The 72,089-nt window shown below is 43.2% G+C and overlaps 4 long non-coding RNA genes and 2 pseudogenes across 6 annotated transcripts in view; 2 read left to right on the forward strand and 4 right to left on the reverse strand.

The window, feature by feature from the left end:
• Positions 1-317: 317 nt before the first annotated feature.
• LOC145513350 (uncharacterized) lies at positions 318-15,469 on the reverse strand. The gene is made up of 4 exons (XR_014059325.1): positions 15,356-15,469; positions 9,981-10,064; positions 1,867-2,085; positions 318-1,104 (listed from the first exon to the last, which is right to left on the reverse strand). It is a non-coding gene; the product is annotated as an uncharacterized LOC145513350 (long non-coding RNA).
• A 10,224-nt stretch (positions 15,470-25,693) lies between these two features.
• LOC145513347 (uncharacterized) lies at positions 25,694-53,661 on the reverse strand. Its single transcript, XR_014059322.1, has 4 exons — positions 52,104-53,661; positions 35,004-35,168; positions 34,795-34,913; positions 25,694-25,816 (listed from the first exon to the last, which is right to left on the reverse strand). It is a non-coding gene; the product is annotated as an uncharacterized LOC145513347 (long non-coding RNA).
• Positions 26,250-29,762, forward strand: LOC145512450 (V-type proton ATPase subunit e 1 pseudogene; annotated as a pseudogene).
• Positions 36,162-51,855, forward strand: LOC145513346 (uncharacterized). Its single transcript, XR_014059321.1, has 3 exons — positions 36,162-36,450; positions 38,647-38,858; positions 50,600-51,855. It is a non-coding gene; the product is annotated as an uncharacterized LOC145513346 (long non-coding RNA).
• A 12,200-nt stretch (positions 53,662-65,861) lies between the features above and the next one.
• LOC145513850 (adrenodoxin, mitochondrial pseudogene) lies at positions 65,862-66,617 on the reverse strand (annotated as a pseudogene). Its single transcript, XR_014059720.1, has 2 exons — positions 66,522-66,617; positions 65,862-66,444 (listed from the first exon to the last, which is right to left on the reverse strand). The product of XR_014059720.1 is annotated as an adrenodoxin, mitochondrial pseudogene (transcript).
• Positions 66,618-66,649: 32 nt separating this feature from the next.
• Positions 66,650-72,089, reverse strand: part of LOC145513344 (uncharacterized) — a 42,122-nt gene continuing 36,682 nt past the window's right edge. Inside the window, exons 3-4 of one of the 2 annotated variants that reach the window (XR_014059320.1) lie at positions 70,111-70,193; positions 66,650-68,879 (exon numbers count right to left, since the gene is read on the reverse strand). This is a non-coding gene — a long non-coding RNA (uncharacterized LOC145513344). Of the gene's footprint in view, positions 68,880-70,110; positions 70,194-70,862 lie in introns of those variants that run through there. The other variant, XR_014059319.1, reaches the window with a different exon arrangement.

Here is a 72,089-nt window from a genome sequence, read left to right on the forward strand (position 1 = left end):
AATCACATCTATTCTTCTCTTCAAGAGAGAATCCCCACTAGGAACACTTTATTTCCCCTTCTGTTTTTCTTGGATTCTCTTGAAAATTCCAATATGTGACCCAAGGCACATTGCAGTAAGAAATATCACACCATGGGAGCCTTTCAACAGGAGGAGTCCTGCACACGACTGATTCCATCACAGGTCTACATTCACTGTCCACTCCTGCAGCCAGAAGGCCCTCCACACCTGGCCCACAGCTGCTACATCCCTAACTTACTCCTGGGGCTCTAAGAGTGCTTCCTGATCCTTCCTTTTGGGGCATCCACCTAGGGAGGTTTTTTTTTTTTTTTTTTTTTTTTTGCGCACTGTGATGAGGATGGGAGGAGATGAAAAGGGGGGAAAGAGGGCATGACACACTTGATGTTCCAGCAACATTTCACTGCAGCCTTGAAAATGTCATCAAGAGGTCAAACTCCCTGGGGGGATGAGATTATGACACTTCTCTACTTTCAGTGATCAAAGGAGAACTGATTCCTGTCACAAAACTTAGAAGAAGGCAGGGAAAATGCTGGACTTGCCACAACCTAGCTCTGATCACTTATTTATTCATTTGAAAGCGCAAGTCTACTATGAGCTAGACCCTGATGATGCAGAGATGAACAAATAGAAACTATCCCTTCACTCCTAGCATTTATTGCGTATTGGAGGAGATACATATTGTTACACACCTAACCATGAAAAGTGCTCTGTGGAACATCAACAAAACCAGAGCACAAAGCAAGTCACCAGCAAGCAGGCCGTCCTTTTCTGTATCTGTTCAATGCCAAGGGCTAACAGGAGTTACTCCTGAGTGGTAGGATTGTATACTGGCTTATTGTACTACTGTCTCTTTATGCATTTTTCTTGGGAGTTAGATAGCTTAATAATTCAGACCGCAGGTGTGGAGGTAAACCAGCTACCTGATCTTGAGCAATTTTTTAAACTCTCGGAACTTTGGTTTCCATGCTGTAAAACATAGGTAATGCCAGTCCCTTCTTCATTGTCTGGCTGAAAGGATTAAACAGAATGAACATCCAGAGTGGGTGCATATTACAGAGCAGCTACCCCAAGAATACATTATGTCTACAAAAAAAAAGAAAATATGTCAAGTTACTCATGGTTGTTTTTGATGAGGGCATTGTTCCACATTGTCTCTACCATCCTAGCCCCCGTCACTACAAGGATCCCATCTTTACAACTACGGCTCTTCTTTCTGTATGACTGGCACGTTCCAGGTCCCTTGTTGAGGACAACATTTGATTCTACTTTGGAGACTACTGGAATCATCCCCTAAATCAGGAGTCCCCAACCACCAGGATCTAATGCCTGATGATCTGAGGTGGAGCTTAGGTGATCATAATAGAAACAAAGTACACAATAAATGTAATGTACTTGAATCACCCAGAAGTCATCCCTCCCACCCTGGTCCACGGAAAAAATAGCCTTCCACAAAACTGGTCCTTGGTGCCAAAAATGTTAGAGGACATTTTTAAATGTCCTCTGATTTTTCTCTTCACAACTCTTCTGCGATGGTTTTCTCTCCAAGCAATGTCGCTACTCCGAAGTGTTCATGGGTATGGGGCTACAGTTTGGGATTCAGAGATCGGGATTGAGGAGAGAAGGGTGGTAACCACTTCTTCAACACCCCATCTCCCCCATCTAAGTCCTGCCCAAGACTGAGTTTAATTATAAATACAAATATCATCATTGGCCATGAAATAATCTGGCTCTTTTGAAAATACGGCCGCAGAACTTGACTTGCTGACCTCTCACGACAATGCATTCCACAGACTTCATGATGGCTTTTCAGCCTTTAAAATATGGCTAAGTAAATAAATAACTTACCAGCCCCAAATTCCTACACACCCCATTTCTTCCAACTTTTTGTGACGGTGACCTCTGGCAAAACTAAATGAGAAGACAGAGCGACCCAGTCATCCTCCTTTTCACATAAATATCAGGAACTCATCCCCAAAATGCATCCAGACAGTGGGCTGGAAAACACATCTGCTGCAGCTCTGGGGGGCCCTTGCTGGTCCCCTCTCTTCAGGAAGCAGGAATGTCCTAGAAGAAAATGGGGAAGGCTACCAGACCTGTGATTTCAAGCCAGTTGTGGGCTAGAAATGCGATGTAAAATTTAAATAAATTTTACTTTCATGATACTCCACTTCAGACATTTTCAGTCACCCAAAAGGATGGATCTCATTTCCTAATTCAACCAAAAAAGAAAACCATTCCATTACTATTATACATTATCATCAAAAGTATTGTCAATAGCCTAACTCCTAACAGGAGTCTGTTTTAATACTGGCAAAGTTTCAAGCAAAGTCTCCACACAAAAGTGAAGATTTGGGGACTTCCTTAGCTGTCCAGTGGTTAAGACTCAGTGGTTAAGTGCTTCCAGGGGGCAAGGGTTCTAACCCTGGTCAGGGAATTAAGATCCCACATGGTATGTGGCACAGCCAAAAAAAAAAATAAGTGAAGGTTTTGCTGCAGTGGAGAACACCTCACTCCACCATATCTGAGCTGTGTGACTTTAGCTAAGTCTCCCACTCTCTTTGAACCTCAATTTCTCCCTCTTTGAAAGAAGGATAAAACTTTCAACTATTTTCATGGGAAAGTAAGCCAGGGTGAGGAGCTGGTTAAGCACACACTAGAGTCAGACAGCCCAGGTCCAAACCCTAGCTCTGCCACTAATGCCTGAGGGTTTGGGGGAAGTTATATAGCCTCTCTGCCTCAGCTTCCAAGCCATAAGGTAAGGTAGTCATATCTCCTTCCTCACAGGCTTGTCGTGATGATACATGAGTAAGGCATTCAGAATACTGTATGGCAGATGGTAAGCCAAATAAGCTGTAGCTATTAGTGATACTATGATATATTAATAGGATTCAGCTCAGTTCAGTTCAGTTCAATTCAGTCACCCAGTCGTATCCGACTCTTTGCAACCCCATGAACTGCAGCACGCCAGGCTTCCCTGTCCATCACCAACTGCTGGAGCCTACTCAAACTCATGTCCATTGAGTCGGTGATGCCATCCAACCATCTTATTCTCTGTCATCCCCTTCTCCTCCCACCTTCAATCTTTCCCAGCATCAGGGTCTTTTCCAGTGAGTCAGTTCTTCGCATCAGGTAGCCAAAGTATTGGAGTTTTAGCATCAGTATCAGTCCTTCCAATGAATATTCAGGACTGATCTCCTTTAGGATGGACTGGTTGGATCTCCTTGCAGTCCAAGGGACTCTCAAGAGTCTTCTCCAACACCACAGTTCAAAAGCACCAATTCTTCTGCACTCAGATTTCTTTATAGTTCAACTCTCACATCTATACATGACTACTGGAAAAACCATAGCCTTGACTAGATGGACTTTGTTGACAAAGTAATGCCTCTGCTTTTTAATATGCTATCTAGGTTGGTCATAGCTTTTCTTCTAAGGAGCAAGCGTCTTTTAATTTCATGGCTGTTGTCACCATCTGCAGTGATTTGGAAGGAACCCCCCAAAATAAAATCTGTCACTGTTTCCATTGTTTCCCCATCTATTTGCCATGAAGTGATGGGACCAGATGCCATGATCTTAGTTTTTGGAATGTTGAGTTTTAAGCCAATTTTTTCACTCTGCTTTTTCATTTTCATTAAGAGGCTCTTTAGTTCTTCTTCACTTTCTGCCATAAGTGTGGTGTCATCTGCATACCTGAGGTTATTGATATTTCTCCCAACTTAAGAATCATTATTATCACTATTATTAATATGTCAGCAGTGTACCCTCAAGAGATGTTTTAACAGAAAACAAGAGGAAAAGGAACTAACACTTAGAATCATGTATTTTGTGCGCCATCCTCACAACCCTATAAGTTAGTTGTACATTATTATCCATGTTAAATATGAAATGTTTAAAGCTCAATTAAATTAAGAAAGTTATCCAAATCATAATGCTGTTAGTAATAAAGATAGGAATGATTTCTACACTGAACAATGAGCACCTGCTAAATGGTGAGAGAAATGTTAAGGACAGGAAATACAAAGATAAGTGTGATCCAGTCCTAGATCCCCTAAGGGACTTACGGAGACAGACAAGCATTGACTTTGCTGTGCAGGTGGGAGAGAGATCAGAAAAGAGGACCTTGAAATGGGCAGGACAAGGACGGATGGGCAAGCAGGACAATCCACAGGCTGTTCTCAGACACAGAGTGGGGAGGCTGGCAGAGGGACGTTGAAGAACAGTTGCTGAAGGGACAAAGACAGGTGCTGAATCTCATGGGTGGGTGGGACTTCGGCCCACAAAGAGGGTCAGCAGATGTAATTCAGGCAAAGGGGACCCCAAAGGTAAGGCACTAAAGAGAAAGACAGCCTGGTTCAAAATGGGGGCACTAAGCAGTCATTGTTGCTGAACCCCGTCTCCAATGTCCAATGTGTGGAGGAGATGGGGCTGAGAGCAAGTCTGTAAAACCGGGAGCAAAGAGGAGGCCAGGCTCCATCCACTCAAGGATTTTACACAGGGCCTTGGTCAGACTTGCACTTTAAATCATGATGACTGTGTGGAGGGTGGGTTTGCAGTGCCTGAGAAGAAATCAGAAACCTGCTCAGAAGACTGCTGCAATAATCCAGAGGAGGCACAGAGAGGGCCTGGACCCATTGGAGAGCAGGGGGTAAGGGGTCACTCAGCACCCCACAGAAGCTCAGCGTGAGGAGGAAGACAGACTTTCTAGCTTGGGAGACCAGGTGGGTGAAAGGCTAACCAACTGAACAAAAAGATACAGGAGGCAGAACAAGTCTGGAGAGAGATGCTTATAACGATGGGATTGAAAAAGGTTTTGGCACCCACGATTGAGCGGTGAAGGCAGACATTTAAGCAAGTGCAGTGGATAGTGAAATTGTACACAAATACGACACAGGCATCTCCTGAGGGCAGCCAGGCCGCCTGAATGGTGAGGAAGAGAGAAGCCTCCATCAGAGGCTGAGGGAGCAACTGGCTTTATTTCCATGTTGTGAGAATACAAGAAAGGGCTAGGAGAAGATGCTGCAGGTCTGTTTCCGTGTAGCAGCACACCGGGCCATCATAGTCAGAGTTCACTAGTTGTGAGAAGCAGCCACGGGGAGTTAAGTGAGATGAGTTCTAATCAAGATAATAGAAAAGCACAGCCACAGTTTCAGGTAGGCATATGAGGGTGCCATGTCTTCCATGATTCAGGAGCTCAGAAGAGTACTAAAAGGTTCTTTGGATTTAGGCAGGCATACTGCAGAGAATCAAGGACTTCTATTTTGAAAACATGCTAGGCTAAAGATTCTGAAATCCACCAGCTATGAAAAAAATTTTTAAAGAATAAACATATATATGTACACACATACCTAACACATACACGTATATATAATATTATAAGGTATATTATCCATTAGACTACACATATAGATAATAATCATGTATCATGTTAATTATAATATATAGAAGTTATATAATCATGTAGACATACATTGAAAGTGAAAGTTGCTCAGTCCTGTCTGAGTCTTTGCAACCCCATGGACCATACAGTCCATGGAATTCTCCAGGCCAGAATACTGGAGTGGGTAGCCTTTCCCTTCTCCAGAGGATCTTCCCAGCTCAGGGATCAAACCCAGGACTCCCGCATTGCAGGAGGATTCTTTAGCAGCTGAGCCACAAGGGAAGCCCAAGAATACTGGAGTGGGTAGCCTATCCCTTCTCCAGCGGATCTTCCTGACCCAGGAATGGAACCGGGGTCTCCTTCATTGCAGGCAGGTTCTTTACCAACTGCGCTATCAGGGAAGCCCTCAATTTAAAAAATAAAATTGAAATAATGGCAGACCTGCTAAGAAGCTAAGACTGAGATGAGAGAGTTGAGTGAGTTCAAACGCAGCCATTGTGAATGACAGGAAGCCAGGTTGCAGACCTATTTGCACAGTGCTAGGATTCATAGGGGATATTCCTTTAGGAAAATGGTGAAGCAAAGAGAGCCTTTCCAGCAATGGCAAGCACAAAAGAAAACTTGGCTCTGGATTGAGGGGAAAAAAAAAAAAAAATTGTCCTCTGAGATTTCAAAACACCCAAATAGGCCACACACCAGGTTCAGAGCGAGAAATCACACTAGAACACTTAGAAGAGAATGTCACTTAAAGTAGACTCAGGTCTGCGATGCCCCCAGGTACTTGGCAAAGACAATCGGAAATCTACCCAGAGAAACAAACCTTCAACCCAGATCCTGCAGCATCCTCTCAGAGATAGTGCCAACAAATATGAACTCACACAAACTCACAATCAAAAATTACAAAATCCACCAGGAGACAAGCACCCATGAACAAGAAATAATAAACAATAGAACCAGACCTATAAGGGATTCAGAAAATGTCAATATCAGATTAGCTATGAATAAGGAGAAAGAGACTGAAAGAAACCAAAAAAAAAAAAAAAAAAAGATTTGGACAAGTCTGAAAAAGAACTGAGAGTAACTTGTAGTCGTGGAAATAAAATAATTGTTATTTAAAACACAGTGAAACCACAAGAATACCATCAGCCAAATCCTGAATGTGGGAAATTCCACAGGACAAATGACCTGGTTCTTCAACAACTATTCTAGATGGCAAAGAGGAAAAAGAAAGGAATGGAACTGTTATAGACTGAAGGAGGCATAAAAGACCTCAGCCAAATGCAACAAAAAGATACTGATTCAAGTAAACCAAATCTAAAACATTGTTAAGAAATTATATTTATAGAGAACTGTTTGAGGGACTATAAATATTTACGTTGACTGTGCTAAAATGAGCTTTTGTCTTAGACTGAGGGACAGTATAAGAAACAGCTGTATACCTGCTCTCCACAGTTTTCACTATATAACACCATCTGGGATAATATAGGGTAATAATATCATTACCCTATGGTGTGCTCTTAATGAAGACCTATGGGAGGATTCGCTTTCAAGTCTCCATAGGAAAACTGCTTTTCCTAAACTGATTCATTTTTATCTCAAGGATGCTACAGCTCTTGAAACCATGACTGTTTTTTCTTTTTACTTTGATCTTGAGGAAACTGAAAATCAAATATGCAGTCCACCTCAAGCAGCTGCACAGAACAATTTGGGATACATTCCTGTGTGCTGTTTTATCCCAAATTAGCTCTGTTTGCCTTTCCCCAGATTCCCTTAACCATAAAGTTTATTCTTTGCATATTTTTTGTAATCTACCTCAAGGTCTAAATAAAATTGTAAACCACCTCAAATTCTTGGTGTCTACTTTAAGAGGAACCCAAACTTTATATAAGCTTTGGGGGGTGATTGGAGATGGTACATATAATGTGCATAACACCTAGACACTCAACAAAAGTGTTTTTGTCTCAATTAATCTATAGTTCTTTGAAGGCACAAAACTATATCTTCTTCAACTTTATATCAACTTTATTTCAACTATATACAAATCTACATGTGACTTGTAGAGTTAACTGATATGTTTCGGGGTGAAGGAACTAGAGCATCATTAAGATCTCACACAATAGTGTAATTCTCTAAGCTTTACGGACAAGAATGAATCAAGCTACATTTTTTGGAGCCAGTGTTTAAATCTGTGCAGTAGATTATCATAACCTGCTAAGATACAAGGTTCTGGAGACAGAAATAAATATTGATGGGTGCTTCATGGGTTAATAATACATTCTATTGTATTGCATTGCAATCCTAAATAGATTAAAAATATAGCTCAGATTAATATGGAAGATGCAAGTCATGGCAAATTCATGAGACTCCCTCCTCTTTTAAATCTATTCTGTTTCTGAAATTTTGATCATCCTCACATACTGTTCATCCTAGACTATCATGTATGGTAACTTAGTATCCGACTCCACATGAAATTGCATAGATCCCATTTTCTGTTTGCGCTCAGTTCAGTTCAGTTCAATCACTCAGTCAGTCATGTCCGACTCTTTGCAACACCATGGACTGCAGCATGCCAGGCTTCTCTGTTCAGCACCAACTCTCAGAGCTTGCTCAAGCTCATGTTTATCAAGTATGTGATGCCATCCAACCACCTCTGTTGTCCCCTTCTCCTCCTGCCCTCAATCTTTCCCAGCATCAGGGTCTTTTCCAATGAGTCAGTTCTTTGCATCAGGTGGCCAAAGTATTAGAGCTTCAACTTCAGCATCAGTCCTTCCAATAAATATTCAGGGCTGATTTCCTTTAGGATTGACTGGTTTGAATGCCCTGCGGTCCAAGGGATTCTCAAGAGTCTTCTCCAACATCACAGTTCAAAAGCATCAATTCTTCGGTGCTCAACTTTCCTTATGGTCCAACTCTCACATCCATACATGACTACTGGAAAAACCATAGCTTTGACTAGATGGACTTTTGTTGGCAAAGTAATGTCTCTGCTTTTTAATATGCTGTCAAGCTTGGTCATAGCTTTTCTTCCAAGGAGCAAGTGTCTTTTAATTTCATGGCTGCAGTCATCATCTGCGATGATTTTGGAGCCCAAGAAAATAAAGTCAGCCACTGTTTCCACTGTTTCCTCATCTATTTGCCATGAAGTGATGGGACTGGATGCCATGATTTAGGTTTTTGAATGTTGAGTTTTAAACCAGCTTTTTCACTCTCTTCTTTCACTTTCATCGAAAGGCTCTTTAGTTCCTCTTCGCTTTCTGCCATCAGGGTGGTGTCATCTGCATATCTGAAGTTATTGATATTTCTCCTGGCAGTCTTGATTCCAGCTTGTGCTTCATCCATGAAGCACATCTCATGAAGTACTCTGCATATAAGTTAAATAACCAAAGTGACAATATACAGCCTTTACGTACTCCTTTCCCAATTTTGAACCAGTTTTTTGTTCCATGTCTGGTTCTAACTGTTGCTCCTAGACCTACATACAGGTTTCTCAGGGGGAAGGTAAGGTGGTCTGGTATTCCCATCTCTTTAAGAATTTTCCACAGTTTGTTGTGATCCACATAGTCAAAGGCTTTAACGTAGTCAATGAAGCAGATGTTTTTCTGGAACTCTTTGTTTTTTCTATGATCCAGTGGATGTTGGCAATTTGATCTTTGGTTCCTCTGCATTTTCTAAATCCAGCTTGAATATCTGGAAGTGCTTGGTTCATGTACTGTTGCAGCCTACCTTGGAGAATTTTGAGCATTACTTTGCTAGCATGTGAGATGAATGCAATTATGTGGTAGTTTGAACATTCTTTGGCATTGCCTTTCTTTGGGATTGGAATGAAAACTGATCTTTTCCAGTCCTGTGGCCACTTGTGAGTTTTCCAAATTTGCTGGCATAATGAGTGCAGCACTTTAACAGCATCATCTTTTAGAATTTTAAATAGCTCAGCTGGAATTCCATCACCTCCACTAGCTTTGTTCATAGTGATGCTTCCTAAGGCCCACTTGACTTTGCATTCCAAGATGTCTGGCTCTAGGTGAGTGATCACACCATTGTGATTATCTGGGTCATGAAGATCTTTTTTGTATAGTTCTTCTGTGTATTCTTGCCACCTCTTCTTAATATCTTCTGCTTCTGTTAGGGCCATACTGTTTCTGTCCTTTATTGTGCCCATCTTTGCATGAAACGCTCCGTTATTGTCTCTAATTTTCTTGAAGAGATCTCTAGTCTTTCCCAGTCTATTGTTTTCCTCTATTTTTTTGCATTGATCACCGAAGAAGGCTTTCTAATCTGTCCTTGCTGTTCTTTGAAACTCTGCATTCACATGGATATATCTTTCCTTTTCTCCTTTACCTTTCACTGTATAGCCCAAATAAGACTAGAATCTAAAAAGCAGAAATGCACATGATAAGGTGTGTACTGACAATATGAGTCTCGGTTCCTGGAGAACGAGAGCTACAGTAGAAACAAGAGATGGGCTGAGCAGGCATGATGCAGGGTACCAAAAGCAACTGCAATGTCTGCATTTATTATATATCTTAAAGACAAAGGATTCTCATTTTAGAGGTGAGAAAATCAAGGCTCTGAGAAGTTAATTTACCTGAGGTCCACAAACAGAAAGTGACTGAACCAGAATTTGAATTCAGAGGTAGATATCTCATTCCAAAGCTTAGTCCATACCACCCTGCAATGAAGAGAAGTATCATCAAAAAAATAGAAACCATGTTTTTGAGAGTTTGGAGGAATGAGAACAACATAGTGAAGAAAGAAAGAAAAAAATTGATAGGAAAGGAAAGTGTTATTTGTTGATCAGCTACTATGAGTCAAGCACTTTTACATGCCTTATCTTATTTAAGTCATACAACTACTTTGTTTGGTAGGACATTTTTGTCCACAGACAAGAGGAGTCTCAGAAAAGTAACATCAAGTCACACAGCAAGTAGATAGATAGCTGAGAATCAAATCCACATCTTGTGACCCGAAGTCAAAGGCCATTCCTCAAACACAAAGTACCTTCATTCTCCTAGTTATATTGGATTTTGTTCATATCTGTTTCACCAAATCTCAAGAACTAGTCCAGGAAGGGGTCGAGATTACACTACAGACAATCAGAGTTGGCCTGTGCAGAAAAGCTAGGGTGACCAATCATCCTGGCTTCCCCAGGTCTAAAGCATTTCTCAGGATACAAGACTTAAAGTTACTGAGACAATTACAGGCAGATAGTGATGGGCAAACTCAATGACTCAACCAAAGAGGGATTCATCCACCATGTGGTGGTTTAGTCACTGAGTCGTGTCCAACTCTTACAACCCCATGGCCTATAGCCCGCCAGGCTCCTCTGTCCATTGCATTCTCCAAGCAAGAATACTAGAGTGGGTTGCCATGCCCACCTCCTCCAGAAGATCTTCCCAACCCAGGGATCAAACCTGCATCTCTTATGTCTCCTGCATTGGCAAGCAGGTTCTTTACCACTAGCGCCACCTGGGAAGTCCATCTATGTGTAGAGAAGTACACATATCACAAATACACAGTTCATATTTTTTAAAAAACCGAACACTCGTGTAACCAGCACCTAGATCAAGAAACAAAATACATAATACCAATCCTTCACTACCTCTCCAGAGATAAACCATTATCTTGACTTCTACAACTGTCTGTTTTTGAAATATACACAAATGAAATCACTTGCTATGTATTCTCTTCTAACTGGCTTCTTTCCCTTAAAATGTTATCTTTGTGAAATGCTGCTGCATGGAGCATTGGTCTGTTCTTTCCCATTGCTGTGAAACCTAACTTTGAATGAATATACTACAACTCATTTTCCATTCTAGTGTTAATGATCATTTGGGTAGTTTCTGCCTTGAGGTGCCTCTATGAACTTTCTTATACATGCCTTTTGGTGAAAATATGCATGCATTTCATTGGTGATTTACACTTAGGAAAAAAATCACAGGGTCATGTGATAGGCTTGCAAATGTTCACTTTCAGTAGATACTGCCAACTGGTCTTCAAAGCCTTAGCCATTACCGAAGAGAGAACAACTGATAATGGAAGTGCAGATTCAGAAGAAATTCTAAAATCCAGTGTGCACATTCCCTGGTTTCTGGCTAACTTGTACTCCCAGTGATTTCAATGGGCACAAAGCTCTTAATAAAGAAGGCACATCCCTTTTTTTCTGTACCCCCTTCACTAACCTAACGTGCTGAAAGCAGCCATGGAATGACCATGGGGTAGGGACTCTGACTTTCAACTTAATCTCCCTAAATCTCCTGGCTCCAAGTTGGCCAAAAATGGCAACAGTTTGGAACATGGTTCCCAAAGGCAAAAACCTGAGTTGGGCTACGGGTCACCTACTAGCAAGACATTTAGCTTCTATGAACCAGTTTCCTTATCTGTAAATTGGCAATTGTCATATAAAGGCACGTGTCCAAGACTTGTCACTAAGAAGATTTATATTAGTGACCTAGTTTATAACAAGTACCACAAACTGGATGGTTTAAAACAATCAAAATTTATTCCTTCACATTTCTGAAGACCAGAAGTCAGAAATCAAAGGGTTGGGAAGAATTGGTTTTGGGATCTCTGAGGGAGAAACTGTCCCATGCCTCTCTCCTGGCTGCTGGCAACTCTTGGCATTGCACAGATTGCAGCTAGTTAAATCCAGTCTCTGTCCACATTGTCCAGGCCGTCCACACAGCCTTTTTCCCTGCATGTTCTTGTGTCCACCCTAACCCTCATCTTACATGAATCACATCTGCAAAGACCCTATTCCCAAACAAGTTCCCTGTTCTGAGGTTCTGGTGGACATGAATGTTAGGAGACACTATTCAACCCAAAGGGACATTCAACAAATAGTAACTATCAGGATCTACTATTTTATCATTTTACTGACTGATGGATGGATGGATAGACCACTCATTCAACAGCTTAGCAAATAGTATTGAATGTCTACTATGTGCCAGGTGCAGTGATATATGCTGGCGATACCGTCCCTGCTCTCATGGAGATTACATGTTAAGGGACCAGGAGGGAGGGCAACAAATCTATAAATAATCATATAACCTGTCAGACAGTGACAACAAGAAAAACAACAGTGTATCTAAAAATTCTGCCTTTGTTCCCTCCAATCCTGTTTGCGACCTTCTGCTCTGGGACTTTGTTGTTCTTATCACATCAGCCCGTCACTGTGTTCTTTGCAGAGGAGGACGTGAATTTTCCCAGCTATAAATGAGAAAACCTTTTCCAGATAGCACTTTCCGTTACAGTGGACAAATTAATCATGATTATTCCATAAACTGGAGACTTGTATAACTGAGGAAATTGTTCCAAATGAAAGAATAGTATGTGGGGTAGGAAGTAAATCAGATTCCACAAGTGATAATAAGACAGAGCAAAATGAGGGCAGTCAGGTATTGGGCTGCATGAATCATTTACTATAAATCCAGATGTTTACAAAATGAAAAACAGGCCAAGTCCATGACCTTGTGAACTGATGGAAAGACTGGTTAAAATATGATGGGAGAATAAATACCATGGAACTTGTTTTTTTAAGTCATGGAAAGACCATTTACCTATCTATCACCTAAAAACATGTAGGAGATAAGAAAAATATTGAAAATTTTATTTTGATCTGCCATCAAACCACTTAAATTTCTTAGTAACCAAAGTTTCAATTATTACAAATCAGTAGCACAGCATGAGTGGCTTGTTATATCATTGTGGAGAGAAAAACACTTTGTTAAGCTTGTTTCCAAGGAAATGAAACGCTTTTCAGACATGTCATTAACACTCATAAAATTCCCTGGAGCCAAGTAGAGGGCAGATGTTATTTTTCAGAATGGTCACAGACCATCAATAGAAGGAAATCTTAGTTAATTGTTTGAGTATTTATTTGCTTATTTATATTTCAAGAAATCGATTTAAGAAAGGAGACAGAGTGATCTGTATTATTAAAATACATATTAAACAGGATCAAAGGAACCTACAGTTTTTAAAAAAGTGATGTGTACATGGAGAATTAACCTATTGCAAACATGGAGAATTCACCTATCACAGAAGCAAAGCACCAGTGAAGTGGCAACTGTCTGCTCTTGTACATTCATGAAGCAAAGTATTTTGAACCCCCAAGGCTCCTCCTGAGTTTGTACTACCCAAAATCTATTTACACGCTGACCCAGAACGTTGCTGATGCCCCAAGATTCCAGTTCTTTAACTGCCTCTTCTACAAACCACACTCCCACTCATATTTCTAAATCCCACATTTCTCTGTATTCTCCCTGAATTGTCCTGCTTCATGATTAGATGTTTGGACCACTATTCTTAGCCTCTTCTCATCACCACCATTTTCTGGGAAACAACAACCCCACCTACTGTGCATCACCACCTAGCACTTCTGTTCTCACTCTCTGTAGTATATCCACCTGCCTCTAATGTGCTTACCCTGCTTCTAGGCTTGCAAGAGTTTCCCCGACCTACTCAAGAAAGGTAGGGATCATCTCGAATGCATACAAGGCAGCAATAGTCAGGTTTTCATGGCTTCTTTGCTATAGTAGATAGGTCTATAAAAGAGCCTGTGGGGCCCTGAAAAACAATTCTTAATTCTGCAGTGTGTTCATTCACAGAATCACTCATTAAGTAAATATTTACTGAGCCATGCTTGGTGAGAAATTACCTCGACACACTGGTAGCCTCCAAGTATATGAACACACAAGCTCTCCCAGGGTTCATGGAACAGAAAAGCTCTCAAACTGTGTTTGAATCACAGGGTTCATTAAATGAATTTAAAGCACATAGTGAGAAGCTAGGGTGAAAAGAGATGGTGTAAATTATCACACTTAGGCTAGAGTACAAGCAGGTGGAAGAAACCACGCAGTTGGAATTCTGGGTTCAGCTTTCCCCAGGGATGCTATTGTTGCAAGGACTAGAGTTAGGGATGGGCAAGAGGACACAACAGATGAAGATGTCTGGGGTTAAGGGTACATACTTGCTCTATCACAGCAATTCTGTCTGGCTATGGCTGTAGTTTGGCAATTAGCCTATTGAGCTGCCAGGTTATATTATACTTCTTGATAGAGGACACATGGGTCAAAGAGGTTGTGTCTGTGGATATCTAAATTAAGACTTCATAAATACTCAGTACCTTATGTGTATTTAGTGTATATGAATATCTAGTAGCTACTGAGTCCTTCCACCCTTTTCTATGTTTCACACATATGCTCTGATTAACTTCATTTGTCAAACAGGTTAAGCATGAACAGAACTCCATGCCTAAAACATATTAATAAGTTTTATCCATTTCATTTGTTTTCTTCTACAGCAAAACTGAACATTCTCAAACAACATGGCAAAATGTACATTAGGAGCAGCTACTGCATCCCAAGGTCTGGCGGCAGGAAGAAGATGCACTGAGCAGAAAGTAAAGACAAAGAGTGAGCTCGTAGGGATATGGGCAGCAAAGGCACAAAGGCAGCCTGTAGGGGTTGCTGTGTGAAGTTAAGACTTTAAAGTGACTGGGACCTGTCTGGGAAAGCAGAGGATTTGGGCCTTCCAGGCAGATGGATGACTGAGCAAAAGCACTGAAGAGTGATCCCGCCGGTTGCCTGTAGAAAACGAGAGCATCACATGCTAAGCACAGAACTAATACATGAAAGACAGGCCTGGAGAGATGGGCAGGCTGGGAGGTGTTTGCTCTGCATCAGGGTGGAGCTGGCAAGCCTCAAGGAGGAGGTAGGTAGCTTCCAGATGAGGGGGCTCCGGCCTGGGCTGCGTGGTGGAGGCTCCAGGCATCACAGCTCGGGTGGGGTGGGTAGTGAAAAACCTAACACCTCACAGGTCAGGTGAGTAGGAGGCCGGTGACGTTCGGGGAGGTGGAGGGGCCCTGCTCAGTGGAGGCCCACTTCACCTCCACCTCTCTGCCACAACTGAGCCCTGTGGGCTCTGCTTGAACTATCTCAAAGTAAATGAAGCGGGTTTCACCTCTTTGCCTTCCAGCAGCTGACGGGTGATCTCACCCAGCGGTGGACAGCGTTCAACACTATGTCATCCCACATTACGATTCCTGTTTGGTTTCTTGGGGAACAGGGAGCAGACTCAGAGCTCAGTTTTGACTTCACAAAGGGGCCCCTCTTCTCCACTCATTATGAATAAATGAGCCCCCTTTCTGGGCCCCTTTTCAACCAGAGCTGATGAGGTTGTATTTGTATTTGTGATAAAAGGGTAAGCATACTCCAATTTCTTTAAATATCCACCAATTCATAAGGAACTAGTCTAACTCCTAATTCCCAACCTATAACTGGAAGCAGAGGGAAAGCTGTAGAAAAGAAAAAAATAAATATCTGTGAATTATAAACTGTATGCTTCCTAGTCGGAGAGGGCAATGGCAAGCCAGCTTTAAGTACAATGGGCTGCTCCATTCTCTTGTTCATTTACTCAACAAACTTTCTGTGAGCCCTTAATGTGTAAGCAGCACATGTATTTCATACAGGGATTTGCCATCAGGCCAGGGAATGTTTATATGACATGGTTTAAGTTAATTAAATCAGAGGCAGGGTTTCTTTTTTCCTCCCTAAATTAATAAAGCTTAAGCTTCTAGGCCCTTGAATAGATACTTTCCAAGACCCTGGGAGGGAACTTAGCAAAGAGTTGACATAGTTGTGTGTTTTATGAAACGTGCAAATGTGTGATATTTTAACTGCCATTGGCTTAAGCCCCATTATATATTTCCATTTTGGTTTTCCTTCAGCCACAGTTCCCCTTGAGTTGGGTGGCTTTGGATTGGCTACAGGTATTTTGGGGTTCTGGCTAAGAAGTTAATTTCAGGGTACATTTGTGTTTAGCAGGATGTATGTAAGTGGATCATAGTCATTCACCACGCATAGTTAAGTCACCACTAACCATCCCTGTATAGGACCTAATCCGAGGAATGCCTTTCTGCCCACTGAGCTGATTTGCCCTGCATCAGGACAACAGTGTAGGGTCAAAGGTCATAACACCATCTGATGTGTCCTCCTGAACCCCATACCCAAGTATGTGGGTCACAGGAGAAACAAGGTTTGATGTGGAAGGACCATAAATTAGCCTGGCTTTTCTATTCATCAGATGTGTAAAACTGAGTCCTTTGGTTGGGGACCCCAGTGTTTTGGTTGAGGAGGAGATACAGAAAGGCCCACAGAATGAATCCCTAGCCAGGTATGCCAGGCCTTCCCGGGAAGTGCTAGAAAGCCAGGGGCAATGTGGACCTAAGTGAAAGGAAGGAAGGAAGCATTGAATGCAGACAGACAGGAAAAGAATGTCTTTGTCACCTGGGAGAATTGTATGCTTTTGCCCAACTAAGTGACACTGTGTAGCCCTATGACACTATGTAGGTATGTAGGATTGTCTTTGGACCTAAGACAGATTCATGACACAAAACTATGCCCAGTAGTTGGAGCCACATGTATACAGAATAATATTCCAGACTGTCAGAACTTACCTTGGTCATCATTTGTATCTGTAGCTTTGACTTATTTATACAAGTCTTTGGGCTTCCCTTGTGGCTCAGTTGGTAAAGAATCTGCCCGCAATGCGAGAGACCTGGGTTTGATCCCTGGGTTGGGAAGATCCCCTGTAGAAGGGAAAGGCTACCCACTATAGTATTCTAGCCTAGAGAATTCCATGGACTGTAAAGTCCATGGGGTCGCAAAGAGTCAGACATGACTGAATGACTTTCACTTTCACTTTCATACAAGTCTTTGGGGGTATTACTTGCTTGGCTCTGAAACCAGAAAAAAGTCTCTGGCCTCAGTTCCAGAGTAGTGTTGTCCGAACGCCACAGCTTACTTTCATGAGTGAGTCTCTGAAAGTGTGTCTACAGTATTACTGACAAGGACCCTTCTCTGCCTGCCCCGAAGGCACCTACTTTCCTATTCAGGACACAGGAACACATGGTCTTCTGCTCAGCCCCAGCTGGGAGCTCTCTCCACCAGACGATAAACAGGGGGCACCAAATGGCAATACCAAGTTTCCAGGCTACTCTGGAAAATTTAGTCCTTCTGTGCTCTGAGTACCTTGGGTTTCCAGGGCATCACTGGCTAACAGCGCCCCTACTTAGCGTGGGAAAATATTACTCATGTAGTTATGATGTATACGCTTCAGAGGTCTAAGGGAAACAGATAATTTAGAAGTTTTCATAGTAATAAGTGTGAAGTAGAGTCTAGGAGACTCAAGACATAAAAAAGCATAAAGTCATCACAGCATCTATAGATTATTGTCCTAGATGGATCACAACGCTTCATGAAGTCTCTGCCATGTCCCAACATCACAGTATCTGTAGATTATTTTCCTAGATGGATCACGATGCTTCATGAAGTTTCTACCGTGTCTCAAGCTGATGGACAGCTCTCCTGCACACAGTGCTTTACATTAGATCCGTGTCGTCAAGGGATGGGATACTTTGGGCAGAAAGCCTGATTTGAGTAGCTTAAACTATAAGGAACTAATTATTTCACACAACAAGAAATCAAAGATGGGGTGACTCTAGAGCTGGTAATTCAGCTCAGTAATTTTTTCCACTCTACCGTCCTCCACGTGCGGTGTGACCTTCCAGCTCGGCTCCCCCTCATGGTGCCAAGATGCTACTGCAGCTTCAGATAATATGTGGAAGGCCTTGTCCGGCAGGCAGAAAGGGCCTGCCTGCTTCCTCTCCACACATGCGGCTTTTTTAAAAGTCAGGTTTCTGAATCTGCAAGTTACATACAGTAAAATTCATCATCTTTAAGTAATGAGTGTGACAAATGTGTACAGTCATGTAGCAATCAGAGCGTAGAACATTTTTGTCACACCAAAAATTCCCTCTTGTCTGACTGTAGTCAGTCGCCTCCTTCCACCTCAGCACCTGGAAACCACTAATCTGAATATAGTCCCTATAATTTGTCTTTGCAAGGATGTCAGATCAATGGAAACAAATATTAAGGTAGCCATTTGCACTCAGCTTCTTTCACGAAGCGCAATGCATTTCTGTCTTGTTGCATATTTCAGTAGTTTGTTCTATTTTATTGCTGAGTGGTGCTCCATTGTGTAGATATACCATAATTTGTTTATGCATTCAGCAGTTAATGGACATTTGAGCAGTTACTAGTTTTATCTACAATGAATAAAGCTGCTGTAAACATTCACAGACAGGTCTTTGTGTGCATGTATGTTTTCATTTCCCTTGAGTACGTTCTTAGGAGTGGGATTGCTAAGCTGGAAAGTTAACACACGTTGCTTTTTACCGGCAAGGAGACTTTTCACAGAAGTTCCTCTGTGTTGATGGTGATAATTGGGTCCCATGCCCCTGCCTAAACCAATCTTGGGCCGACGGAGCAGACAGAAATGAATCAAAATCCATTTTCACAGCTACAGCTTGTGCTTGTGCTTAGCCATTCAGTCATGTCTGACTCTTTGTGACCCCATGGACTGTAGCCCACCAGGCTCCTCTGTCCATGATCCAGATTCTCCAGGTAAAAATACTGGAGTAGGTTGCCATTTCCTCTTCCAGAGGATCTTCCCAACCCAGGGACCAAACCTGCATCTCCTGCATTGCAGGCAGATTCTTTACCACTGAGCAACCAGGGAAGCCTCTCATAGCTACACAGGAAGGACAATCTCCCCTGATCATACAGCTTCCTATGGAAACAAAATCCAGGCTCTTCCAGCAGGAAAGAAGAGAAAAATAGGTTTAGGCTAGTGCCTGATAGAGATCCACCCAGCAACCACCCTAACTCTGGACTTCTTATATTGGATAATTAATTCCTCACCTTGAAAGCCACTTAAATCAGATTTTCTGCTGAAAGCATCCTAAATGACCCATGTGTGGCTGCCTGTAGCAGTTTTACCCATGACAGGGGACTGTGTCGTGGCTTTTACCTTGTAACAAGGGGGTCCTGTTATGACCTGATTGGACCACAGGCTGGCCAATGATCCATGAGGGGCTCACCGAAGTGTTCCCCTCTAGATCTGGCAGAACCAATCACATAGTTTCTGGGAGAGTTTGAGCTCAAGACAGTGGGAGAGAGACAGTAAGGAGAAGAAGCATGGCTGCAGAATCAGGAGACAGATACAGAGGACTCAAGCAGAAGGGATGAGGGAAGGAGAGTAGAGGGAAGCCTTGTCACAGCGAAACAGTGGTCAGAGGGATGACAGAAGCAGTCACAGAGGTCCACAGAATCATCTGTAGGACTCAATCATCAGACGAGGGAGCACTGGCCATCACATCCAGGAGAGGGTAAGGTGCCCATGGCTACATTCGCAGGGGATCTCCAACAGTCCTCTGTTTTTGCTGAGACTGCTGAGATGACGGCCAGTCTTTTTTATTTTTATTTTTTATTTCCCCGAGCATCCACACAGAACCTGTCACCCAAGATTACCTGAGGTGATCAGAACTTGGCCCCCAGAGCTCAGTCACCTCACAGTCCTCCAACCTGAAGCTTACTCACGGTGCAAGGCGGCAGCCCTACCTGAGACACAGTAAACCCACGTGTGTATTTTACAAGGTCCACTGGTGATACACAGGTACTTCCAATTCCAAGATGCCCTGCTCTAAGGAGACAGGGAGTCTTTGGTATAAGGGACAGGGGTAGGGAAGAGAAGTGGGGGCAGGTCTTCTCTTATTTTACCCTCGTCCAAACAAGACTGGCCAGTGCATTTTTCAGCCCTTTTATTTGATGATGTCAGGATGTATCCACCTCTGCACTGTAGGGCTGGTATTCTGAATGCCCATTTAACAAGAAAAACAGGAATTATGCTTTTCCTTACAAATTGCTTTCCTGAATCTCCTATATGTGTTTCATCTATTCTCCCTGGCTATGTGTGTTTTTGTGTGTGGAAAAAGCAAAGCTCAAATGTCAGAAGGAAGGGATCAGATTCCCTGTCCTCTTGCCAACCGAGAGCACATTTACTAGTCTCTTCCCTCCATTAAACGTTAAATGATGTTTATGAAGCACCCACATGGGCCTGGAGCTTTTCTCAGTGCTCAAGGTTGCCAGGTGGCCAACATAATGGCATTACCCTTTATTTGAACTTTCTACTCCGGTGTTCTTGCAGGCTCTGCAGGAACACAAGCAGACTCAAATTTAAAGTGAGAACCAAGAACGGGGATAGACACGACACATGAGAAGTAGTTCCTGATTCTTAATCAGGTAAACCAGTGGGCCATGCCTGGTCAGTTTCACCTTATCAGCGCTGTCCAAGAGCTGTCCTCAACTTCTCTGGCCGTCCCCTACCCTGCTCCCTGCTGTCTAGAGGAAAATTAAGACAACCCCACAAATTCTGAAAAGGGTATCAAAATAGACCAGCTTTTCCTATGACTATCTCACTGATGACATGACCAGGTTCACCATGTAATGCGCTTCCTGACTTAACAGAACGTGCATTTTAAACCAGACCCAGCCCGAAAATCCAGATGATATGGCCACTACAACTGCCAACCAGGTCAATATAGAAACGAGCATTTTATCCTAACACACGTGGGGAAAAGATCCGCTTCTTTGAAGATGAACTGTATCCTTTCTTTTGTGTCCAAACCTGCAATCTTTCAACATAACATATTGTTCAGTGTAACAAATGCTATGTAAACTCAGGGTGGGTAATTACCTTCCTATCATCACCAGGAACTGAGATATATAACCTATAAAAGTGGACTGTAACATCCTCCTACTCTAAAAGCACTAAACTAAGCATTCACTCCAGGAAAGCAGACAGAGGTTCCTTCACGGAAACCCATCTGCAGAGCAGGCAGGAAGGAGGAGGAGGGAGGGGGAGCTTATGAACCACCAAACCCATGCCCTCCTCTGTCTTGGCGTCTTGTGCTCCGTTTAGGAGAATGCTTTCTGGCCAGTAATGATGAACCCGACGCCATGTGAATGAGATTTGCAGGTGTGAGTGGGAGGCTGCTGGGGCAAACCTGGATGAATGAGAATATGGAGAAAGGAGGGTTTCTGGGACAGAAGCAAAAGCAAAGGTCGTGCTTGAATGAGCAAAAAAAAAGGACAGATGCCTCTTCCTGAGGGAGGGTAGATGGGTCATCCCAAGAGGCAACTTAGAGCTCTGAGCTGCTGTCAGGGAAGGATGCAACAAAGTGAGCGACCTTTTCAGCAGACAAAAAGAGTCAGAATTGTCTGAAGGCTTGCAAAGTTGGCCAAGCCCATGGGAGCCACCTCCCTAGCAGCTCAGGGAACACAGCAGTCTTGACAGGTTAAGCCCCATGAAAGCAAATGAATGGATAAATCAAGGGTGCAAATGCCTGTGTGAGTGTAGTGCATGTAGCACGCATGAATAGTGCGTGTGTGCCTGCATGCTAAGTCGCTTCAGTTGTGTCTGACTCTGCAACCCTCTGGACTGTAGTTTGCCCAGCTCCCTCTGTCCATGGGGATTCTCCAGGCAAGAAAACTGGAGTGGGTTGCCATGCCCTCCTCCAGGGCATCTTTCTGACCAAGGGATTGAACCCCTGTCTCCTGCATTGCAGACAGATTTGTTGGCATCTGAGCCCCCAGGGAAGCCCCCACATAATAGGCACTAAGTTAATAGTTACTGAATGAATGAGTAGGTGGATGAGTCAGTTCAAGCTTCAGAGCCAACCATTTGATCCAGGAACTATGTCAATTCATTCATTAGTTCATGCAGCACATATATTTTGAGAGTCCACTTTGTACCTTTTTTTAAATTGAAGGATAATTGCTTTACAATATCTACTTTATGTCTTGAACTATGCAGCAGCTCAAGACAGAAAAGCTCTGCCCTCCAAATTTCTAGTGGGGAGACAGACAAATAAATACACAAGCAAATAGATAATAAGATAATTTATAAGCAACAGCGAGTGCTATAAAGAAACTAAAATGTATTGTTAGACTAGGGCAGAGGTCAGCAAACTTTTTCTGTTAAGGGTCAGAGAGAAAATATTTTGGGTTTTGTGGGCCAAATAATCTCTACTGCAATGACTCAACTCTGCCATTGTAGCCTGGAGGCACCTTGGACAATATGTAAATTATTAACATGGTGGCTTATATTCAAATAAATCTTCACTTATAGACACTGAAATTTTAATTTTACACAAATTTTATGTTGCAAAGTATTCTTTTTTTAAAATCATTTAAAATGTAAAAACCATTCTTGACTCTCAGGCCATATAAAAATCGGTTGATGGCCAGATACGGCCCCTAGGCTGTAGTTTGTACAGCCCTGAAACAGCATGACAGGGCAAGGGGTCGAGGGGGCTCTTCCAGGAAAGTGACATTTTAGCCTAGATTAGCATGAGGAGAAAGAACTAGACATGCAAAGTGGAGGAAAGAACATTCTGGGCACAAGAAGGCAGGTGCAAAAGTGTGTGCATATGCATGTGTGTGTATATATACATACACACACACATATATAAACACATCCACAGTACTATCCACCACAGACAGGTGTTGAACAGTGGTGAGGGAAAGCAGATCTAGAAACATCTGTGTCCCCTACCTGACCATGATTTGGAGCCATGAGGTTGAAGGCAATCCTGATCACTGTGCTCATCAGCCAGGTGTGCAGCTCCACACTTTGATGAACCAGCATGTCTCTGAACAAAACAGATTCTGACTTTACTCACCCTTGTTTCTCTTCTGCAGATTTCCTCATTGTTCAAGATTGCCATTAGATTTTTAAGCAACAGCATCTTTCTGGAAAATTTGTGGGAAAAGCAGTTCACAAAATGAGGTTGTGCTTGTTTGTTTTGTTCAGGGTTTACAACTTTTTGAGTGTTATGATTTGATTCCTGGATTCTAACCAACATTGATAAGCTTGGTGCATTTCATGGGAGTGTTTGAACATAATCTCATTAAATAAAAATTATCAAAAGTCTTCTGGAATTGTGTATGTAAAGGGAGGGCTTCCCTGGTGGCTTATTGGTAAAGAATCCACCTGCAGTGCAGGAGATGCAGGAGATGCAGATTTGATCCCTGTGTCAGGAAGATCCCCTGGAGAAAGGAATGGCAACCCACTACAGTATTCTTGCCTGGAAAATCCCGTGGATAGAGGAGTGGAAAGCTACAGTCCATGGGGTCGCAAAGAGCTGTACATGACTGAAGAGACGCACTCATGTATGCAAAGGGAAAATGGACAATTCCATCCATCAACCACACACCATGAGAGCTATGGCTACCATCAAAGACTAGGTGAAACAGGTACTTGGAAGCCCCTGCTATACCTTCTCCAACCCCACCACGTAGGGATAGAGCAAAAGGGGATGATAGAAACAGCCAGCCCCAGGTGAAAGGAACTCGTCTTTGAAGCATATTGTTCTGATTCATTGGTTTCTGGCCCCTACAGCCTTTGGACTTGAGTCAATTCCTGTTCTTGTGGAAGCTACCCAGGTTCGTATTTTCCCCTTTCATATGTGGATTTTTACTTTGTTGACTAACATTTCTTGCACAAAATTAAGGCACAGAATAGCATCTCAATCCTTCATATCCCCAACTGGGGGGCAAAGCAACTCAGCAGTTTTCAAGTCCTGGCAGCATCAAAAGAGCATCTGTAATCAATTACCACCTTCCCCCTACCCCATTTCTCACCATCCATTGCTTAAAAATGGCTAACTTATTTTTTTCCCTTATATCCTTGTAAAAACACATGCACACACCAACACACACATGTGCTCCCAGGCTGAAATCACAAGTGCCAAAGCTCAGCCTGGAGAGAACGTTTATGACTGGGTTATACATCCCTGAAAATAGGGGTTTATAATGGAAACACTGACAGATCATTAACTATAATAGCATAAACCGAGGCACAGAATTTTCACGTTGTCTCCATTTTGTTTGTGTCAGCAGGATTTTCAGGCCCAGAATATGATGGGAGCTTACGAGCTGTGCCCAAATGTGTGAGGCAAATTTGAGGGCAAGAGGACAGCCTGGAGAAAATAGCTCAGGTGTAGAATATTCTGTGATGTCTGGATTCGGAAATGATCATGGGAATCTCAGCATGGAGAAAGCACCACCCAGGCTGGAAGCCTAATCTCTATCAGCCACTCATCTCCAATGACCTGCTGCTCCTTGCCCTGAGCATGACTTTTACTGGTATGTGCTTAGTCGCTCAGTCATGTCCCACTCTTTGCAACCCCATGGACTGTAGCCTGCCAGGCTCCTCTGTCCACGGGGATTCTCCAGGCAAGAATACTGGAGTGAGTTGCCATTTCCTCCTCTAGTTTACTGATACACAGCAAATTAGAGCAACTGGTTAGTTATCTGATAATGGAAACTATCCCGTCAGGTCTTCATTCTGGATCTTAGGTTCTCCTAGGAGGAGATGCATCCACTAACTGATCACCAGTGTTTAGAACATTGTCTGACACATAGTAAACATGCAATATGTATTTGGTGCTGCATGCACAGCTGGACAGATCTATGAGCTAATGAAGGAATTGTTGTTGTTGTTCAGTCGCTAAGTCATGTCCAATTTTTGCAACCCCAAGGACTGCAGCACACCAGGGATCCTATTCTTCACTATCTCCCAGAGTTTGCCCAAACTCATGTCCATTGAGTCAGTGATGCCATCCAACCATCTCATCCTCTGTTTCCCCTTCTCTTCCTGCCCTCAATCTTTCCCAGCATCAGGGTCTTTTTCAACAGGCAGCTCTTTGCATCACGGAGCCAAAATATTGGAGCTTCAGCATCAATCCTTCCAGTGAATATTCAAGGTTGGTTTCCTTTAGGATTGACTAGTTTGATCTCCTTGCTGTCCAATGGACTCTCAAGAGAACTGATCTCTTTTGGCTTCACTCAGGTTTCTCATCTGTGAAATGAGGAGGTTCAACACCATCGGTGGTTCTCAACTCTGCTTGCACACTGAAATGATGCTGAATCACATTACAAACAGAGTAACACCTGGATCCTACCTGCTGACCAAATAAATCAGAATCTCTAGACATGTGGCTTGAGCAGCAATAGCTTGAAAAACTCCCCAGGTGGTTCTAATGTAGACTAGACAGTTCTAAAATTCCCTTCTGTGTTTCTAATTCTATGGAGTTTAACTCAAGTCATGAAATTCAAGGCCTAGAATTTGTCTCTCCTCAGTTCAGAGAGGGCTTCCCAGGTGTTTAGAATCCATCTCCAGACGCCAGTTCGATCCCTGGGTTGGGAAGATCCCCTGGAGAAGGAAATGGCAACCCACTCCAGTATTCTTGCCTGGGAAATCCCATGGACAGAGGAACCTGGCAGCCTACAGTCCATAGGATCGCAAAGAGTTAGACATGACTGAGCGACTGAGCACGCACGCACACAATTCAGAGAGATAAAAGGAACAAGAGTGAAATAACATGGAGAAATCATATTTAGGAAACAATAACCATTTATTGAACTCCTTCTCAGTGCCACGCTGTGCTTTGCATATATTATCTCCAGTCCCTCTGACAGGTGGCATTATCCCATCATCCCTGTTTTGCAGATGAGGAACCTGCAGATGAGAAACAAAGTGAATTATCCAAGAGATAAGGAGTCATCCAGGAGAGGCTGCCCTCCCCAGCTGCCGTGGGGCGTTGTCAGTCAATCCATTTCCGAATTAAAGGGTGTTTGGCATCCGGCAATGATTTTATATTCAGGCTGAGTATTGGAAGAAAGAGAAGTGAGAACTTCAAGCACACCACACAAAACTATGAGGCCTGGGGAGGAGGACTTCCCTTCCACCCTTGCTCCCCTCCAACGTGACAAAGGACAAGCCTGCTGCTCCCCCAGGCCTGGGCCAGCTGTCAGAGATGAGCCCTGATAAAGGCCCTGGGCCTCCTCCTTGAATTCCTTTGTTCCAGAACCCATCCCATTAGAAAAAGGTCACACATCTTTGGCCCCTTTTAATTTCAGGGGTGGAGAGGTAAAAGCCCAGTCGGGGAAACATGTGCAATTATGAGCAATTACTTAAACGGCTTTCAGACAAGCCTTGGCCCTCCACCAGCAGGCAGAGGGGCCAGCGTCTGCGTTTTGTAGGCGAGAAGGAGAGAGGGTGGGAAGGTGGGGACGGGGGAGGGGAGACAGCAAAGCCTTTTGTCACTGGGCTACAAAAAAAAAACCATTGGTATTTCCTGCCACCAGACTAGCTGACACTAACCAGCCCTGTGCAGGGGAACTATTCACTTAAAAGTCATCGTTTCCTTTACTTATCTGCCTCTAAAGAAACAAATCTATTAGCAGCAAGAAATCACTCCAGCAGCTTTAACTAAGTGCTTCCCCCGTTGAAAATGCCAAGGCCCTAGCCTTCAGCTCTGCCGGCCATGCCCTGGCCTCCGCTCCTCCCCAGCAGCAGCTCTGAGCTGGCCCGTGTCAGGGCGTCTCTGGCCACTACAGATAACAAGGGCCATTACATTCCAAATCCTTCCCCAACCTCCTCCCCTCCCTTCCGCCAAAATCCCAAACCCAGTTTCTCCCTGGCAGATCAAAGGCTGCCCGAGCTATAGGAGAGCTCACTCGATCAATAAACTCCTGACACGGGAATAAACAGAACGATACAATATTTTCCTTCAGGATTTATTTGGTCCCTGGAATAGCCATGGCTTGCTACGCCTTTTTTTTGAGACCCATGGAGATTTGGTGTAGAGCTGAAAATAGTTTGCTCTCTGAATTAAAAATCAAAACCCCCAATAGCCCTCCAAACACTTTTCTAGTCTTTGTTGGCCTTAAACACACAAAATGTAAGGGGAAGCCTAGTGCCACAGTTGGACTTTTTAGATCTTCCGAAAGCAACTTGCCTTCCACACCAACTCAGTGTGCAAGAGTTACTGGAGAGCTACCTAAGGAAGGCAACCTCATTTTAATAATTAACTTGGCAATTTAGCAACTATAATAAAAATTAATATGCTTCTCCCATTGCTCATCCTAAAGAATTCTAAAGTACTCCACAGACGACGATCAGAACTATGGATAAAAAAGTACAACGATTCAAAAAAGTTAAATGCAAGGATGCTGTGCATTTGGGATACACCAATTGTTTTTAAACCCTTAAGGATATTCATTTTAGAAATCAATTCCATTAACTCCTCTATCACTCTCCTATGACCGTTTCTTTGATACTGAAATCCTTAATCCATGAAATTGGAGAAGAGAGACTACGTAGAGCTGAGTTGCTGAAATAGTCCATGGAACCCATTTAGAATCTAGCATCTAGGTTGCCGCATTAATTATGATGTTACATTTACTCACACATGCCTTCATGTGTATCACATATATATTAAAATTTTAGAAATAAAGTCTTGTATCTTCCTCCTTCATAAGATACATAAATGTATATTTAGATCAATTTGAGCTTGTCATTAGTTTGGAAAATGTTCCACAAAGATTACTAAGGCGTGTTGTTGTTGTTTAGTTGCTAAGTCATGTCTGACTCTTTGCAACCCCGTGGACTGCAGCCCACCAGGCTCCTCTGTCCATGGGATTACCCAGGCAAGAATACTGGAGTGGGTTGCCACTTCCTTCTCCAGGGTATCTTCTTGATCCAGAGATTGAACCCATGTCTCCTGCATTGCTGGCAGATTTTTTACCACTGAGTTACCTGGGAAGCCCCAGAGGGGCTTTAGTATTAATACTATTATTAATATTACTTTAATGTTAATCCACCCTAATTTAGACTCCAGATAAGAGAAAGCAATAGATTAGCAGCATAGGCCAGAAGATGAGAAAAACAAGGGGGAAAACGGTGTCTTGTGACACAAAGAGGGTTACAGCTTAAGCCTAGAATACAGACAACAGTGTGTGTCAAGTTTACATTTATAGTCTACAGGAAGAATGGAGACTCCTTGCCAAGCTGTCTGTATATTTTCACCTACAGCATGACTTCAGATTGACAACTACCATTTATTGAGAGCTCACGTTTACCCAGCAAAGAGTGAAGCACTTGACAAGCTTTACATTATTTCCTGTAGTCCTCACACAAGAGTCCAGTGAAATAGGTACCATTTAACTGATGAGGTATGTGGTCCTAAAGAGGTTAACTGTCTTCCCCAAGCTCACATGGAAGTGACTGGAAATGCTGGAATTTGAATGGAGGCATCTGACTTCAGAGCTGGCACATGAACTGCCAGCCTGAGACAAAAGAGTCTGCAAGTTCCCTCCCAGCCCAGCACTTTTAACTTCCACCAAGAGGCAGTAGCCTTTCTCTTCCATAACATCTTCCCCAGTCTTCTCCATCCAAACTTTTATATGATCTAAGCAATGGGTGTGTTTACATTGACTATCTCCAAGTATATTCATTATTTTTCAAACACTTTTCCCTTATCCTTGTATTTCTGTCAATTAAGCCAGGAGAAAACATTTCATGGAGGAGAGCATGGATGATTAAGTACATTGGTGGGGACCTAGAAACAGGTCTAGCAATACCATGTACCTTCCCCTTTAGGTTTGTGACCTTCAGGAAACACATATTTTACATTAATTTCTTTAGTTTTCAAGTGCACCATTTTAAAGAAGCCTGGCGTGATTTATTGATGTCTGTCTCCCAGCAGGAGTATTTTTCTTTTCCTCCTCTTAGCACAATGATTTGCACTAATCCTTTTGAGGAGCAATGGGGAAGTCTTTTGTTCTATTAAGGTAATATGCAGCTGTCTTTAGACCCAGTGTTCAGTCACTACTTTGCCAGCACTTTCAAGTAGTTCACCATGAACGTTCAGAGTCAAACAGTCTTTGGATGCATGTATACCATGCTGTTGCTGTTTAGTCACTAAAGTCATGTCCAGCTCTTTTACAACCCCATGGATTGTAGCCCACCAGGCTCCTCTATCCATGGGATTTCCCAGGCAAGAACACTGAAGTGGGTTGGCATTTCTTTTCTCCAGGGGATCTTCCTGACCCAGGGATCAAACCCGAGTCTCCTGTTTGGCAGGCGGATTCTTTACCACTGACCCACCAGGGAATCCCACACATATACCATACCTCTCAACAAACTCACCCAGAATGGCCTACCTGCCTAAAGACAGAACTTGGCATCCTTGGCCTAAAAGTGATCAACACCACTGGTCTACCTTGTGGGAAAAAATTCTCTGAGCAAAACCATACAAAACCACAGTGGTGGGGGTTGGGGGGAAGACCAAACCAGCCAAAAGAGAAACATTTTCCTCCATCAAGGAAACCAGCCAGGTGAGGCTAAAGTGGGACAATTGGGGCAGGGGCTGGAAGCTCCACTGTCACCTCTGGCAGATAATGGCCTCACGGGGGCCCTCACCCTGATGAATATATCTAGGGTTCGTCGGCTTCTTAGTGCCCTTGTTCATCCCTAAAGAGTGATCATCACTATGTTGGTGACTTACTCAGTTTGCTGCTACCTCTTTTGACGGGTTGCAATTCTAGCCCAAGTCAAGCCTCTCTTTGGACCAGGGTTGAAAAATAAGAGCACCTGGCATCTCAACCATCTTTGGCCTTGAAGGAGAAGACTCCCTCCCCAGTGCTCAGTCATTGAGGTCATGGAAAGAATTCCTCTAGATGCAAAAGTACCTCCAAACCCAAACCACCTCCTTGGACTCACCCCTTTTGGCCTTCACTGCTTTAAACATTCACACCATATTTGAATATTTAATTCTACAATGCAGTATTTTTTCCTATCATCTTTTTTAACACTTTGACAAATTATGCACTTACTTAATCTAAACTATGAAGCTCCATAAAATGTTTATGTACTCTTCTTAGGCAGAAGGGCTTCCCAAGTGGCTCAGTGGGTAAAGAATCTGCCTGCAATGCAGGAGATGGAGGAGACACCAGTTCACTACCTGGGTCGGGAAGATCCCCTGGAGGAGGGCATGGCAACCCACTCCAGTATTCTTGCCTGAAAAATCCCATGGACAGAGGAGCCTTGTGGCCCACAGTCCATAGTGTCACAAAGAGTCAGACATAACTGAAGTGACTGAGCATGCACGCACATTGAATACAGTAGATAGATAAGATCATCCTAGCAAACACAGCAAAAACTGACTTGCCCAATGAGTGAGCCTCCATAAAGAGTAACATTTTTCAGAATATATCTTTCCATTGAATTTCTCAAATATCACAGGATTTTGCTGACCAAACAGGAGCCTCAAAGTGTTTCTGTGGGAGCCACTATGAGGCAACCCTCTGCTGTCCCACATGCCTGTGACCACAACATATCTGTCCTGTCCACTGACACACGTCCCCTGGGTTCCTCACAGCCAAAGGCACATGTGCCTAAACAGGCTAAGTGAATTCTTGGCCTTGTAACCAAACAAGGATAACCAACCACTGGTGTTTGACCCCATGACCTTGGCCTCTTTAGCACCATGCCTTCCCCAACAGAGTTAAAGAGACGTATTGCTGTGGTCACATCACCTGACAGGAAACTACCAAGGGTATGAGTTCTGTGTGGGCCAAAAAGTCAGGAAATTAAGGCTGAATGTGTCACACACACTGCCAATGTGTCTATTTCTAGGAAGCAGTGTACTTCATATATCATGTTCCTATTTTCAAAAATATCAAAATTGCTACAGATTGAAAGCAGTTGATTTTAAGCTTTTAATAGAAATATAAGACTATGTATATAACAACTATGTAAATATATATATGTAACACATTACAGATATTTATATATTAAATCACACATACATTATTTAAATGTATATATATTATATATAATATACATAATTTTATATAATTATATATAGTATATATATATAATTTTATATAATAATATATAGTATATATATATAATTTTAGAAACTTCTGGAGGAGAAATTGAAATAGATGTTTCAAAAGCTTTCCAGAGGCTCCATTTTACCTTCGTCCACCAACAAGACGAATAAAATGAGGATTTTTTTGTGTGTTTTCCAAAGTAAAGTTACCACCAAAATTCTAGTGTTCCTTTTCCTGGCAAGTTCCCTTTGTATTAGTCTCCTGAACTTTCTCTCAGGTGCCTGAGGGGCAAGGCATCAACCTACGTTAATCGGAAGCCTCCATTCTAGGAGACTTCAGTAGAGTCTGATCATGGAACTATTTCCTGCAGTGCCTCCTCTTTCCCTCCCCAATCCTTTGCTCCTCGTCTCCATCTTCTCGCCATGACCTTACCCTACACCACTCTCCTTTTCCCACATCACGTTTCTGGCCTTCTCCCTTGAGCACACCAAGCTCCTGCCTGCCAATAGGTGCTTGCATTTGCTGTTCACTCTACCTGGAAGACCCATCTCTGTCTTCTTCTCATCTTTCATTTCTTACTTCCATAATCACTTGCCCAGAAACACTTCCTGGACCTCCCCACTGGAGTCAGTTACTCCACCGAGTTACTCTCCACTACATCACCCTGAGACTTTTCTTGAGAGTACTTACAATCATCAAGCAATATTCTGGGTATATTTATTCACTTTTAGCCCTCTCCTCCTTCAAGAATGTAAGTTCCACAAAGGGGGAACTTCACCTACTTTTTGCAGTCTCAAATATCCAGTGGCTAGCACACTGTAGGAGCAATGGCTGACACACAGTAGGAGCTAAATAAACAATAGATGAATGAATGAATAAACAAATTGTCCAGTGTTCCTCAGAGGAAGGGCACAGCTTCTCCAGAGGGACTATGAAACATCTGATTTGTTATTTAGGACACTGGTCCCCAACCTTTTTGGCACCAGGGACCGGTTTCATAGAAGACAATTTTTCCATGGACCACAGGGTAGGTGGGGGATGGTTTGGGGATGATTCAAGCACATTACATTTATCATGCACTTTATTTCTACTATTACATTGTGATATACAATGAGATAATTATACAACTCACCATAAGGCAAAATCAGATCATGAGGTATTAGAGTCTCATAAGGAGCTTGCAACCTGGATCCCTCACATGTGCAGTTCACAGTAGGGTTTGCACTCCTATAAGAATCTAGAGAACCAGAGATCAAATTGCCAATATCCGCTGGATCATCGAAAAAGCAAGAGAGTTCCAGAAAAACATCTATTTCTGCTTTATTGACTATGCCAAAGCCTTTGACTGTGTGGATCACAATAAACTGTGGAAAATTCTGAAAGAGATGGGGATACCAGACCATCTGACCTGTCTCTTGAGAAACCTGTATGCAGGTCAGGAAGCAACAGTTAGAACTGGACATGGAACAACAGACTGGTTCCAAATAGGAAAAGGAGTACGTCAAGGCTGTATATTGTCACCCTGCTTATTTAACTTATATGCAGAGTACATCATGAGAAACGCTGGGCTGGAAGAAACACAAGCTGGAATCAAGATTGCCGGGAGAAATATCAATAACCTCAGATATGCGGATGACACCACCCTTATGGCAGAAAGTGAAGAAGAACTAAAGAGCCTCTTGATGAAGGTGAAGGAGGAGAGTGAAAAAGTTGGCTTAAAGCTCAACGTTCAGAAAACTAAGATCATGGCATCTGGTCCCATCACTCCATGGGAAATAGATGGGGAAACAGTGGAAACAGTGTCAGACTTTACTTTTTTGGGCTCCAGAATCACTGCAGATGGTGACTGCAGCCATGAAATTAAAAGACGCTTACTCCTTGGAAGGAAGGTTATGGCCAACCTAGATGGCACGTTTAAAAGCAGAGACATTACTTTGCCAACAAAAGTCCATCTAGTCAAGGCTATGGTTTTTCCAGTGGATGTGAGAGTTGGACGGTGAAGAAAGCTGAGCGCTGCAAAATTGATGCTTTTGAACTGTGGTGTTGGAGAAGACTCTTGAGAGTGTCTTGGACTGCAAGGAGATCCAATCAATCCATCCTAAAAGAGATCAATCCTGGGTGTTCATTGAAAGGTCTGATGTTGAAGCTGAAACTCCAATATTTTGGCCACCTCATGCGAAGGGTTGACTCATTGGAAAAGACCCTAATGCTGGGTAGGATTGGGGGCGGGAGGAGAAGGGGACGACAGAGGATGAGATGGTTGGATGGCATCACCGACTCGATGAACATGGGTTTGGGTAGACTCCGGGAGTTGGTGATGGACAGGGAGGCCTGGCGTGCTGCAGTTCATGGGGTCGCGGAGAGTCGGACACGACTGAGCGACTGAACTGAACTGAACTGAAGAATCTAGAGGCACTGTTGATCTGACAGGAGGCAGAGCTCAGGCAGGATTGCAAGCAATGGGGAGCAGTTGTAAATACAAATAAAGCTTCACTCACTCGCCACTCATCTCTTGCTGCACAGCCCAGTTCCTAACAGGCCATGGACCAGTATCAGGGCCTGGTAGTTGGGGACCCCTGATTTAGGGAGTTTGAAGAGCATTAACCACTTCAATAGTTCAGTTGGTAAAGAATCTGCCTGCAATGCAGGAGAACCCAGTTGGATTCCTGGGTTGGGAAGATCCGCTGGAGAAGGGATAGGCTACCCACTCCAGTATTCTTGGGCTTCCCTGGTGGCTCAGCTGGTAAAGAATCCGCCTGCAATGCGAGAGACCTGGGTTTGATCCCTGGGCTGGGAAGATCCCCTGGAGAAGGGAAAGGCTATCCACTCCAGTATTCTGGCCTGGAGAATTCCATGGACTGTATATGCCATGGGGTCGCAAAGAGTCGGACACAACTGAGCAACTTTCACTTTCACAACCACTTCAAACACCCTAACACTATACTTACCCTCCCAGTGTTGTGGGAACTGCCTGACTGCAGTAGGGCTTCTCTAGTTTCCAAACACAAAACTGCCTACATATTAAAATGCTTAGAGATATTCAGCCTCTGATAATAATAATAATAGTCACCATTTAGTGAGTACCTTCCCTGCCAGGAATGTTTTCATAACACATTCTCACATCAGTCCACTTGGCCAGCTTATGAGGTAGTATTATCCATACTTCACAGATGAGGAAGTTGTCTCAAGTGATTGACAAACACACATGGAACACATAAGTATCAGAGTTGGTATCTGAAGCTTGTGTATCTCATCTGTCTTGAAGGCCCATGCTTTTAACTGTGTCTTTGTTTTGAAAAGCCAAAACATCAGTATGGTAAAGAGAATCAGCTCGTGGTACACAAGCATGTGATACCCTTGAAACGTGTGCATTTGTGTCATGTAATATGTAGTCAGTTTCCAACCCCTTCATACCCATACTAGACCAGTGCTTATTTGCATGATAACAGTTCAACTACTTCAGGCTGTTCATGAGCATTTCTGGGTTTTCAGATATTACTCCCATCAACTCCAAGGAAAGAAAGCAAAATTATTTGAAATGTAACACTTGTAGAAACTGCTGCTCTCTGTTCCAGGTGACAAACAGCTCATGTTTATGGAAGATATAAGATGAATTCTGCCTTCTTTGTGGCAAATTTCTACCAAAAGTAATGTGCAGGGCTAAAAATATTAGTACTCCTAAGAGTAAAATCTATACAGAAGTTTACAAGTCCTAATTTTTCTATAATAACTATCTCAGCATCAACACCATTCAAACAAAGCTATAAAAACATTGGGATAATATTTCAGAGAAAAACAGAGAAGGAAATAACTTACTCTTTTCCAACCCTGAGACCATTATGATTCTTTTATCTGGATAGCTGACTTTTGTTTCTTAATCTGTCCATCATGTAGATCGTTCTGTGTCTCTCTCTCTCTTTTTCCTTTCTTCTTTTCTGGAAAACATCACAAGAATATCTATCAAACTCTTGCCCCTTCCACCTTCCTTTTAACCCCTGCCACTCCAATTTCTACATGAAGTTTACCAGTTTCTCCCTTAATATTTTCTTCTGTAAGATGAGCTTCCAAGTTCTTATTCCTTTCTGCTTGAATTTGTATGAAAATGCAAGTGTTTAAGATTTACAACTCTGCTTAGCAGGCTCTCTTTCCATCTCTTCTGGAGCTTGACTACTGAGCTAAAAATGCCCCAGCTGAAATAGCAACAGACAGAAGGTTTTGAAGATATATCCAAATCTCCCAGTTCAACCAAAAAAGCAACAGCTTTCAAACTTGTTATATTATGGTGGGGAAGTACTTTCCACAGCCTGACCCAGTTTTCTAAACGGGAACTTTCATCAGCCTTCATGGTGTACTAACCCAGTGACTGAATTTAATAGGAACATTTTCACAATAGGGAGAGTCTGTGTGCTTGTGGACCTTCTCTCTCAAGCCAGTTTACCAAAACAAGTGTCCAGGTCACCAGACATCTCTCCACTCCTGGGTAACTGGGGATAATGGGTTTTTTAAAAAAAAAAAGCAAAGAAAGTACAGTGTTGGAGAGCATTGGGAAGCAGTATAGCCTGAAGCAGTGAAGAGTAAAGGCTTTGGGATCCCAGTTTTGGTGTAGGAACAGTTTTTGTGATCTTGGGCAAATTAACTTCTCCAAACCTCAGTTACTTCCTCTGTAAAATGGGGCTATTCTCAGTACTTAATTTGTGTTTTTGCTGTGACAAGATAGTTTGACAAGACTGTAAAAAAAAAAAAAATAAAAAGCACTTAACACTTTTATGATACCATGCCCTATAAGTGGTTCCTATTGCAATCATAGTTTTTGTTTCCTATTACATCATGGACCAGGCAGCTTCTCATGAGAGCAAAGGAGTTTAGGCCAACAGGTATAATGTCAGGTTTCCCTCCTAGATAACCCAAATCTATACCAGATGAATTAAGTGGAAAAAAGAAAAAATAACAAACAAAGGACCTTTCAAATGTGTTTCCAATATAAATGGCCTAGAAGCAGAAAAGAGAAAATAAAAGGAAAAGGACAGACAAAACAGATAAAGCTCGCATCTCTCCCAGATTTCAATGTATACTTTCATAGCTTTGGAAAAGACCCATCTTCAAAGTTCTTTTCTCAAAGGAGAAGAATGTCCCCCAGAGAAGAGGGACTGGCCTCAAAATAACAAGAGAAAGTTCTAAATTCTAGCCTTCACACTGAGGGAGTAGTCTCCAGGTCAGGCGTGTTGATCCGTCCACAGTTTCTTCTGGGGAAGCCACTGAAAAAGGGACCCAGAGGCGGACACACGTGTGCTGTCCATCCCTCGTGCTCGCACATCCCAGGGAACGCCCAGGAGAGAGGGGGACCCTTCACCAACCCCATCAAACTAGTACTTCTAGAGGCTGATCTCCTGACCCTCTGCCCACCAGCTGTCATAAGAGGGATATCGCCTTTTCTGAGACTCAGAGTAACCTTACCAAGAGGTTGTTCAAAAGGTATGCAGTTCAGAGCAGACAAAACAAACTCAGGTGTGCAGGAGAATGGGGCCAGTTCTGACGCAGAGACCAGAGGCAGGCTGCCTGCCACATTGTTTACTTTAAACCTACTTTATTGGGGCCAGAAAACTAAGCAGCATCCACATTCTGAAGCTCAAGATGCCAGCAAGAGTGGCGTGTTCCTTAAAATAAGCTTTTGTGTTGATTATTTTTAGATGGTGCTGAAAGGAGACAGTTGCACAATTTCCGAAAGAAAGTCACTCAAGAGTCGGACACGACTGAGCGACTAACCCTTTCTTTCTTTCAGAAAGTGTTCACAGCTTAAGTAGTTGATAAATTATTTTCCTTAGTGTGTGCTTTAAAATTTCACCCGGATGGAAAAGGACACCAACTATGCGCCTCATTGACCTAAAAATCAAACATTCTCCTCCATACAGAAATTTAATTATGTTGTAAAATAAGGCCTTATTCATGTAGAGTATCTTTTTTGCCAATGATTTTCAAAGGCTTCACATATCTGAAATCATTGTGGAAAGCAAAACTCTGATTTCACTGCTTTTTCCCCCTCTTTGGGAAATATCTCCTTTAAATACTAATAGAGCCCAAGCCTATTTACATTTCAAGCAACACGAAACAATTTCCCTGGTCTTTCACCCTCCTCATCTAGCAACTAACGTGGTAAGAGTAACAGCAACTAAAACCCATGATTCCAACCCGGTGCCTGGCGAACGTTTCTCCTTTTATAACTACTTGAGCGTGGCAGGCTCTTCCTATTAACTACATTACATCACCATTATCAAAGACGAAAGGAAATTAATTTTGTTTTTCAAGGTCTTGGCAATAAGTTGGTTCTTTACTTCATCAGACATCTGCTGTTTTTCTACGTGTGTCATTTGCGAAGCTGAGTTTTCCTTATGACTTTATTCTCATAACAATTTATCACGCAACAGTGTTTACCAGAGGATTTTGGCTGACGGGTTTTTCTCTCTCCCAGCAGAAAGTGTAACCGTAACTTAAGGCCAATATCATCATCTATATTTCATTCTCAAATAGTTTTCTGGGGCTAAAAAAAAAAAAACCAACAAGACCGTCAAGAAAAAATAACCACTTATGGTCTCCGGCTGAAATGTATTGCCAATGCAACACTACTTTTGTTTTAACAGATGGGCCTTTATCAGCAAATTATGTGGGCAGTTCACCAACTTCTCTTAGGAATAGAGGAGTCCTTCCATTTACTTGTGCTCTTATCTGTTCACTTAAAGCCGCATTTGATCACAAAATTCTAGGGATATTTTTTTTTCATGTATTGATACAAAGGATAAACTACGCAGAATCTTCTGTTCTCTAATCATTAGTCATTCCTGGGCTGATTGATAGGGCCTAAGCCTTATTTCACACCAGAGGAAAAAAAACAATTAGGTCGTCCACATAGATACATTGGGTTCTCTAATGCGCACTATGTTTATTCACTGGTCTAATGGCATCAGGGCCTCTGAAAAAGCTCTTCACAGTATTTATTTTGATGAATAATCTGCTGGGTTTGACTCGTTTTTCTTTTCCTTCTCTCATCTCTCACTATTCCTCTCACTTTCTCCAGCTGCTGACTAACTCCTAGAAGTCTCAGTTCTGCTGGTAAACACAAGAGCCAGGTTCACAGGAGACAGTCATTTCAGACGAGAGTCAGTAGCACTAGAATGGGGTGTGCAGGGAATCAGAACACCAGCTTCAAGTAATAGTAGAGAAAACCTCATGCTTCCTATAAGGACTTGTGTTTTTATTAAGGAGATGCTCATCAAAAAAAAAAAAAAGAGAGAGATGAATGATGATAATTTTTCTTTTGCCCTGAAACTTACTTTCACCTTTCTGTGTTGCAATTTACCATTAGCATTTCCACAAGGATCCAATCCTCAGTTTTTCTAAACCTATAAAATAAGAAGGTTGCACTAGACCCAAAGTTGAGCGTTCATGGGGAGCACCTGAGGAGCTGGTTCAGTAAGCAGATCTGAGCTCCACCCTGATTCAGTAGCGTTGAAGTGGCGCCCAGGAATGTTCCATTTTCAACCCCTCCAGCAGTAAATCTAACGCAATCAAGGTGCTTCCTTTTCCAAATATCTGTAACTCCATAAAAACCTCAATGAGCTATTAGCTGATCAGCTGAGCAAATCTTACATTTCTTGACAAACCTATCTCTGTTAGGTACTGCCTTCTCCAATATCTCCACTCCGTGGGTCCACTTTGTGAGCAGGACAAGCCTGGTTCTAGGCACCCTTGGAAGCTGAGCCAGATGCAGGTGGAAGCCCTTTGCTCCATAAACCGAGCACATCACCCCCACCCAGCCCAGCCAACGGGCTCCTTCCAGCCTCAGAGACATGGGCCCGTCAAAGTGCTGCATCACTTTTGTGATCAAGGTGAGTTTCCAAAACAGCAGATACTTGCATTTTCAAGGAAAAGTGCAGAAACCTTTCATTTTGCAAGCAGTGACTTTGGGATCATCCATGATTTGTTGCTTATTATCAGACAAATCTTCTCCATTAGCATGAGAGAATGTGGTACAGATGAAATTAGAAAACAAATTATGACCCACGTGACAAATGAACCACAACGAAGCGTGCAACTTTTCAAAATCATTCATCCTAACCTCAGGGCTCATAAATGAAAACCAGAGAGCGCATGGTTAGTATGACCCAAAGGCCAGCACTCATGTGTGCTGACGGAATTTACAGGATGCTGTGGGGACAACAGTCCCATTTGTGAGCACTTGGAAGTCAGAGAGCAAGGCCTGACCACAACTCCCTTACTACTTGTATGGCCTTGGTCAAGTTACTTCACTTCTCAGAATGTGTGAGAAGTGAATGGGGCTCACAGTCACTCACTAAATATTTACTGAGTGTCTGAGGTAGGCCAGTAATGGCACAGTAATCTCAAGCAGTGGACAATACAGGCAGAAATCCCTACCCTCAGGAGGGACACAGACAAGAGACAAAGAAATAGAAACTATAATGTCAGACAGCGATACAGTGAAAACTAAAGCTGGGTAAGGAGTTAGAGCGTATTGGCTCACTATTTCAGATAAGATGGCCAATGAAAGCTTCTCTAGGAGGCACTATTTGAACACAGGCCATAATAAAGTGAGGAAGGAGCCTCATAATACCTGGGTAAAAGCCACCCAGGCAGAAGCAAAGTACAGGTGCAAAGCCCCTAAGGCAGGAACATTTGAGGAAAGATCAAGTGACAGCCGGAGAAGGCAATGGCACCCCACTCCAGTACTCTTGCCTGGAAAATCCCATGGACGGAGGAGCCTAGTAGGCTGCAGTCTATGGGGTCGCTAGGGGTCGGACACGACTGAGCAGCTTCACTTTCACTTTTCACTTTCATGCATTGGAGAAGGAAATGGCAGCCCACTCCAGTATTCTTGCCTGGAGAATCCCAGGGACGGGGGAGCCCAGTGGGCTGCCGTCTATGGGGTCGCACAGAGTCGGACACGACTGAAGCGACTTAGCAGCAGCAGCAAGTGACAGCATAGAGACAAGAGTAGCTTAAGGAAAATGAGTGAGGGGGAGGGTAGTAGAAAAGAAGTAGCCAGATTATTGGGCTTCCCTTGTGGCTCAGCTGGTAAAGAATCCTCCTGCAATGTGGGAGACCTGGGTTCGATCCCTGAGTTGGGAAGATCCCCTGGAGAAGGAAAAAGCTACCCACTCCAGTATTCTGGCCTGGAGAATTCCATGGACCGTATAGTCCATGGGGACGCAGAGTCGGACATGGCTGGGCGACTTTCACTTTCAAAGTCAGATTATAAAGGGCCTGAAAGTGAGCACTTTGGGTCTCTTTCTATTTTGATGAGTCTTTAGAAGTTCTGAGTAGCATTAACTGATGGATGTTTGAAAGGATGATTCTAGCTGCTGTTTGCAAACAGGAATATACGGGAAGTGCATCCAACAAGACAGGCGAGGTCATCTTTTGTCACTGCAATCTGACATGATTTTTGGCACAATATCAAGTCCCTAGACCTCAGTTTCCCTACATCCGTAAAACAAGAAGGTAATCGACAACCACAAAAATGTTGTGTCTTATAGGAGCAAAGACTACTTCTCACTCATACTTCATGTCCCTCCTAAGTTAGCCAGGGTTCTGCTCCACCTTTCCGCCTTCTGGGACCCAGGGATGGAGCACTCTCTATCTGGATCATCGCAGGTCACCACATCACAGAGAAAAGGGAGCACAGTGTCTCACACCCAGGCTCTGCCACATCAGTCTGGGAGTGACACACATCACTGCCACTCATATCTCATTGGCTCAAGCAAATCATTTGAACATATCTAACTTCAAAGGCAGTGAAAAAGTACAATCCTACCATGTGTCCACAAGCTGGCAACTTGGATGAACAGCATTAATGAATACGAGACCAGAGGCAAGCAGAAAGGCTGATCAGGAGGCTTTCACAGTAATCCAGGCAAGAGAGGAGAACAGCATTCAGCAGGCAGTGGCAAGAGAGGTGTTAGGAAATAGATGCAGAAGACATCTTGAAAGCAAAGACAACAAAATTTGCTGATGGATTGGATGTGGAGTAATCATAACCACCTCACCGTGGATTTCTCTTGGTGCAGATTAAATGAGATGATTTATGTGAAATTCTTGCACAATGCCAGATGCATTATAAACCTCCACGATGGTGATTATTATTGTTGTATTTATAGATTGAAGAGGTATTTATGATAACAGAACAGAGCAGCTTAATTTTGGATCATCCTACTTTCCAAGGTATATGGTTGCTTTACTGGTACACCACTATTCACACAAACATGCATACAAAGATATTTTCCAAAAATAATCATAATTACCAACTTGACTTTAAATCATCTTCACCTCTGAGGAAACTCTCTAATAATAAACTATTTTTCCTAGTAACTACAGAGAGGCTTTCCTTCACATGGATACACATTTGGGATCCAGAAAGTAACCTGCATAAAAGTCAGGAAGCGCCCAGTCTTTCTGCTCAGATGTTGTAGATTAATAGTCATTCGATTTGGGAATGTGAAATGAACTGATAAGAAAAGCTGTTCGTACCAATGACATTCAGGAATGAAAACTGACAGATCACCTGCTTTAGAAGACTTGATTCTTCAGATTTTATGGGGGGTGGGGGAAACTTTAGTGCCATTTGCTCTCTTATGGCTTACATTAAACAATTTAATATATAACATGAGGGAGAGAACATGATATAAACAATATATCCAGGAGGAAAAATAAATGACCTCAGTCCCAAGAGGCACTGTTATGCACTGGTACTATTCATGTACATTATAAGGAATGATGTATCAGTTTTACTTCTAATCAGTATCTAAATATATCACCGTCGGTTCCTGGAGTGCATTACACTATCTCGCAATGCATGCTCACATTCTGCATTAATGTGGAAAATATCCATCCGTTATCAGGCAGAACTTAATTCTATATTGAAAAATGAGGTGTCTGCTTGGTACACTTCTATTTTAAGGTTTAAAGTCATTGAGAAACCAAATCTAAAATAGAACCTTGGAACCAAACTATGCATGGGTGTTGAGAGATAACAGTTTGTTGGGTGTCTGACTCAGAGGCATCACCTATGTTTTGGGGGCCTCTGGTTTCTCCTCCTGCTTGGGAGCATCTAACCCAATGATGCTGTGAAAGCCTTTTAAAAATATTCTTAGAACAAGCTTTTATATAACAATACATGTGGCTAGCTGTGCTTAGCCGCTCAGTCATGGGATCGAACCCAAGTCTCCTGCATTGTAGGTGGATTCTTTACCAGCTGAGCCACAAGGGAAGCCCATACATGTGGTTATCCCTGAGTTAACTGTATCCATAAACAAGCAAAATATCCCATGAGTGTCACAATTTCAGCTCCTAAATTATAACTGCTTCCTGCCTATTTATGCAGCCTGAATTGAGATTTAAAAGCTATGTTCACCAACATAGGTAAGAGAAAAGGGACTGGTTGTTGCAGTGTTGTAAAAATGTAATTTAAATATTGCAACACACCAAGTAATGAGTTCCACGAGATAAAAAATAAAAGCATACTCAGCCAGACCACTTGCTCAGGCCACTGTGGATGTTGCATAAAGTGGATCTGATGGATTTACTGGGCATCTTCTAAGTGCCTCTGACAGTGTCAGGTACCATGTGAAATAAAAATGCATGTAACTATTTCTATCCTCAAACTCCTCAAAACAATTGAGGATACAAACGATGGAAATGCAACTTGATCTAGTGTGACTAAAACACAGAAACAGTGGAGGAAAGTGGGAATTTCTTGGCTCATCGGACTCAGTTATGGAGCCAGTGTGGACCTAGCCTGAGGAACAGGGGGCTGAAATGCTCAAGCGCTTGGTTTTCATGTCTTGTTCCTGTGCTTCTCTCCATGCGTCAGCATCTCCCTTCAGTCTGGGTTTTCCAGGAAACGCAACTCTGGCAACCTCCCGAGTCACATCTTGATCACTTCCCACTTTGGCACCAGAAAGAAAAGGATACTTCCCTGCTGGTGGTAGTAAGTGGTGTGTGTTTCCACGGTGTAAATGCTACCACCCTACCCAGCTTCAAGTCACCACCACCCCGAGGTCATCGATGGAGTGCAGGGAAGAGGTGCTGTCTGGAGCCTGACTGAGCAGTGGGAGCCCACTCCAGCCACCACCAACTCAACCACACTGCACACCCCTCTCTGTACGCACCTACAGAAACCCAGCTAGATCTGGTCCCTGCTCTCAAGGGATACTTCAGAGAAGACAGAGAAGGAAGGAAATAATTACAGAACAGTGTGGTAATTGCTGGAATACAGGCACATACAAGATACAGCGATGGCCCCAAGCAAGGGTGAGCCCTCTGCCTGGGCTAGAGTGGGACCCTCAGAGGAAGCTTCCAAGGAGAGATGCCTTTATGACTGAGAGTTTACCATTTCAGTTGAGTTCAGTTGCTCAGTCGAGTCCAACTCTTTGCAACCCCATGGACTGCAGCACACCAGGCTTCCCTGTCCATCACCAACTCCCAGAGCTGGCTCAAACTCATGTCCATGGGAAGCAAGTAAATTATCATATGTGAAACGAATCGCCAGTCCAGGTTCAATGCATGATACAGGGTACTGGGGGCTGGTGCACCGGGATGACCTGGAGGGATGGGATGGGGAGGGAGGTGGAAGGGGGGTTCTGGAAGGGGAAAACATGTACACCCATGGTGGATTCATCTCAGTGTATGGCAAAACAAATACAATATTGTAAAGTTAAAAAATAGAAAATAAACGAATAAAAAAAAGAAAATAAATAAATAAATAAAAATTTAGAAGATTAAAAAAAAAAAAACTCATGTCCATGGAGTTGGTGATGCTATCTAACCATCTCATCCTCTGTCGTCCCCTTCTCCTCCTGCCTTCAGTCTTTCCCAGCATCAGGGTCTTTTCCAATGAGTCAGTTCTTTACATCAGGTGACCCAAGTATTGGAGCTTCAACTTCAGCATCAACCCTTCCAACGCATATTTAGGACTGATTTCCTTTAGGATGGACTGGTTGGATCTCCTTGCTGTCCAAGGGACTCTCAAGAGTCTTCTCCAACACCACAGCTCAAAAGCATCAATTTTTCAACACTCAGCTTTCTTTATGATCCAACTCTCACATCCATACATAACTACTGGAAAAACCATAGCTTTGACTAGATGGACCTTTGTTGGCAAAGTAATGTCTTTGCTTTTCAATGTGCTGTCTAGGTTGGTCATAGCTTTTCTTCCAAGGAACAAGCGTCTTTTAATTTCATGGCTGCAGTCACAATCTCCAGTGATTTTGGAGCCCAAGAAAATAAAGTCTCTTACTGTTTCCACTGTTTCCCCATCTATTTGTCATGAAGTGATAAGACGGGATACCATGATTTTAGCTTTTTTAATGTTGAGCTTTAAGCCAACTTTTTCACTCTCCTCTTTCACCTTCATCAAAAGGCTCTTTAGTTCCTCTTTACTTTCTACCATAAAGGTGGTGTCATCTGCATATCTGAGGTTATGGATATTTCTCCCTGCAATCTTGATTCCAGCTTGTGCTTCATCCAACCCAGCATTTCGCACAGAGTACTCTGCATATAAGTTAAATAAGCAGGGTGACAATACATAGCCTTGACATACTCCTTTCCCAATTTTGAACCAGTTTGTTGTTCCATGTCTGGTTCTAATTGTTGCCTCTTGACCTGCATACAGATTTCTCAGGAGGCAAGTAAGGTGGTCTGATATTCCCATCTCTTTTTTCTTTTTTTCTTTTTACTGAAGTGGGTTGCCATTTCCTTCTCCAAGAGATCTTCCCAACCCAGGGATCGAACTCAGGTCTCCCACATTGCAGGCAGATGCTTTACCATCTGAGCCACCAGGGAAGCCCCTGGTATTCCCATCTATTTAAGAATCTTCCACAGTTTGTTGTGATCCACACAGTCAAAGGCTTTAGTGTAGTCAATGAAGCAGAAGTAGATGTTTTTCTGGAATCATCTTGCTTTTTCTATGATCCAACGGATGTTGGCAATTTGATCTCTGGTTCCTTTGCCTTTTCTACCACTTATAAGTGTGGTGGGAGAGGGCATGCACAGGAGTGCACAAAGACCCACAGGAATGCAACAGAAGGGGGTGAAGGAAGTGTGGGAGCAGCTAGAAGGGAAGTATAACAAGCTGAGAAACAAAGGTGAGGCTGGAGGGTGTGGGGAGTAAGCCAGAGATGATTTCATGAAGATTTTGGATGCCTTTTAAGGATTCTGGGGATTTAGCCTATCAGTGGTCTTCAACCTATTTCTAAGTAGGGGAAATCTTTTTATTATGAAATGATAGGTGTGATCTCAACTTTAAAAAAGTTAATTTCTTATGTTCTTAGTGCATACTCATTGTATTAAAAATAAAATAACTTGGGAATTTCCTAGTGCTCCAATGGTTAGGACTCTGCACTTCTACTGCAGGAGGCACAGGTTTGATCCCTGGTCTGGGGAACTAAGATCCCACATGCTGGGTGGCAGGGCCAAAGGAAAAAAAATGTAAGTCTGAATCACTTTCAAACAGCACTGGAAGCAAGCTGATCTATAAGAAGCTGTAAAAGTGTATAAAAAGCAGGGGCAGGGGGGAAGAAAACAGAGAAAGGAGAGAATTTCTGAAAGGCCAAGTCTGATCAGAATATATCATTTATAAATAAATAAACAAATCTATGTTACATTTACTGAGACTATGAGTTTGTGAACTGGTGGTGCTCTGAGTGTTAAAATTTGGTATAGAAAGAAAGTGAAAGAAAGTGAAGTCACTCGGTTGTGTCCGACTCTTTGCAACCCCATGGACTGTAGCCTACCAGGCTTCTCTGTCCATGGGATTTTCCAGGCAAGAGTACTAGAGTGGGTTGCCATTTCCTTCTCCAGGGGATCTTCCCAACCCAGGGATTGAACCCAGATCTCCCATATTGCAGGGAGACACTTTACCCTCTGAGCACCACCAGGGTTTGGTATACAATATAGCATATTTGAGAGAGTTCGTATTACTTTGCTTCTTAAATAATTGTTTCCTGAAATAATTTCAAATTAAATTTGCAGGTATAATATAAAGCACATCCACGGATACTTTACCCAGATTTGCCTGTTGTTGATATTTTGCCCTGTCTGCTTTATCATTTGCGTTCTCACTCTTGCACTTTTAAAAAGTATGTACTTATGTATATGTGTATGCATCTGTGTATATTTATTTTTCTGAAACATTTGAGAATATGTTACATGCATCATGGCCATTTACCCTTGAACACCTCAGGATATATTTCCTAAGAATAAAAGTATGTATTCACTGCTACAACTACAGTATAGTTATCAAGTTCAGTAAATTTAACATCTTATAATACTTTATTCTTCTGCCCTAATTCCAGTTTTGTTAGTTATCCCCAAACTGTCATTTATAGCATTCTCCCCCCTGCAATACGGGATCCAGTCTAGGGCCACATGTGATGTCTTCCCATCCCTCATTTGTGATATGAATTTTGATCTCCAAAGTGTTTTCATTTTCTCCATTCTATGTACAGTTGTTATTTTTTACATTGCTATTAATAAGCAATTTCAGGGAATACATTTTTAGGTTAAGCAAAGATGATAATTTTTCAACTTTAGGACTACTTCCATAATCACCAATAAGCACTTGACATTCCATTATAAGCAAAAGCCCTCCCTTCTCCTCCATAGTTTTCTTTAGTATGTATCTCTTTATTATCAGAATGGAATCATGGAGTCCTTTTTCTTCACTGCTTTATAATTCATTTACTGCCTTTAACTTTGTGCTCTGGTGCTCAGTTACTAAGTCAACCCCATGGACTGTAGCCCACCATGCTCCTCTGTCCATGGGTTTTCCAGGCAAGAATACTAGGGTGGGTTGCCATTTCCTTCTCCAGGGGATCTTCCTGACCCAGGGATCAAACTCACATCTCCTACTTGGCAAGCAGTTTCTTTACCACTGTGCCACCTGGGAAGCCCTTTAACTTTAATGCTCAGATTACCTCTTATTTGACCACTGGAAATCCCTTCAGAGTGACTTCTGTGTCCTAGTGATATACCCCATTGGGTTTCAGGGTTTGTTTTTTTTTTTTAGCATTTTCATACTTTCTGATATAAGATATATCAAGTTAACCCATAGCTTACCCTGCCCCAGCCTTGGCATCAGCCTTTTCTCCAAGGATCCCTGGTTCCTTTTATTAGAGACCAAGATTTGGGTGCCAGGTGTGCTCATTGCTATTAATACTAGGGTGCCCTTACTTGTTGGTCTTTTCAGTGGAAAAAGCTAGGAACTACACATGTATGTATCCCTAGAGAACACACACACACGATTGTGAATCCATTACATGTCTCAGATTCAGATCCATCCCCACAGTTTCTTTCCCTGACTTCCTCATTCCACATTTGTAGCTCTCCTCTTACATAGTGACAATACTGGTTCCCACCAATATGAACTAATGCACTCATTACCTAATTCTATACTAAATCTAAGAGGGTTTCAAGGGCTTCTCCCAAAAAACAAACCTACTAGAAAGAGGTCAGGACTTGTTTGCTGTTCTCTCCATCTCCCCAGCCCTCCAAGACTGTGTGTCTTTAGTCCAAACCCTGTGTTCATAAATAATTTCAATTGGTTATTCACCCCCCCCCATTAATTGTGGTCATGTCATTCATTTGAAATACACTGGGTTCACTTGCTTCAGTTTTCATCCAGTTTCAAGATGCTTTTTCTCTTTGCATCATTGCTGATTTATTTCATTCTTTGAATAGGCAGAACACTAACGTGGTTTCAAAATTCAAAATAGTATGAAAAGGCACACTCAGAAAAGTCTACAATGTGTTTCACTCCTGCTTTTAAATGAATGTCATTCTTTTTCCGTAAAGAAATCGTCAAATGAGGGGGGATGGTGAAGAAGGTAAAAAGGACTAATGCAACAGTCTTACGGCAATGAGGAACAGAAATGAGGAGGATTTCCTATGATTAGGAGTTGTCTCCAGATCAAGCTCCGCCATCAACATTAGGGGGCAGGGGATGGATATAAAAATGTGTAAAGGTTTGAGGACAAGTCTCAGTTTTCAGGCTGGAGTTCTCGGTAGGATGGAGGTTAACCTCTGGAAGACAAGCTCACAGGAAAAGAAACAGGTTTGGATAGAAAGACAATGAATTTCGGTCTTGATAGGTACTGTGCTCTGGCCCAGCTTATCTTCTGGAAAGCCAGAAGAAGCAGAACTAAATGAAAGGGAAAGCAAAAGCAGCAGGAAACGTGGGAAGGGCAAATGAAAGCTGCACAGCAAGGAACCTTAAAACCCTCTTAAAATTACTTGCCTTTATGGACTGCCCCATTGTTGTTCAGTCACTAAGTTGTGTCCGACTCTGTGACCCCATGGACTGCAGCATGGCAGGCTTCCCTGTTCTTCACTATCTCCCGGAGTTTGCTCAAACTCCTGTCCATTAGGTTAATGATGCCATACAGCCATCTTATCCTCTGTCACCCTCTTCTCCTCCTGCCCTCAATCTTTCACAGCATCAAGGTCTTGATGAGTTGGCTCTTCGGATCAGGTGGCCAAACTATTGGAGCTTCAGCATCTCTCCTTCCAACGAATATTCACGGTTGATTTCCTTTAGGATTGGTTGGTTTGATCTCCTTGCAGTCCAAGGGACTCTGAAGAGCATTACCATAGCCATAAACACATCCTCCCAAAGCCTGGGGTCCTTTTGCACCATCAGCCCCTAAGTAGGTCAGAGTACATGGTTTAGTGGCTCTGGAATCAGAGAGATCTTCCCTCAGACTCTAGCTCTGCCACTTCCTAGCTGGGGGACCTTGCACAAGTCAGCTAATCCTTCTAAGCTTCAGTTCCTTTCCTGCAAGACAGAGAGAGTGATGCATCACATATACCTCACAGTGTCGTGGAGATTATGGGATAGTTTAAAACAAGTGCTCAGCACAATGGCTGACTCAGAGAATGCATTTTCTCTTTTTTTCCTTTAATCTCAGGTAATCAAGATGCTATCTCCCTCACCCTCTAATATAAGCTACACAATACCCCACTTCTGTGGCTCTCAGCCTTGGCCACACATAAAAATCACCTGGGGAGCTTTAAAAAAAAAAATACTAAGACTCAGGCCTCACCGCCCAGAGAGTCAGACTTAATCGGTTTGGGGTGGAATTCAGCATTGGGGTGTGTGTGTGTGTGTGTGTGTGCGCGCGCGCGTGTTTTTAAAGCTCCAAGGTGATTTTAAGCAGAGTTCAGCACCACTGCTTTCCTCACACACTAAATCTGAAGAAGGGCTCTCCTAGGCTGTACTCCCTCTTGACCCTTCTGACAGCACTTCAGAAGAGAAATAGATTGCTTAAATTGTTCTCTTTTTATCCCAAACATCCAAAGCATATAGCAATATGTTATTCTCCAGGAACCTCTTTTCTGAGAAACATAAATACCACCTTCCCCACAGGAAGAAAGGAATGTTCCTCCCCACCCAAAAGAAACCTGCTCCTTTCTCACCCACCCAGGCGGACTAGAAAGCAAAGCACACTGGAGCTTGGTCAGCGCAAACTCTGCCCAGAGGAGAAGAGCCAGGAAGGGGCAGTCTTTCCATGGGCCCAGTCCAAGCAGTCCTGACCAGCTGAGGGACCCGGAGCCTGGGAGCTCCCGGAGGGCAGCGCCATTTCTGCTCATAGCACAAATCATGTTTAATGAGTGTTGGCTGCTCTCAGGAAGCACGAGAACCGCCACACGGCACTTACGCCACCCACGTCCACCAAACCGATGTGTACATGGGCTGAAAGTCAATTCCTCAGTCACTTCAGGGTTTACTTTGAAAACCCTGGTCTGCAGGAGGAAAGGGAATCAGTCACTATAAGCAAAGGTAGAATGCTCATGGACAGCTAGATCCCCCGAGACTCTCTAGGGCAGACAGATACCTATCACCAGTTGCTGCCTTCAAAACAGGAAAGAGAAACCTTTCTGAGAACAGGAAGTAGCTGCATGGTCAATTTAATTTTTATTTTGCAAATCTTTATCTAATCTGTTTGATTTCTGTTTACCAGTTTAGGAGCATTTTGATAAGGGGATTTCAAGCTCTACTTTCCCTTTGACCTGGAATTCCCAAATCACAGCTAGTAATGAGGCTTAAGTAATGTCTTAAGTCACCCAGCTGCCCCTGGGGGACCCTGAAGCCTATAGATCTTCGATGTAAAATGGACTGGTGCATCGACAAAGGTGTTGGGCAGAGCACCTAAAAGAATAGTGTTTAGAATGTGGGTCCTCAATGCTGTCCTTAGTTCTGAGCTATACATCTTGAAAACACTGGTGGGCTGCTGAACCTGGGCAGCCCAGTCCAGGGTATCTGGCCATTCTTGACGTTACAGGCAGCCCAGTCTAAATATATCTTCACAGAAGCAGGGGCCCAATGGCCAGATGTCCAGCACAGATAGAACGTTGGGACACACACCAGTCTGAGCCATGACCATTACACCTGCACAACCTCTGACAGCCAGGGACTCAGATTCCTTGGCAATCCAAAGACAGCTGGAGCAATTCCACCACTCAATCCCCTCTCTACCCCACACCTCTTCTTCTGAACCCTGCTTAGAGTGGTGGGAAACTGTAACCTTTGGCTAAAGAACATGTCTTTTATTCCCATCAGGTGTCAGAAAGACCCTAGAGTACCAAATGAAGAATGAGAAAGCAAGAAATAAATGGAAAGAAAAACAGGGAACTAAGAGTTTGGCCATCTTGGATATGAACAAGAAATTAAAACTCTTCTGCAAATGTACCCTTATTTACCATTTGTCTATAACTCCCTTTAAGATAATTCATTCCATGCAAAGGGACATTGAGTGTGTACCTTGGTTTCAGCTGTAAATCTGGGGTTGAGCTGCCCAAGCTCAGAAAACATTTAACTCAAGAATGCACAGACCTGAAGTTGCCAGCTGGAGTTCTCTTCAAGAAACCCATAATCCAGAAGCTGCTACTAAAAAACGCTTCAAATCCATATCTCAATCAAACTCAAGTCTTGCAAATTAATGTGCTCAATGACAAAAGCAGGCCCTTGTTGCTTTTTTAAGTGAATGTAGCAGCTTGTTTACAAGGATAATGACTGTTAGAAATTGACTATTGATTGATTGATTCTCACTGGTGACATTTGAAGTATTGAGTATCTGTGTATATTGATGACAAATATGAATAGATCCTCCCCCTATATCCTTGCAATCAATTAGGTGTAAGATTCCAGGTCCAGCCCGTACCCAAGGGAAGAGACAACACATGGCTGTGAATAAAAGAAGGGGCATTATTAGGGTCCATCTCAAAGACTGGGTGCCTTCTCTTTCCAGCTGGGGATCACAAAGGATTTTGATTCCTGATGCCAGTTATAAGGGTTATAAAGAAATCTTGCCATTTGCCTCAAATAACCTTTCATGTAAGACAGTGGGCAGAGTGCCCGCCACAGAACATCACCCAATCCTGAGCTTGTTGGTCAGCTCCCCTTTCTGCAGAATGTTCCTCGCTTCTCCTCCAACATAAATGAACCAAGCCTGTGTCCCGGATCCTCAAAGTATCGAGTATATTTGGCAAACACATTTGAGCTGAGGTATTTGTGTAAATGAGGCTTACAACGTTATCCTTCATAGGAGACACTTTTGGATGTTAACTGAAGTCTCTGGTGATAGTACGTCCCAGGGAAGCTGTTTGGAAGAAACTCTGGAATGCTGAAAGGGACCTGAGAGATCAGATTCTAATTCGCTTGCTTTATAGCAGAGAAGAAAACTGAAGCCCAGGGGGGACATGACCACAGACCTTCCCAAGTTCACATAGGCAGATTTGCAGAGACCTTTACAGTCAATTTTCCTCATTCTCTCTCTCTCAAATGAATAAAAGGGAAAGCTCTTTGACACTCCAAAATTGGATCTCTGGGTTGCAGTTAGAAGCAGAGTCGGGGAAAAGCCATCAGTAACAGACCCAGGGCTTAATGCTAAGTATATGTTTGTTGGTTTGCCTTTCAACACCCAGAGCCTCTTGGCATATTTTGGTAGTTCCAAAGACTATGCCACCCAATTCTTCTCCATCCTCCTCCTCCACCCACCACTGCATCCACCCCTCTCTCCTCAGTCCCCAACAATGCAAAAGAAGAGAACACCACTGGCCCCTACCCTAAAGATGGCTGTCCTGCGAGGATAATGTCCAGGGCCGAGAGTGAGATCTGAGTACCAGAGCTGGGATGTCTGGGCCTCCGGCAGGCTTCACAAGACCCTGCAAACCAGACCGTCTTTGGAAGTCAGGATTCCCCCTTTGACTTCATCTCTTTGTAAATGTCATCGTTATCTAACACTTGGGCAAAACGCAGATACTCCTGTTACACAAGCTGATTAAGCAACCTCATCAGAAAAGAAAAAAAGCAAATCTTCAAGAGACCCCGGCAGAAGGCTCACAGCCTACTGGAATGTGGATTGCCACATTCAACACAGCAGCCAAGAACCGAGCTCTGTGGTTGTGCTCTGAAAATTCAGACTTCTTGGTCTGTCTCACCAGGGCCAAGGGAAGTGCGGCTACCTTTAGAGACAAAGGAGTCAGCCGGTTTCACAAGGTACATGCTTCTTGATATTGTGCTGTTTCTTGGATTTGAGTTGCATAATATGATGTTTTTTTGAGCCTTTGAAGAGGAAGCAAAAGCCCAGTTTTATGGATAGGACAGGGTCTCAGTGTGCATGCAGGCAGACTCAGTCAGCCTGTTAATGGTACCTGTTCATTTCCCTTTTTTGCACCCCAGCAAGATGAGGTATTTACTCTTCTGCTATAAGCCATGCCCCTAGGTCAAACATCTCCCACTCACATTTTTCTCATCAAAGACCAAGAGAAGAAGACCAGGCAGCATTTACACAGGGAGGACCTCAAAGATCCAACTGAACTGGGCCTCAGGGAGGGCTCTAGGGGCTGTGGAACAGAGGAAATGCTCCTCACAGGGAGGTTCCACACCACCCAGAGTCTGGGCTGCTCTCCACACAGACAAGGAGGACTCCGGGTTGCACAGGCACATTTAAGCCAGATGGTGTGCACAGGTGTGAGGCTCCCCTCCTAAAGATCGGACACCATGGTTTAGATAATAAAAATCTGTGATATTAGAAATTTCCCTAGAGGGGTTTTTTAATTCCCTGACTCTCTTACTTAATAGTTTACCTGTCCCACAGGAAAGCTATGACCCATTCTTCACTTATTTAAAAACTGTATTGAATGTCTACTCTCCTCTCCCAGACAGAAGAAAATGCCGGGTATTATTTTATTACTTTACTGGTGGAAAAACCACAATGGAGACTTCCAGTCTAGGCAGCAATCTAGGACCATAATGGTGCAGAAATATTAACATGCTCCTCTTCCTTGTGAATTTTTCACCGAAGCTCAGTGTATACATATGAAGGGCACAAATCCTAAGTACATAACTCAATGAATTTTTATCAACTCAATACTTTGATGTGACCAACACCCAGATCAAGAAACAGCACATCACTAGCAGCCCATAAACTGACATTGCATGTCCCTCCAGTCTCTGCCCCCCATCAAAAGTATCCACTATCCTGACTTCTAGCTGTTGTTGTTTAGTCACTCAGTCATGTCCAACTCTTTGTGACTCCATGGACTTTAGCCCACCAGGCTACTCTGCCCATGGAATTTTCCAGGCAAGATTACTGGAGCGGGTTGCCATTTCCTTCTCCCATATCATAAATAAGTTTTGCCTGTTTTAAACATCATGTAAGTAGAAGCAGTGAAGGTACTTTTTTGCATCTGGCTTCCTGTGCTAATATTTTGTTTGTGACAGTCAATCTTGTTGCTTCATGTATTTATGGTTTGTTCATCCTCATCACTATACAATGCACTATATGATTGTACCACCACTAATTTATCCATCTTACTGTCGATGAGCATTTGAGTTGTGTCCAGCATTACATATAATGTTGCTATAGACATTCTTTTATGTGTCTTCTGGTCAACATGTATATTATTTCTCTTGGCCATATTCCTGGGGGTGGTGCTATGTTCTCTTAAATAATAAAGATCTGAAAAAGATTTGAGAGCTACATTTTAGATAAGATTCTTGCTGCTGGTGGTACAGATGGCTCCTCCTTGATCAAACCAGTTTCTTCTCAACTCTTCCTTTCTAAGTTGGTACCAAGATCTGGTTCTGACACCTGGAGCAAGTTTGGGTGATGACTTCTATCCTGACAGAGAAAGTCATTCAAGATTCAGATCAAGGTTGTTGAGCTGGTCAGCAAAAAGCCACCTGGAAAGTACTACAACATGCCTTGGGGCAAGTCTGCACAGGAAACCTATTCACTGAGAGCTTCTGAAATCACCACCACTGCACTCCAGGCCCTGTTTCCAGATCTTTCTGCTCCTTCTCAGTTCAGACTCTTTTTGTGCCTGTGAATTTCTGGCTTGCTCTAGAAAGGCTGCTAGTGCCTTGTCATGAGCCCCAGAGACCAACCACTGGCATCCTAAGTGCACCACTACTGCTAGGATGGCAGGATTCACCCGATGCCAATGTGCCCAGAACTGACTTGGCATATTCCAAAGGGTGAGGTAGACTTGGCCCCTCTGCCAGTACTCAATTTAGCTCCCCATGCACCACACCCTCAGAAACACCCAGTAAGATTTGAGACTTCCTGCATAGTACTGGCCAGAATTTCCAATAATTGAGTTCTCCAAAAGCCCCAGCTTCTGGACAGGTATTTGCACTTATGTTGTTTCATCAGTAATCCCATCATGTCCCTGCACCTCAGTGTGGCAGGCATGGTTCTATTTTAGATTCTATCCTATTAGAGGTTGCCACAGGTTACACTGTCATAAAGCTAACACATGGTAGAGCAAGTTTTTCAAATAGGATCCAAATCTAGCAGTTTTTCGAGTACAACTGGAACCTCAAATATTTTACTAGTAGCCTTAAATAAAGGATAATCAAAAAATCAACAAAGGTAGTTAGTGGAAGGAACATGGAAATAAGAATTAGGAGATCAGAGTATAGTTCCGTTCCAATTTCCGGGTTATAATTCCATTCTAAGTGGTTGTAAACTGGGGAGGTGATCCAGGGAAGGTCACTTAAGTTTTCAGAATAACAGTGTCTTTAACTGAAAATGAAAGGGACATGTGTTATCCACTGACCACACCTCCATGAGAGCAGGCATCATGTCATTTTTCTCCTGAACACAGTGTCACCAGCCCCTACCATAGGGTCTGGCCCATAGTAGGCACACAATACATATGAAATGAGTGAATAAATAAATTCATGGGAATCCATGTCAGGCTCTCTTACAAGCTTTTCTAAAATGCACATGCCAAGGCACCACTCCATAAATGCTGGTAGGAGGGGCCCAATCCTTTGTTTTTAAAGGGAAAAAAAAAAAAACCTTTCTAGGTAGTTCTGATTCAGACTCATAGTATGAAGTTACTTACAACTATAAGATTCTATTATTCTATTAAATCAGCTGTATAAATAATCCTTTACTAAGTTCGGCATGAATTTATTTAATTTTATATAGTTCCCTCTTAATTAGGACAAATAGGCAGTTCGCTCTCTAGATTTCTTCAGATCTCTGAGAAGTTTGTCTTTTTCCCTGTCTGAAATCAATGCACCCTGATCTTTCCGTTTCACTGCTATATTCTTCTCCCACTTGTTTTGAAGTCTGTTTTTTCCTAGAATTATACCAGTTGGATTGAAAACATCAAATCTATTAATATAAAGATATAAAGTGAAAGTGAAAGTCGCTCAGTTGGGCCCAACTCTTTCCGACCCATGGACTGTATAGTCCATAGAATTCTCCAGGCCAGAATAGGGGAATGGGTAGCCATTTCCTTCTCCAGGGGATCTTCCCAACCCAGGGATCGAACTCAGGTCTCCTTCATTGCAGGCAGATTCATTACCAGCTGAGCCACCAGGGAAACCCATAAAGATATAATATCTGAATAAATAAGAAAAAATAATTTCTTATTTGGATAGAATTCCGATGTGCTGGTTCACAAGTGTTTCCCTTTTTCTCTTATCTTCACCTAAATTTCAATTAGAAGAAATGATTGAGAAATTTGTCTTACAGACTTCTTTAAATATCTACTGAAGTTTTTCTCTTTTTACTTAGATACATTTACATATTGTAGTATGATTGCCATTTTAGCAATATTTATTATATTACATCATTACAGCACAATATTGTCTATACTCATTCTACTGTGCATTAGATCTCTATGGCTTGTTTACTACTTGTTGCAAGTTTGTACTTTAAACATGTATTTTATCACTCCACCCTCACCCCCTGACAACCACTATTTACATCCACCAAAGTGTTTCTCAGAGCTGCAACTTAAGAAACTTCCCTTTTCTGCTTACCTCTTGGAAAACATTGGCCACCCCTGCTACCAGAAGGGCCTGCAATCCTGCAGCCTGGCATTATGTTTTCTACACACCTGTGGTCAATTGCCCTGGTCAAGAAGCCTAAGCCAATAGCAGGCTATTCAGTTTTCTCCCCCACCCCCTCCGGTCCCCAGGCCCTCTGTGGCTTTTCCACCTGGGTGTTATTAAAAAAGTGAAGAGGGCAAGAAAGAAAGTGTTTGCTGGCTCCTTTGCCAACCGGGCCCTTCCTTCCAAGGCTGCATGGCTCTAGTTTCTTTGTTTCCTCTTATGTTTAATTTTCTTTGGCCCAGGCTTTCCTCGATGGTTTTCTTTTCGCATTTTATCACCATAAATTAATTAAAATGTTTCTGGCGCTGAGTTCACATCTGATCATCTTGGCAGGATCCCCTTACACAGATGGCGAGTAGATAAAGAACGATCCAGGCATTCAAGAACAAGAAGAACAGCCCACATAGGGAGCCGGCCTGAGAGAGGGCGAGAGGACAGGAGGGGCCGTGGAGAAATTACTGCCACAAGGCTGCACTGGAAAGTTGGAGTCAGGGGTTGGGGGGCCACGAGGGACATACTGGGACTCTTCAGATTTCCGATTCCTTCCCCAAACTCCCTAGAATAGACCTTAAAACCAACTAATAGAACCAGAAGTGGTTCTTCTACCCCTACTTCCTCTTCACCCTGCAAACTTGGTTGGCTCATGGTTTAGATGTGCTACACAGGTTGGGAGATGGTGGCACTCCAGGGGTAAAATGTGACTCGGAAAACAGGAAGAAGCAAAGACCTCACTTGACTGAGAATCCAGGATGCATGGATCAGACCCATACTATGCTACACCCTTGGAATATAACAAACAATGATATAGACACAGGCCCTCTCAAGCTCTTGGTGTGAATAATACAGTAGGACAGACTGACATGAAAGACCAGCTATATCAGGCAGTAAAGAGACCACCGACTCAGAACTTGAAACACATTTTTGTTATTGATAAGAAGTACATTGTACAGGGACTTCCCGGGCAGTCCAGTGGTTCAGACTCCACACATCCAATCCAGGGGCCATGGGTTCGAACCCTGGTCAGGGAACAAAGATCCCCCATGCCACATGGCATGATCAAAAAATTTAAAAAAACAAATTAAAACAAAAAAGAAGTACATTGTACAGACAGTGCAAGCATGTCCACCGCCCAGAGACTGGACCCACCATTCCCAGTGTCTGGCTGCCTCGTGACTACTCTGGGGGGTGGGTGGGGGGCCTGAGCACCTTTCAGAGGAAGGCCATGGAGCTGTGACACTCAGGTGGAAAAGCAGAAACCCAGTGATGCTCAGCAAGAGGAGGAGAGGCAGACCTATAGTCATAAGTAAACTTCCAGAAGGCCATTTGAAAGGAGAGCTGAAAACACACTGAGGTTTTAACCTTTCTTTCTCTAAAATTACTGGCACATAATGTTGTCTTATTTTACAGGGAATGCTATCCTCATCAAAAATAACAAGCAAAATAATGAGATTGTGAAAAGTGCCACGGATGAAATAAACAGGATGCTGTGCCAAATAATAGAGGCTGTGACCCCTTTAGGTAGGGCCATCCAGACAGAACTCCCTGAGTGGTGACACTTAAATGGGAAGACAGGAAGGATCCTAGGGGCCTCAAATTAAACACGGAGCATCAGAACTAATACTACACAACCTGCACAGACTACAACTTGCAAAAGCCCCACTCCAGGTGGGCATCAGGAGAGAATAAGCAATGCCTGGAGCCACTGCACTCCCAGAGCCGCATCTCTGATGACCGCCGAGGCTGAGATCCGGCCATTGTTTCCGACAGCTGGACCGCGTGTTCATTGAAAATCAGTTCAGTCTGTTGTCTCCTGGAGCCAGGTGAGAAGGGCTTTCCAGTTGCTTCCATTCTCCGCTCAGGGGAGGAAGGAAAATTGGCACATATCATTCACTGCAATCTTTGGCCTCCCTGTGTGCCAGGCTTAGCACTGGACACAAGCAATTGCTTCATTGAGTCCTATTTGTGAGGAGAAGAAAATCTCTCAAGAGCCCCACATGTTCCATCTCCAACTGTGCCTCTGACATTTCTGGTCTTCCAGGCATCCCTGGTTCATTTTGTTCCGACCACCTCAAAGTTTCTTTAGCTTTTGCACATATACATTCGTACTATCATAATGCTTCTCTACCCCTGCCTTCTCCTGCTGTCTCTATTTACCGCAGATCCAGTTCCTCCAACCACCTCTGACTTCCCAGATGGCTCAGTGGTAAAGAACTTGCCTGCCAATGCAGGAGGTTCGATCCCTAGGTCAGGAAGATCACCTGGAGGGGGAAATGGCAACCCACTCCAGTGTTCTTGCCTGGAGAATGCCCAGGGACAGCAATCCCTGCAGGGCTACAGTCCATGGGATCGCAAAGAGTCGGACATGACAGAGCACACATATATAGTTCCTCCAACCACTTCTGACACAACCCTCTACTTCTTAGGAGTAAGAACTAAGTTGTGTATTGATTTTTTTCTAGGCACTTAATAGATGCATGATCAACACAATGAATTGAATTTTAAAGTTACAACAAATAAATATCTCATTTCTAAATTGTTAAGTATGAGCAATGAAAGCTTGACTTTTTTTTACCATCTCTGAATTTCATCTTGCAGGTGAATTTTAGAAATCTTCAAAGAAAGAGGGAGTGGGAGAGAGTGAGGAGGAATGCACGTAAATCTACTATTGTTTTTACTAGTATTTTTCTTATTATTCCAATGAGATAAGCAAAGTGTACCATTGGCAAATATAAATCATATATTTAGAGATGCACATTTTGTACATACACACATACTGATTTCTTTGAAAATCCTTCCTATATGAATTGTTTTTCTAGATTATGTATGATGTGATATATTCTGAGACAAGAACAAAAAATATTTTAAAAATTTACAGTGGCCAAGCATTCCTTGTTTTTCTGTTCTTTGTTTCAGTTCCTAGAGTCCTGTCCCCAGCTCTCCCAGCATCACTAAATTCAGAGAAACACAAGGCAGATTAAACCATGAAACAATCCATTAGAGAGCTCTGAGGCCCTGGAAGCCTCAAAGATACAGGGTCAAGGGAGTGCTATTATTTTTATATTAGTTTACATTTGTCTCCGATTTTGAAACAACTCAATGTTTTCCTCTTGTCCTTGCACTTGGTCTCGCGTGGGGCTCGGCTACAGTTATAAAGCAGAGCCCGAGGGAGTTCTCGGTCAGAGACTCAGGGCCTGAGAAAAGGCTGGGTCTGGGAATCTCTTGTCCGGTGACTCTGCCCTGGAGGTGGATGGCAACCCTGGGGAAACTGGACTCCCACCTCTGATGTGTGGGCTTCGGGAACAACTTTAAACAACCTGGAGCGCTGCCTGTGCTAGTTAAAGGATGCTTTGCAGACATGGCTGATACTGTGCATCCTCTCTCAATCGGGAGGCTGAGCTGTGTTCGTTTCATCACCAGCCTCAGACACATGCTGTCTTTGGGATTTTAGCATATTCTCTCCCATGTTTCGCATTTTTTTGTTTTTGAGGCTTCAGGAAGTGAGATCAGAGGGAAGCAGGAAAAGTTCTAGTTTACAATAGATAATTTAAATAAAAGCAACCTTCCTGTAAAATAATTAGATGTGCTGTTTCATTCAAGCACACAAGAATCCCACATGGTAAGCAATTAGTGATCTCTTTTGGATATTAGCAAAAGGTGACACATAAAAATCCATTATCTTGCTGTTGTTGTAGTGGTGGTTTAGTTGCTAAGTCACGTCTGACTCTTGCGACCCTGTGAACTGTAGCTCACCAGGTTTCCCTGTCCATAGGATTTCCCAGGCAAGACTAGGTAGTGGGTTGCCATTTCCTGCTAGTTCACAGCAGTAGTTACAGGTAAAGCTTTGAACCCAGGCCATCCATCTCTGAAACTAGCAAGATCGCCACTATAATATATGACCTGATGCCGGAAGACTAAGCATGCAAACCACAATTCCAGTTTTCAAAAGGGCAAGAAAGTTGGCACTGAAGCCAAACTGTCTGTGAGCATGTCTACAGGACCCAGGCCTTCAATTCTGATCCCCATCACTCTGCCCCTACAGGACAGGGCCCGTGCCTTGTCTAACTGGACTCCATCTCAAATGCCCAGTGGAACATCAAGACATTTCAAACAATTCAAAATTAATTGTTTTACCAAGGATAAGGATATCAGGAAACCATGCTTAGGAAAAAAAAAAAAAACTTTACCAGGTAGTCTTTTAATGTTGCTATAAATCCAGAGGCCATAATCAAATATTGGTAAATTCTGCCTTAAGCTTCTACTGGTTCCTGTCACTCAGCTAAGACAGGAAACTGTCTTTCCACCATTTAGACAGACAGTAGGCATCTCTGTTTCATACAAACAAAATTCTCTTCAGATGCAGTATCCACCTGATGACATCAGATATATGCCAAGAACTAGCAAGACATTTATTTTCCCTTAAAAAAAAAAAAGTGTCCTTAAGTGTCCTTATTGGGCAGATGGGGGTGACAGGAGACTGGAAAACTAAACCACCAGTTTACATCTGGAAGCCAGGCAGCTGAGCCAGTTCAGCTCAGATAACTTGTCAACTGGTCATAGTCTATGAGATCAGAAACAATGCCTTTCAACTGAAGCATTTTTCTCAGGGCAAATTCTCATGACAATCCAAAGATGTTGGAGTCAGGTTTGCAGTTGCGGTTAGAAGGAGATGTATTAAAGCCACCCATCCCCACCTCTCAGGGTCATGTCCTAGAAACACAGTCTGGCATTTGATCTGTGTGTGCTGATAAATATTAGTGACAGCCAGCTTTGACTGCTGAGTGCAGCAGCAGCCCCACCAGGGACGAGGTGAGATGGGAAAGCGCCTGCTGTTTGCAGTGATCTGATGAAGCCCTGGCTCCCCACAACACGCAACTTTTGTCCCTATGCCTCCCCAAAGTAAGGACAGGCCTCAGCACATTAGATGTGCCACTGAACTGAAGTTGTATAAGAGCCTGCATCTCACTCTGTGCATCCAGTGACCTGGGAACTGGGCACAAAGCCACTTGAAGGGGTAAAGGAAAATACCTCCCCTCCACTCCCCATAAAACTGCTTATAAAGAAAACAGAAGTAATTATGGGAAAAAATGCTCAAAAACCTAGAGGGCTCTATTAAATGAACCTCACATGGATTCTAGTTTAAGTTTCCAAGACTCGGGCAAGAAATATTCATGTTGAAAGCTTCTCTTATCCAAGATATTTGGTAAAGCCAGCATGGTTGTCCAGAAGTCCAAACAAGCTCATCAAGTAACTAGTGGCTTCTCTTTATTTTTAATTTATTGCAAAAACTGCATTAAAATAGCAGCAAAGGAAATTAGGAGAGAGAAAAGTTTCCTTACCACCCTTGCAAACCATGAACTTGCTTCTTAATCTCATCTTTCCCCTTCAATTCCTTGTTTATGGGCCAGCATGATTTTTACACAGTAAATAAATGTCTCTCTAATCTCATTGTTAAAAAAATATTTTCTGAGAAACTTTGAATGTACTAAAACCCCACAGTGATCCATCTAGCCACACTCTGGGCCACATCCCCCCAAGCTAGATCAATAGTAAGCCAGTCATTTCTCAGGGCTAAAGATTCCTTACTGTGCTAAAGCAAGTCACCTTTAAGTAGGTATGAATAGCACCCAAAACCCCAATAATATAAAACTGAACCATAAACTGCCAACAGTGTGTGCCAGCCTCACTGGGTATCTTCCATTTATCCCTTCAAATCCACTCTCTACCCTTCTCGACTCTGCTCTGTGCCCAGAAAGGCTGAACCACGTGGATGTTTATCTCGGGCTCCCTTGTCCTCTGGGGTCAACCAGTAGGGGGCACCAGCAGGAGAGCAGATGCCAAGAGGAGACTGAAATCAAGGTATTTCTTTCCCCAGCTCCCCAGCTGGTCTCCAGGTCTTTCTCCTGAAGGTCATGGCTTCCCTCCTGCTGCCTCTACTCCAGCCACAACTACAGCTCCCAGGGCTCTGCAATGCTCCCTCCTCTCGCTCCTGCAGCCTAAAACTGGTAGGACTTCCCCCCATTGCTGGTTTCCCTAAACTGTACCTAGACTCTGTGATTACACTCTTTTCTTGGCTCACCCTCTTGAGTGTGCTGTTGGGATCCTGACTCAAACACTGGGCAATGCAGGAAGTGACAGGCTGAACCCCTGTGTCTAAAACCAATGAGGATGGGGTGAATACAGCATCCTATAGGCCCACAGCAGGAGAACTTTAGAAAATAATCAATGAAACAGATGGAAAGTAGTAGTAAGAATCAGTCACTCAGCCTTGTCTGACTCTTTGCAATCCCGTGGACTGTAGCCCTCCAGCCTCCTCTGACCATGGAATTCTCCAAGCAAGAATACTGGAGTGAGTTGCCATTTCCTTCTCCAGGGGACCTTCCCAACCCAGGGATCAAACCTGGGTCTCCTGCCTTGCAGGCAAATTCTTTACACTCTGAACCACTAGGGAAGCCCCCGAAACAGATAAAAGTCAACATAGTCTTGTAGACTGCCTGCCACGTGCCCAAGAACTATGCTTTCCCTTGAATCTCAAGGCCATCCTGAGATGCCTGGGACCACACCTCCTTCGAGGCATGGACTGTCAGATACCTTTGTGTTCCACCTCACATCCTCTCAGCCCACCTTCGACTTCAGCTGTTGCTTTGGCAACCAGCTGCACCCAGGTGTGCCCAGCAGCAACTTTGCCTCAGCTACACACAGGATCACTTCTGTTCTTCCTTGGAGCATCTCTGACACAGTAGGGGTGCAAGACACTCACATGTGCACAAATGTGAAAGAGTGAGGAAGTTAATCTCATGGGACAACTCTTGGCCTGTGGAGCGGGAGAGGCAGCAGTTAAATGTTTCTGTCTTCTATCCCTTGGGTGAATAACTCTGAGGTGCACATTACATGGCTACTCAAAGGACTCCCAGTGGGATTGGGTCCCAGTTGCATTGGTGACCATTTTAATCTACCTTTGCCCTGGCTTTCCCCTCTCCCTATTTCATGATTTGAACACCCCCATCCCTTACAATACCTCACAAAATGAACCACCTGCACATAAGCTCTTCTCATTGACTCTGCTTTCTAAGAAAACCCAACCTAAGGGAGGCAGTGGGATCTCCTTGCTGCTCCATAACAGAAGAAAAGCTCGGAAATAGGAGACAAAGAATGAGGAAAATGCCTCCTAGTGCCTGTTTGAAATGCACCCCCAGGTGCTCAATGGCCTGACTAGCAAACCCCAGGATCGTCAAACTATCCCAACCACATAAAAATGTTTCAAGGTAGAGCCACACTCCTTACCAGCCACAGGGAATCTGCATTTTAGGTAATACAATAACCTTAGTCCATTATCTGCTCTCCTTCAGTGAGGGGAATAAACCAAGAGAGGCTATCCTTCAACCCAGCTCCCCTACCTGGAGGTAAAGTACTCTCATCCCCCAAGATATTAAGGAAATGCATCAAACTTAATTTCTAGAATTTATCTTCAGACTGCTCTATTTGCCTGATGCAGAAAGAATCATCCCCTCAGACCTTGAGATTTTTTAAAGGATTCAGCCAGTTTCCACAAATTCTCTCCAGTACAAATAATCTTTAAAAAAAAAAAAAAAAAATTGCTTCTCTCTTCCAAAAAGTCAAGAAATGACCTCTCCAGTAGTCTTCTGGGTATGAAAGAAAATACACTGGTTTCATATATCATTAGTCCATGGTGTGGGGGAAAAGGAGAGACCACGTGAAGGAAACAGGTGAATCTGGGGGAGTAAAACAAGTAGAGGGAACAGTGGGAAAATGCAGTCTAGTGGTAAGTGCTGAGAAAAAGACTTCAGCACTCAGGAAGTTCTATGCCTCAAGACGTCAAATGGAATAACTTTAAGCAAGCCATTTTGAATTCCTCTAAGTTGGTATGATTCTTTTCAGTTCACTCACCTGTAAAATGAAAACAAATTCCACTTATCAGGGACAAAGATCAATACCAGAAGACTCCAAACATATGAATACTCCTGGGACCACAAGAAAAAAAGCTAGAAGGTCAGATAGGATGAGCCAGCAGTGAGATCTCACCAACTCATCCAGTTCCAAATTAAAATAGGCCACTTGTTAGGTAGTTTTCCAAATAAACACCTTGCACAGGGGGTATGTATGGAGTTCAAACTCCTAATAATGTTGGTAAGTTATAATGAACAGGATTTCCACTTCTTATTGTCTGCTTCAAGTTTGTAAGACAGCCCCCAGGAGGATACGCAATGCCCCCTCCCCCACTGCTTCTCCTCACCTTCTTTATTTCATCCAGCAATAAAGCCCCATGCCCAAGGCCACACATGGGGCTGAGATGAACATCACAGGCCCAAACTTTGTGGAAAATAATCTTTTAGCAGCAGCATCTGGCTTCTTGGCATGATCCCCCAGCTGCTGTGCTGACAGCTCTGAAGTTGCTTTTTACTTTGTCATATGGTTCGGCTGCTAATGGGCTGTCTATTCTTGCTTGTCCTCCTCTGGGTCATTTTTCCTTTCAAACTCACATTGAGTTCCAAGAATATTGCACATCATGCCTCCTCTGCAGGAAAGCCCCGTCCCTAGTTGTCCTGGAATTCAGAGAGCTAGGCATCCCATATGGGAGTAAGCAGTCCCAAAGCTCAAAGGGGAAACATCTCATTACACTGCCTGGTACATTTATTCCATGAGAAGCAGGCTTGCAAAGGGGCGATTAGGTAACTTGACAGGCACAGGTGGTAGACTAATACAAAGCATCATTTGTCTTTGTGTTTACACAGGACCAATCACTATAGTACCCAGGGCTTAAACAAGCACATAATTTTGACACAAAGGCCACAACCAACTTCTCATAATTGGCAATGCTGTTGGGTTCCAAGTATTTTCTCCTCTTGATGCCAATCTGAAGATTCAAATGGGAAATTTAGCACCTGCAAGTGCTTTCTCAGGCTCCCAGTGGTTACTTTGATAGTCCGTGGAGTCTCTGCATGTCCAGTAACAGACCAGACAAGGGCCAGATGTCCAAACAGGAGCCTGATCTCCTGAAACTCAAGAGTGGTTGGAGAAACCAGCATGCAGTTGGCTTCCCATTCAACCCCTCTGGAGACACCCAGGGTCCAAGTGAGCCCATGATGATCTTATGAAGTGACCAGAAAGCAGCAAACATGCACCTGCCTTTCATGGATCTGCAATCAAGACTGCCACATACTGTTGAGCAGGCTGAGCACTGCTCAACTTCAGAGAACACTATCTATAGAGGCTAGTGATGTTGTGACCTGATGTTGCTCCACACAACAGCCCTGCCCTTGGTAAAGAGATAACTAGAGGATACAGGACAAGGACACATGACCACAAATTGAAATTGCCCAAATCTAAATGCGACAAGATGGTAAGAGTATTTTTAGAATATGTAAAACATAAACTCTTTTTTTTTTCCATTCATTCATGTTCTCATTTAATTACATTAAGAAATAATAATTATAAAAATAGGTAAAATGTTGTGAAAATATTCCTATTTATTCTATCTTCGAGGAGTTCATGCCCATATCAATGGACTCTCTGGCATCAGACACGGCATCAGGTACTCGAACAGTCATATTGTCCATAGCCTTTGTCAAACAGATCTGGCAGCCCAACCGCGATCTATCTGTTAGCCCATATGCCAGATCAAGCATGTCATTCTCCTCATCAGTGATTGCTTCCAATTTCTCAAATATGTGCTGTTCAAAGATGAGGTGACAGGTAGAACAAGCCAAGGTTCCCTCACATGCACCAAAACCATCAATATCTAGATTATTTTCAACCACAACATCTAGCAGAGAGTCACCAACTTTTCCTTTGGTTGTTAATGTCTCACCATCACGGTTTATAAAGTGGACTGTTATTTTATCTTCTGAGCTGCTCTGCGCTCTCCCCGATACGCTCAGCGTCCGCGTCGCCGCCGCGCCGCCGCCCAGGCCCGGCCCTCGGCTCCCGCGGAGGCCGCCGGCTCCCGCCCGGGGTCGCGCGAGAAGCCGCCACCGGCCGGCCGTGTCGCCGAGGGCGGCGGAGGCGACGCGCAGGAGGCGGGCGGCCGTAACCTGTCAGGGAACTACGGGAGGCGACGCAGGCCGCACGGCAGCGGCCGCGGGGGCAGACTCAGCGAGTACGGGCGGGCTGACGCCGCGCGGGTCTGCGGAGAGGAGCGAGGAGCAGGGGGCTCGCAGGGCCGGGGCTCCCTCGAGGGCCTGCTGCGTTCGCCACCGCCAAACATAAACTCTTAAAATAAGTATAAATGAGTTTCTGGAATGATTGGAAAGAGTTGATTTAATCCTAAAAGGTGGAACAGTTTCTGAGAGAGTAAAAGAGAATGAAGAGAGAATGATGGGATGCAGAAGAAAGAGAAAAGAATGTGATTTGATAGCAGCAAAGCAAAACCTAAAAATTACATGGATGAAGTTGGAGTTATTTCTTCAGGAAAAATTCTCAGGGCATCTAAACCATGGATGATGTGGCTAGAAGCCAGTTTTCTCTCAGCTCCCCATTTTTCCATCTGCCAACCTCTTCCAACCCCATTTATTCCTTCAATGCATAGGCCATAAGGAGAACCAAATTATGAATAAGACAAGACCTCTATCTTCAGGAAGTCAAAATCTAATGAAAAGAGTTAAGGCAAGTATATATGAGGTAAAAGTCAACATGGAACTATTGCCTAACACAGTATGCTTACACCAGCATTTCAAGAGAGGTCAGTCCCAAGAGGGATAAGAGGGGTATCCTTAGGGAAGAATTGGCATCTGAAACGAACCCAGAACAACAGTTAGAATGTCAGCAGGGAGAGGTGATGGAGAGCACATTTCAGGCAAACAGTAGCACATGAATAAAGGCATATAGGTAAAGGGTAAGGTATTAGGAAGAGTCTGCTTGGAATAAAAGCATCTAAGGGGCAAAAGGGGATGTGAAAGTAACAATGCAATTTAACTCTGGAAAGTTGGACTGAGGAAGGTTATTTAAAGTTTTGAATGACTAACTAAAGAGGCTGAACGTTCTTGTAAGTCCATAGGAAGAAATCCATTGTTATTATTCATATATTAAATTTTGAGCAGAGAGTGATGTAATCAGAGCCGAGCATTAAAATCAGCTTTATCTGGCAGCAGAGTTCTCGTTAATTGACGATGGTGGAGACTAGTAGCCCAGGACAAATTAGCAGGTGAGAGGCAGCACAGGGGCTGGCCTGCAGCCGTGGCAATACGAATGGAAAGTTTGGGTCAGATGCCAAGAAACCCAGGCAGCCTCTGGATGTGGCAAGGAAGTAGTACAAAGGAAGAACAAGCTGGGGCTTTAAGCCTGAGAGAAGAGAAACAGGGAGGCGGGCCACAGTGGACAGCGGAGGCGTCAATTTTGCTTTCACATGTTAACTGTGAGGAGCTTGTGGCATATCCAGCTGGAGACATTCAGCTGGAAGGTGGGAGGGTGCTGACTCTGGTGTCAGAGGTAAGACTGGAGAGGATGAGTTTTGCGGTCCTGCAGGTCTGGGGTCAAACCCTAGCTCTACCTCTAGAGTGTCCAACTATTGTGATCTGGGGCAAGTTAGAAGCCTAAGCCTCAGTTATCCCATCTGTAAAATGCTTATTTAACTTATATGCAGAGTACATCATGAGAAACGCTGGGCTGGATGAAGCATAAGCTGGAATCAAGACTGCCAGGAGATATATCAATAACCTCAGATAGGCAAATGACACCACCCTTATGGCAGAAAGCGAAGAAGAACTGAAGAGCCTCTTGATGAAAGTGAAGTGGAGAGTGAAAAAGTTGGCTTAAAACTCAACATTCAGAAAACTAAGATCATGGCATCTGGTCCCATCACTTCATGGTAGATAGACTGGGAAACAATGGAAACAGTGACAGACTTTATTTTGGGGGCTCTAAAAATCACTGCAGATGGTGACTGCAGCCATGAAATTAAAAGACACTTGCTCCTTGGAAGAAAAGCTATGACCAACCTAGACAGCATATTAAAAAGCGAGACATTACTTTGCCAACAAAGGTCTGTCTAGTCAAAGGTATGATTTTTCCAGTAGTCACGTATGGATGTGAGAGTTGGACTATAAAGAAAGCTGAGTGCTGAAGAATTGATGCTTTTGAACTGTGGTGTTGGAGAAGACTCTTGAGAGTTCCTTGGACTGCAAGGAGATCCAACCAGTCCATCCTAAAGGAAATCAGTCCTGAATATTCATTGGAGAGACTGATGCTGAAGCTGAAACTCCAATACTTTGGCCACCTGATACTAAGAACTGACTCATTGGGAAAGACCCTGATGCTGGGAAAGGTTGAAGGCAGGAAGAGAAGGGGACAACAGAGGGTGACATGGTTGGATGGCATCACCGACTCAATGGATGTGAGTTTGAGTAAACTCCGGGAGTTGGTGATGGACAGGGAGGCCTGGCGTGCTGCAGTCCATGGGGTCTCAAAGAGTCGGATACAACTGAGCTGACTGAAAATGAGGACGATAGCTGTATTAATATCCCCAGCATTCCTGCAAAGATTAAATAAAACAGATGTTAGCATAGGGCCTAGAACACAGAAACCCTTCGATGAACACAGTCTTTTGTTATTTTCCCTGCAGAAACACTGTCTTTATTATTTTCCCTCTTTTATTTTCAGTAATCAACTCAGTTCTTAATAATGTACCCCAGCTGTCCTCCTGCTCTTTTGCCACTTGGGGTCCTTTTATGGGCTTGGCATGTAGCCCTCCTGCTTTTCTCTGTTCTCTGGAGTCTGGGCCACCCTGATTCTTGTCTGGTCCACCCGTCTCATGAGCCCTTCACCCTCCCCTCTGACATGCTTGAGCCTTGATATATGCTATCCCTGCAAACTTGCCTTCCGTCACAGATCCTCACCCTGAATTCATCTGCATCTGCCCAGGTCCTGTGGGGATGATTTGTTTTCCAATGTGGGGTCAAGATGAGGGGAAATGGGCCCACCTCTCAGCCAAAAGGTTTGACTTCAAGTCTTAGACAATATATTTCTTTACTATAAAAGTTGTAAAACATTGGGATAATGTTACGGCTTTACTACCCACTCCTTTGTTCTCCCGCAGCACTTTGTCCGTCCACTTGTGACAGAATTTATCACGTTGTGTTATAGTTGGTTATGTGACTGCCCCCGCCCCCTCACTGAGCCATGGGCTCCTCCAGGGCAGGGACCAAACCTTATTCATCTTTGTTTCCCCAAGCCTACCATAGGTGTTCAATAAATATTGAAAGAGAGTTAACAACGGCTTACATCTGTACAGGTCCTTATGTTTTGCAAAGGCCGCTAAGGGAGACGGTAGAATCTGGCTCTAGAATGCTAAGCTATAATTTTTCTCCTATTCATTGCACCTTAAGTAAGTATAGCCATCAAAATGGGGAGGAATAAAAGGACCACATGCCAGTTTTTAAAAGCAGCAGTTCTAAGATTTGGGGATTTCACTAATTGGTGTTTTAAATAACCTCTTAACTGGGGGAAGCAATGTGGTGTTCCCAACTACTTGTACTTTGCTAAGTCAGTGCCTTAGAGAAAAACAGTCATCATCAGCAACTGCTACTCTCATTTCACAAAAGGAAGATTTTAAGCAGCCCCCCCCAAAAGTGGCATAAACATAAGCCTAGAATAAATGAAAACTTTTTTAATTGGTAAACTTAGCTTTCTGAAATCCTAGTACCACTGCCTATCTTTTCCTCTTTCCCCAAGGACAGCTGATTGGCCCTGGTGCCCAGACTTACATTGGGTGACCACAGTCCAGAGCAGTGTTTCTCAGACTATGGCACTCCTGGGTGTCTGAAATTGCTGTCAGCATCTTTCTATTCTGGTGAAATATACATAACATAAAATTTACCATTTTAACCATTTTTAAGTGTACAGCTCAGTGGCATTAAGTCCATTCACTTTGTTGTGCAACCCCCACCACCATTCAGCTCCTGAAATTTTCCATCTTCCCAAATAGAAACTCTATACCCGCTAAGCACTAACTCCTTGTTACTCTCTCCTCCCAGCTCCCAGCAACAATTACTCTACTTCCTGTCTCAGAAACTGACTACTCTAGGTACCTCACCTAGGTGGAATCAGTATTTGTCCTTTTGTGACTGACTCGTTTCGCTCAGCGTGTCTTCAAGGATCATCCATGTTGATCCATGTGTCAGAATTTCCTTCCTTTTTCATGCTGAATAATATTCCATTGTATGGATATATTAATACTATGTTTTATTTATCCATTCATCCTTTAATGGACATGTAGGTTGTTTCCACTTTTTGGTTATTGTGCTTTACTGGACTTTTTACTTCTTTTTTTTTTCACATGACAAAAATCCCAAATATGTAACATAAGCAAATTCTGAGTCATTTTCTGGTGCTTTACAACTGAATCCTACTCTGGGATGACCAAGCCTGCTTCTACCTTTCCATAATATGTGATCCACCTGTGTCCATGCCTGGTACTTCACATTTAATGTGTGTGTGTGTGTGTTTAATTTATATATTTATTTTTATTTTTGGCTATGCTGAGTTTTTGTTGCTGCATCCTGGTTTTCTCTAGTTGTAGCAAGCAGGGGTTACCCTCTAGTTGTGGTACGTGGACTTCTCTCATTGTGGTGGATTCTCTTGTTATGGAGCACAGGCTCCAGGGCACACAGGCTTCAGTAGTTGCAGCAGGTGGGCTCAGTAGTTGCAGCTCATGGGCTCTAGAACATGGACTCACTAGTTGTGGTGCAAGGGCTTAGTTGCCTCGTGGGATGTGGGATCTTCCCAAACCAGGGATTGAACCAATGTCCCCTACACTGCAAGCCAGATTCTTAATCACAAGAGCACCAGGGAAGCCCTGGTACTTCACATTTAAAAACACTGGTGGAGGAACTGAGTCATTGCAAGAAACGTAGCAATACAGGCATACAGTGCTCAAAAGAACCTTTGCCATAACAGTCTGTATTCCATTTGCAATGCAAGCTAAAGTGGTGGGTGGTCCCTGCCTTTGTACATAACTGTACCACTTTGTTACCATAATAACAACTAACCCATAAAGAATATTTCTAGTCCCAACTTCAACAGTCTTTGAACCAGATACCCATTTGATGCAGAGGTCAATCCACTGTGATGCTAGTCTGACATTCTAGTGCAGAAAACACCTCACAATTAACTGATGCCTCATTAAAAGTGGCATTTGAATACTTATTTTTAGTAAATTTTAGGTTTAATATAAAGTCTGAGTTTCTAAACTATCTTTGTCTTGAAGTTACCAATCTTTTTCCTAAAACTCACTTGCATGCACAGAAATTCTCTGAACTAGCATCACTGAAGTTAAAACAGCAAATTAAATATGAGACTGAATCTCAGGTTTGTGTTTCTACTATGAATCAGGGCTTATGCAAAATGACATCATCCATGCTATTTGATTAATACTGTTATTTTGAATAGTATAGGTTTTCTAAACATTAGGAACGTACATCCAACTTTATGTGTATATAGAGTATAATAAGAAAAAGGATAGAAGTCAACACAAGAGATGCACAAAGGCAATGTTGTCCCTTTAAAGGAGGTCTGTACATTTTTCAAGTTTGCCAGGCAAGAGTCTAGAGCTCTATTCCTGGAATGCTCCCCTTCATGTAAGAAGTAATAGGGCAGGTCAAACCAATTAAGTGTTCCTAAAAACACAGCTCACCAAATACCATGGCTGCAGAATAACAACACCAGGAGCCAGCCAGCAGTTTAG

The sequence above is a fragment of the Giraffa tippelskirchi genome, chromosome 7 (genome assembly GCF_054371585.1).
Source record: "Giraffa tippelskirchi isolate mGirTip1 chromosome 7, T2T-mGirTip1v1.2.pri, whole genome shotgun sequence".
Lineage (NCBI taxonomy): Eukaryota > Metazoa > Chordata > Mammalia > Artiodactyla > Giraffidae > Giraffa > Giraffa tippelskirchi.